Here is a 72,089-nt window from a genome sequence, read left to right on the forward strand (position 1 = left end):
TCATGACCTATTTCTCATTTGCAGTTACGATTTTTCAGTTTAAACTCTATGCAAACATTTGTTTGTTGCCCAATTCCCATCTGAAATGCATCCCATAACTGAGTATGCTATTACATATTATTTCTGTTTTCTTTTTAAAGACGTATTCTTCAGACACAGAGTAGATAAGCAGCATTTCTTATAGAATGATTTCTGAGCTGTGCTCATTTCTGTTTCAATGCGCAATATATTACAAATACACAAAGAAAGGCGAGGAAAGAGGGCAATCTAACCTAAGACTTGGTAGAACTAATTTGAAGGAAAAGAAATACTGTTGAAAAGTTGATGAAGAAACTTATAGCTATGTACATAGTGTGAATGAATGGAACATTAAAATACTCAGGACTTTAATTCTTTTTGAGTTGCCAGATAATAGAATACAACAGGGGCACATGTAAATACAATTAAAAACAGAAGTTATTAATTGCAGTGAGAGATATACAAAAGTGTGACAAAAAGTTCCAAGGAAATGTGAGAATATAATTGGGAATTCAAATAAGGCTCTGAGCTTACCCTAAAGTCTGGTAGCATTTTGACAGCTCAATGTGAAGTAGAAGAGCATTTCATGTGAAGGGAATAGTATCTCAGAGATACTCAGGAAAGTATATGCAATGTCAAGTTGTCAGGTGGCACAAAGGATAAAGATATATTATGAAAAAGATAGAATAAGAATTGCAGAGGTATATTGAGACCAGGGCATGGAAGTCTTTGAATTCTATGCTTACACACATGGATTTATTTAGTAAATGGGAAGAGTCCTTTCATGATGTTTGACTATGACCATACATGCACTTTAAGATGATACTTTGGTAATGACATGTGGAATAGACCAGAGTAGACAGATAAAGAATATGAACAGTCTGGATTAGAGATACGGACACCAGACCTCACTGGTCAGAATGGAGAAGAATCCTCAAACATGATACTATCTCTTCCTAAAAACTGTATCATAATGACATCCGAGGGCCTCAGTTTCTACAATAGTAAATGTTGGTTGAATGCAGAATCAAAAGAATGTGATCCCTGATAATACAGAAGGGAAGAGGCAGTGGGATAGAATCATAGATGAGGCTTTGATATGGTTTGGATTTGTGTCCCCACCCAAATCCATATTCCTTTGTAATCCCCAGTGTTGGAGGAGGGGCCTGGTGGGAGGTAAATGGATCATGAGGGCAGATTTTCACCTTTCTGTTCTCATGATAGTGGGTGAGTTCTCACAAGACCCGGTTGTTTAAAAGTCTGTAGCACCTCCCCTTCTTTCTTTCCTGCTCCAACCATGTGAAGATGTACTGCCTTCCCTTTGCCTTCCGCTATGATTGAAAGTTTCCTGAGGCCTCCCCAGGCATGCTACCTGTACAGCCTGTGAAACGGTAAGCGAATTAAGCTTCTTTTCTTTATAAATTTCCCAGTCTCAGGTATGTTTTTATAGCAGTGTGAGAATGAACTAACACAGGCTTCAAAACTTGTGTGATTGGAAGAATGAAAAGGTTGTTAGTAAAAATGATAGGAGAATTATTATCTGGGCATTAGGAAGACGAAATTTTCTTGCAATGTCATAGACAATCCTGTTCTAAATTCTAATTGTTAAAATTTTCAAATTTTATGCTTATTTATCAATTAAATACAAGTCCTGACTTTAGAAAACATATAACATGGTCTGTACAAATATAATGAATTTTTAAACACAATCCATTTAAACACGTGACTCATTAGAAAACAGAATTGGAAAATTTCATGTAAATCACAGATAAAGAAAATGACAATATTTTCGTTTATCTTTGTTTTGATTCTGATGCTCCCTCTTGTCACCCAGGCCGGAGCGCAGTGGCACCTTCTCGGCTCACTGCAACCTCCACCTCTGTGTTAAAGCGATGCTTCTGCCTCAACTTCCTGAGTAGCTGTGGGATTACAGGCGCCTGCCACCATGCCTGGCTAAGGTTTTTTTTTTTTTTTTTCTGTAGTTTTTGTAGAGACTGACTTTTATCATGTTGGCCAGGCTGGTCTCAAACTTCTGACCTCAGGTGATCTGCCCACCTTGGCTGGCCAAAGTTCTGGGATTACAGGCGTGAGCCACGGCGCCCTGGGAAAATGACAATTCTAATGAAATAATGAAAACACCCACATCACCGTTATACATTCAACATTTTAAGAAAATTACAAATTAGTGATAAGTTCATAAAAGTGTGTAGCACCTCCCCCTCTTTCTCTTCTGTCCAGCCATGTGAAGATGTACTGCCTTCACTTTGCCTTCCGCCATGATTGAAAGTTTCCTGAGGCCTCCCCAGCCATGCTACCTGTACAGCCTGTGAAATGGTAAGCCAGTTAAGCCCATATTCTACAAAAACAAAAGCTTATTTATTTTGAAAACTACTTGTTTTTTTCCCTAAAAATGAGATCTGTCGTGGAAAGTAAAATTTTTAAAAAATTGTCTCCGTATGACCTCAAGGGTTTTATTATTATTTTTTTTTAATTTGGGGGTTTTCTGTGTTTTTGTTTGAGTTAATTTTTTTCTGAGTTCACACAATCAGAATTTTTATCTTCTAGATAGCAAAATGTCTACTGTGTCATGTTAATCAGCTTACTGTTCTCATAATTGTCATTGACAACAACTCTTATGAAGTATGCAGATACTTACAATTTTCAGCAGAGCACAATCTCTAATGAATGTTTCACAGAGCACTGGCGTATTTGTTTTATTTAATTTTTACTATAATACTTTGAGTGAGGTATGGATATTCTCCTTTTACAGGGTGATTTTTTGACATTATGATGCTAAGTTAATTGTTAATAATTAGTAATTTTTTTGTATGACTCCAGGTGCTACTCACTTTCTACTACCTGTCAGCTACTTCTTCACTGTCATTGACGCTCAGAGTGCTTCCTCTAAGGTGGCCTCTTGGGTGGTATAGTAGCACCAAGTAATCTCTCCAACGTTACTACACAAACTACAGTTGCTATGTAAATAACCTTGTGCTTCTACAGAGAGGAAATCTGTCTATTTCTCTGTAACTGTTAGGGAAGATATGATTCAGTCTGAGTAGCCTCTCACAAAACACTCTAGACAATGGCATTAGTAATACTGTAAGTCTGGAACAGAAGGGATTAGTGAGTATCAGTCAGCACTACTTTTCAAATTAGTTTAAAATGTGTATATTATGCATCCTAACATTAGGAACCCTGTGGGGAAAGCTTGTGGAAACTTGGATGTTACATAGCGGGCTTTGCTATTCAGACCTGAGCGTCTAGGTCTAACCCAAAATCGTATGTTAACTGATTGTGTTTCTTTAAGGCGTCACTTGATCTTTTAGAGCCTCAGTTGTTTTAAAAGAGAAAAATGAAGTGTTGATGACTGGGGATCAATTCTTCGCAGATCTCTCACGTTTTTCCACATCTTGTGAGCTGATACTGACAGCCTTTGTTCCAGACTATCTATTCAATTATGTTTGTATAGTGAACAGCCTTGGAAAATAGAAATAGTGTCTCCCTCCAGAACAATGGTCAGGCATGCTTATTGCCCATTAATAGCTTTTGGGTTCCCTAAGCTCAGGGTTTCATTTTGATAGTGCAACCTACTGTGTGAACAGATATCATCTGGCCCTTTTCATGTTACTCTGTGGGAATCGGGGCTCAGTGAACTGTCACGTGATACTATTGATGCTCTGGCTATTGATATTACTGTGAGTATTGAAATCCTTTGTTTCCGACCCAGGAGCTTTCCTGTCTTTTGCCGGCATCCATGAAACTGCGGCAAGCTAACTAGTTACATTGCAAGAACTGTAAATTCCCAGACCCTTCACACTTCTTGACACTGATATGTATAGTCTTCATAAACTCTTGCAAAGATTTATTTGCCCCCATCATTCAAATCCCCAAAACTGTACTGTGTAACTCCATCTTCAGCTCAAATAAACACCACACTAAATCCTGACCTTTGCTGGGTAATTTAATTAGCTCTTTCTCAGTAACTCTGCATCATTGACCTTCCAACTGCCCTGCTCTGAAAACATGTGCCACAGTTCTAACTAGGAACAGGTTAAGACCTTTAGAAAACTTGAGTAGTGAAAAGATGATTGTGCCCTCCACATGTGTAATTCAAAACAAAAATAGTAATAAACAACAAAGGAAGTTTAAGGAAGTCCAGTGAAATTCTGATTATGTGCGTGATGATCATTCAGCCACTGTTGTTCTTATAGTAGCAAATATTACAATTTTTGTTTCTCAGTAATTTTCCACACCCAAACTTGTGATTAGTCTGCCTGTAGAATAACCAAACAGTACTGATTTGAAACCTAAACCCCAGATCTGAGCTATTATCTACTCTCTTCTTGCATATATGTATGTTGTGTCTTCTCCCCAACTTCCTGCCTCTATTCTGTCTCTGCCAAGTCAAGCTACCTCTCTTCTGCTGAATTAATCTCGTATCAATAGCTTACCTGTCACCACTTGTCAGAATTTCCTCCCACTGCCCATCTTGAGTCATGCTATCCCACTGCCTCAGTGATTCTGAACTCACTGTCTGACACGACCAACATTTCTTTCAGGTACTGCATAATTCAAAGCTCATCTAAGGAAGGAGGTTCATGTCAGAAATACCATGTTCAGCAGCAACTCAGGTTATGCTCACTTCTAATTATACTGTTAAATGAGTGTCGTTTGGTATTTAATTTTGTATTATCAGAGGTATATTGAAAAATAAAAGGCATTTATGCAAAACATTTCAAGAGTTTTTAATATTTTCTCGTCAGTCAGAAGACAATCCTATAATTGTCATCATCATGATATTTATTTTAAAAAAGGGTAAGAAAATAACAGTAAACTCGAATGCCTTTAAGGGTTAGGATAGATATGTAATTTCTTAATACAAAGGCATGTGAGATGGGAAAGAAGGATGAGGGATATCTCTCATTTGTAAATATCTAATAAGTATTGGAAAGTTGTGAGAAAAAGATTCAAATTACATGAAATAGTGAAGTCAACTGATTCATACATATTTTTAGCTGAATGAGAATTTATGTAAAGAATGAATTAACACTTTACGTATAATACGGCGCCCACTCAGGAATTGCCCCCCTCTTTCACCCCAGTTACACCATTGGTCTTTTTTCTTTTTCTTTCTTTTCTTCTCTTTCTTATTCCCCCCAACCCTCACTCATTTTTGTTTGCTTGTCTGTTTTTGTTTTGAGACAGTGTCTCGCTCTGTCACCCAGGCTGGAGTGCAATGGCACAATCAAGGCTCACTGCAGTCTTCCTCTCTTGAGCTCAAGCTATCTGCCCACCTTGGCCTCTCAAAGTGCTGGGATCACAGGTATGAACCACCACAACTGGCCCCTCATCATCTTCTTACAAACTGGCAATTTTTCCTTTTTGGTAATCATCAAAATACTTAAAATATTTTCCTAAGCCTAGAGGCATATCTAACAAAGGAAACCTTCCCCTACTCCCATTGCTTCATCTGAGTGAAGAAATAGGTTTACATCAAAAGTACTTACTGGATAGCATTATCAAAAACAGTGGCAGTTTAGCTTTAATATGATTTATATATGTGGCATGATTGGGAAAGACATTTACTGTGTTTCTCTACTATGTTACACTCAGGACTCGATCAAGCCTCCTGTCCCAAAGTGATTAGATCCTCTGTGATATCTACTTGGAGTATATCCTTTCCCATTTCCGTGGGTATTGACTCTAGTAATCACCTTGAATTTCAAGTAGCAGCCAGGCACTTTTATTTCAGGTTGATTGTCAGAAGCTAAGTTTTCAGGACACTGCCAAGTCTCCCTAATGTCAACAAAGCTAGCAGTCAGTCCTGGGCCAAATTTGTCCCCTTCCTGAAGCAATGTCTGAAGCTGAACAGGAGTCACTCCCCTGCATCTCCCCAGTCCTTGTGTGCCATGTGGATTAAAAAGATACAGTCGCCATGACTGGCTAGCTTAAAGATGCCAACAGGTCTCAATTGCCTTGACTTGGTTTATGACAAACCCAGCCTGAGGCTGCCATTTAAAAATGGAGAGATGACCGGACTCATCTTTCTCAAGCTATCTGGACTTCAATATTACTCTTGTGACCTGAATTATCTTATTTAGTTGTTTTCTTGGTTGGTGCAAGTCAGCTCCTGGAAGGCGGAACTGTTTTGTTCTCCATTGCACCTCCTGGGATTTTTACCATAGGCTTCTCTGTACTGTTTGCATTTCTGGTTGTTTGCTTGAGTTACTTCTTTGGGAACTGAGGAATTTACATTAAAACACCTGTTGCTTTACAGAAGAGATACTAGCGCCCATCTGGCAGGGGACTTTTCTAGTCTCAGGCACACTGAGCAGACCTACACCTTGCCTTCTGAGAGAGAAGAGGACAGTCCTCAGCCTCCTGAAGCCTGGCAAGGATGCCTTAGCGAGGACATCACCTGCAACTCCCACATGGATAGACAAGGCCATGGAGAGAGGAGAACACCAACCCAGGAGTGACAAGTGCCTGCCATTGTCAATGATGCCGCAAGCACGACGATGCCCCTTCTTAGCAGGGACCCAGCAGGCCTTACCAGCTTCATTATTTTCTAGGTATGATGGCATCCTGTCTCCCATTTTTGCTAAAATTCCATCTGGAGACATAGTTCGTTTTTAGCAAATAAATAAATAAATAAATAAATAAATAAATTCCTGTTTTGTCTGCTAAAAAATCACATAAAATAACTGTTGGACTGTTTGAAATGGCATGGCCTCTGCTCTGACTTATTAACTGTGATCTTGACTAAGTTAAGCAGTCACTCTGACCTTACATTACTCCCTCAAATTTGAATAAAAATAGCAACTTCCTCTACTTATAAATTACTTCTAAAAATTACATTCTTGAGATTCAAAGATAGGTAACACCTGCCTTCAAGAAACTAACTCTCAAGGCTGGGGGATAGAAATCCTGCCTCCTGACCGGATTGCACTCTTGTAAATGCTGTACTAATGCTATACACATTCTCCAAATCAAGTTAATTTCAAAGTCTTGCCAAATCTACTTTTTTGCAATCTCTAAGTCATGGTACGTCTTTCCATTCCTGCATCCCCAGGGGATTGCAGCCATCAGCTCACCTCCTCTCCTAATCCAAAATGTTCCCAACTGGTCTCCTGGTTTGCCTTTCTCCTGATCACTTCCTATAGCAGAGTAATCGTGACTTGAAATGCAAATTATATTGTATGACGTATCTCCAAAAACATTCAGCTGCCCAACTCCCTTGACACGGAGTCCAAATTTCCTTAACATGTTTAAGAGTCTCTTCATGAGCAAAACGCTTCTGTCTTCTCCAGTCATACCCAAATCCTTCCTAATCAAAGGCCCTTTGTATCAGTTTAAGAACAGAGATGGTTGTTCCAGATATAAGGAAGAGCATTGGCAAAGTTGCAGATATAATTCAGGTGAGTGTGATTCAGAGATCTGAGTAGTAATGCCTCAGAATTACGAGAAGGCATGGATGAAAGGATAAAGAGAAAGAAAAGCAGGCCACAAAACCAGAGTCCAGATTGTAGGAGACTTGGGTTGTGGTAACAAGCAGGACTTGTCTGCTGGCTATCAGGAGTCCTCATCCATCATTAGAACTGCATTTTAGAAAGTTAAGTGTAGTGACTGCAAAGCATACATATAGGAGGTAGAGCTTTGGGTAGACAAGAACATTATGGTTTAATAAAACTCTGCAAGAGAAATTAGAGCACAAACAAAGGCAGTCATAATGGAAATGGAAAGAAAGTTAAAGGCTAAAGACTCCAGAGACATTCTGGAAAATGTGGGAAATTGGGAGAGGAGAAGCATCAATCAAGACATCAGGATTACTGATTTGTGAGACTAGGGAATTAGGATGTTCTTGATGAAAGTGAGCAAAGGAATTTTGCAGAGATCAGAGTAGAATTTTTTTTTTTTTTCCTGAAAGCATTCTGAAAACTGTAAACACCCTACTGCATAAGATATCATCATCATTATTACCAAGCATTCCTATGTTAATAGCCCTTTGGGTCTAGAGCTTGAATTATGGGCTATACCTTGTACTTGAAAGAAACTATATCTTGGCTAGTCCAGATGAATATTACTTAACCTGCTTTAAGATCCTCTAGCGAGGAACAACCATAACAAATCCAAGAAAGCCCCCCTTCCTAACAACTGTGCATCCTTCCAGCTGCCTTATCAATGATATCATCCCTTCGATGTGTTACAGAGTTCATTTGGACAATTTGTAAGGGGACTCATGACATTCTGGTAAAAGAGAATTATGATTTCTGGATTCTTTAAAATTCAAATGTAGGGGGAAAAAAAGCAAGTCTTCTGTTTGATCATAAAAGCTATAAAGATGCAAAGAGAGAAAGGCCCATTCTAGCATTTCAATAATATCTGTTTTCACTGAAAACCTGAGCTGACTTTAATCATCTACACTTCAGATTGGGCTAATATCTCAGAAAGCTGCAAATACTGTGAACGCTGTCACACTAGCACAAAGCATTTGCAAAAATTTCCCCAAAATACACAGATTAAAAAGCACATTTTCTCTCTCTCTCTCTTCCTCTATCTTTCTGTCTCCCTTACACACACACACACACACACACACATGCATACACATACACAAAAATTGTCCTTAATTGTTAAATTATTTTTACTGTAGGAAAGATAAATCTTTCAATTAATATAGTATTGTTCATGCTAAAAATGTTTTATCCATTAAAAAGATACTCAGTTATAGTACAGTAGTTCAATCAATACTTGTAAATTGCACATTTTGAGAGGATAATTGGTAAATGCAAACTCAACTAGAAAAGAAGAGAGAGCAGTGTGTCTTTGTTCCTTCTGTGAGGTTGGAAAGTCAAAGTAAAGGAATGCAGAACACCACCAGTCAACATACCTTGAATTATGAAAACAGCACCTACTACTGTATCATTCAGAGAGATCACTCACAAACCTCTTTTTCAATTGTATCTAAATTTTTTGTGCTGGCATTAGGCAATGGACCACCTTTGTATTTAAAGTCTTTTCTTTAAAAAGATTTTAAATTTAGAAAAAGCCTTTGCACTTAAACAATGCATCTTTGTCTGTCACTTTCATGCTTAAATGGTCATCCAATTTGACATTAACTTTATTGAGAATAAGTCTAAATGGAGCTTCTATTATCCAGTGTTCTGTGAGTAGGTAGCACTTCAGTTGAAAGAAGATTATTTCATTTTTATCTTTTCTGGAACACTAGAGGAAAAGCTCAGACATTGTCACATTTCATTTGCAGATAAACCTGTATTCATCTTAGGTCAATTGGTTACCACTACTCACTTTCACCTAATGTTTCCATATGTTTTTTCTTATACAGCAGTGTCTACTTTTATATCAGAATGAATCATACGTGGCTATTTGACTTTTTATGGCTTATGGATTCCTCATGAATATCCAAATTGTATTTTCATTACCAAGTATACAACGCTTTCTAAGTAGCAAGATTTTTTTTTTTTTTGTATATGTACAGTTTGATGTCATTTATTATGTGTTAGCAGCGAATGTCTCCTTGGCTTATTCATGAAGAAATGAGCGATGAAGTTGCCCACAAACATTTGTACTTGATATTTGTGTTCAGTTTCTTTTAATCAAGGATTTTGACTACTGTACAAGTTAGAGGAAAGTATGGTGAAGACCAAAGTTTTCACATGTTTGTTCTGCATATTTTTATCTTGCTCATGCAAACAATATATCAATGTGGCTATCTACAAATAAAAGTTTGGAAGTTTTAGCTAAGAAAAATGCTGTTCTCTAAATAAAGTAATATAGTGTGAAAATTCTTGTTTATGTAAAACATTTTAGTGTGAAATACAGGAATAACTACAAAGGATAAAACTATCGTTTGTTTTTAAAACTGAAGATTCGAGCAGTGGGGTATCATGGGAAGTATTAATAGGAACATGACAAGGAAAGGCTAATAATGTCAATCATTAAAAGACAGCAAAAATAGTAAGCAAAGTATTTAGGTCACAATCCCATAAAGGATATGTAATTTATAAATTTTAGATGATATCCTCTGATCAAGTACTAACACTTTTGAAAGCAGAGGTATATATTATATATTATCAGAAGTACCTTTTTACAACAGACATTGTTCTTTAATTCCAAAACAAATTATTGAAAGAATTTGTTCACCTATAAGTACGCTGCTGATTTCACATACTCATGTTCATTTTTGTAACTCTGGATTTAAATTTGTGGACAACTGTATACAGAGAATCCTGAAGTATTATGCATTTTAGTATTTCTTCTCAATCCAATTAATTTTCTATAATAATAATATTTTGGGTTATAAGAAAATACATTGGTGAGGGGATTTTTATTGCTTGTGTGTGTGTTTTGAACAAAAATGTTCAACTATTGAGCTGCATAACTTTTTTGTTTTATTTGGATTTTTCAGATTTAAGGAATATAATTGACAAATAGAATTTGTATAGATTCAAGATGTACAATGTGATGGGTTTTTAAAATTTAGTTTTATTGCTTTTTGTTTTTGAGGCAGAGTTTCTCTTTGTCACCCAGGCTAGAGTACATGGCACAATCCTGACTTACTGGAGCCTCAACCTCCCAGGCTCAAGCAATACTCCCTTGTCAGCCTCCATACTAGCTGGGACCACAGGTGTGCACCACCAGGCTTGGCTAAATTCTATTGTTTTTTTAATTTTTATTTTTAGTAGAGATGGGATCTTATTATGTTGCTTAAGCTGGTCTGGAACTCCTGGGCTCAAGCAGTCTACTCACCTTTGGCTCCTGAAGTGCTGGGATTACAAGGGTGAGCCACCATGTCCAGCATGTGATGTTTTTATATGTGTATACATTTTTTAAATTTCATATTTTCTTAGATGGCTACTTTCACATTGTTCATAGATTATTTTTTAAAACCTTTATTCAGTAAGAAAAAGGTTTTCTGTTTCACTGATTCAATCATCTTTACTTCTGTTTCTCACCTACCTTTCTCCATGATGGGAACAGTGGTGAAAGGGAAGTGTTATAATATTTCACTGATGCTCAAGGTTTGAGATGGAAAGCAACATGAGAATGACTTGCCTCTTTATTTTTTTTCATGTTTCCTATTCAGAGCTTAACAAAATCACATCTTAGTAGTAAGTACTTACCTTGCACCAAACAGATCAATCTTTTCCATTAGATTGTCACATGAGACATGAACTCAACTCTAATTGATTTCAAAGTCATGTGGCACAACAGCCCTTATAGTATTTTTTCTATGATAGTCTCAATCAATAGACCTAGGAGCTTAATAAAATAATTACATCAACATATCTGCTTTCCTGACACCATTTTGTTCCTAGGTGTTAGAAACAGTCTGATATTAGAAGAAATCCAATAAGTTAGAAGCAGAAAGATTAAGAGTCTGGGTAACTAAGTGCTTGCACCCCCTGGGTTCTAGTAATGCTGATTCCCTCATTTTCTCAATCCTTTCACAGCTCACAGCACAGTCCATCAATCTTACAAGCAGTTCTAATAGTTCCTGGATTTGGAGTTTGATGCAGAGCTTGATGCAGGCTTTGTATGAGCAGATGCTTATATAAAAGCTAAAATAGGTGGGTATTAAAAGGATTAAGTGATTCAGTAGAGTATTTCAGCCAGCCATAATTCAAGACACAATAGTTCAAATCTTTCATTGCTGTTTTCTTTGATAAAATGTAGGTTTTAACCTTTTGGGAAGTCTTTTTCTACAGTGTCAGCAGCAACTCTAGACCTGTCAACTCAACAATACTTTACAACTAATGCCTTTCACAATGTCTGAGTTAGAGAAAGAAATTGCAATAATACTGCCTAGGATTCTGTGAGATTGGAAATGTAGTAGCATACATGGGCTAGTTACTTTGTGTATGAAAATAGGTGAGTCGGCAGTGACATGAGGGGGAAAAAAATACCTGCAGCAGAAATTTAAGTCACTGAAAAGAATAAAGTTATTTTATCAGGGGATGCTAAGACCAGTATGTGTCATGTCTGAATTAAAATTATAAACTATTAAGATGTCATTTTTGTGCTTGAGAGCTTCCAAAGATGAATTTTTGCTTACATCAAAAAGGTAAATAATAATTTAGTCATTAAAAGGTTGAGATTGACAGTTATGTTTATACTGGTTATTTATTCATTTTTAGGTGCAGATGTCTTCTGTTAACCTCACAGGATATGACCATCAGTTAACTTCAATTTTGTCTTGTTTACTACGCAAACCTTTGAATTTCATATTTATTTTGCTCATATCAAAACATAATTTTATTGACCAAACTAAGGACATTTTTCTACAAAAGTGTGTTAGCTCTAGCATTCCTTTATCATTGGAATCTAACCACACATTGTTCATTCATTCAACAGACATTTATTGAGTGCCTATTATTTGTCAGCTATTGTATTAGATACAACAGTGAGAACACAGACATCATCTCTTCTAAGAGAAGGTAGAATTCATTTAGAACTGAAAAATAAGCAAATAAAACAACTTGACATGAGCACAGATTTGAAGACAGGTGAATGAATGTTCTATCTTTAATGGTTAGAATGAGTCAGAAAGTAGAAAGAGAAAGAAATTTAACCTACCTCTTTAAGTGAAATAATATTTGGTCCAATATGCCTGAATTTAGTTATTGGTGGATTAATTCAAATATGTTACATGATTTGGAAGTTTCCAGAAGGGCTCCACTTTATAAGAATATACACTATACAATGCTTTCATTTCAAAATTTCATATACATTTATTGGAGTTAAAATCATACTTTTGAAAATGCAAATCCATCTAGAGGTGCAATAGATTAATAGTGATAATTATTTGTCCCATAATTGAATTATCTTGGAATTATTCAGTTACAGTGAGTTGAAATGAGACTATGATTTTTAATGGAAAGAAACAGACTATAACATTGCTGGGGTAATCTGATATAGCGAGTTAACTGAGAGCAGTAAAAGACAGAAAGATAGACAATATAGGGAGCTACAATTCCATAGAGAAACTCTTCCTGCTTTTATAGTAACACTCTCACTAGTCGCAGCTATGCTAACAACGTTGTGAATTGAATTTATTGTTAGATTTTATTCGAGAATAACACAGACATTGATTTTAGATCATTGCTTCTCTAAGAAACACGTTACTAGTAAAGAATCTATGTAGATAAGAGAGAGAGAACAGGAACATTTCTATGAGATAATTAGCAATATTATTCTTATTGCCCAACAAAGAATAGTGTATAGTAAATATGTGACTAAGACAGGGGGGTAAGTAAATAAAAGAGAAGAAGAAACCTATTTTTCTGAATGGTTTTCTTTAGTAATAGACTTTCTCTTCTTTCAGTTAGTTTCCCCTTTCCTTTTCCTTCTCTTTCTCCCTCCTTTTCTTCTGCACTATTTCTTTTATCTGTTTTGTTTTCATCATTGTCTCCTCTACCTCCTCCTCCTTATCCCCCATTTTCCTCATCTTTTTCATTGTCATTAACTATGAGATGATAATCTAGGGACTCTTCAGATGCATAGTTCCTTTCAAAAATCACTGAATAATTGATTAAACATATGTACTTAACATATAAATAAAGTTTCAAAAACAAATACAGTATGGCATTGTTATTGGTGTATGGAATTCTTTTTTTTTTTAGTGGATTTATTTTTAGAGGAGTTTTAAGTTCAAAATTCTTATAATTTTAGGCCAGGCACAGTGGCTTGCACCTGTAATCCCTGCACTTTGGGAGGCCAAGGTGGACGAATCCCTTGGGGTCAGGAGTTCAAGACCAGTCTGGTCAACACGGTGAAATCCCCTCTCTACTAAAAATACAAAAATTAGCTAGGCGTACTGGTGCGCACCTATAATCCCAGTTCCTTTGGAGGCTGAAGCATGACAATATCATGAAATTGGGAGCTGGGAGGTGGGGATGGAGGACAGAGGTTGCAATGGTGCATGCACTCCAGCCAGGCGACAGAGTGAGACTGTCTCAAAACAAACAAACAAACAAACACATTTAAACAGTTCTTTTTCAAAATAATGTTCTTTAATATTTATCCAGTGGATTAATACCAACATCCCTGAAGAAAGAATTATTAGCTGAAAATCTATTTCAGGAAGAGTTAACTTTATGCAGTAAACAATTGCCATTGTCATTGAATGTGTAAGAGAAGTGAAGATTTTTGTATTTGTGTCATTGCTTTCATAGTATATTTAGCTCTACATTTAGTTAAAACCTACAATACTTCTTATATATTTAGGCAATTTTGAATTTTCTCTGTTATGTGTAAAACTCATCTTTTAGTATTAGAAATAATTTAAGAAATTGCTCACAAAAATATTTTAGCCTCAATTTTTTTTTTTTTTTTTTTTTTTTTTTTTTTTTTTGAGACGGAGTCTTGCTCTGTCGCCCAGGCTGGAGTGCAGTGGCCGGATCTCAGCTCACTGCAAGCTCCGCCTCCCGGGTTTACACCATTCTCCTGCCTCAGCCTCCCGAGTAGCTGGGACTACAGGCGCCCACCACCTCGCCCGGCTAATTTTTTAAAAAAATTTTTTAGTAGAGACGGGGTTTCACTGGGTTAGCCAGGATGGTCTCGATCTCCTGACCTCGTGATCCGCCCGTCTCGGCCTCCCAAAGTGCTGGGATTACAGGTTTGAGCCACCGCGCCCGGCCCTCAATTGTTTTAAGACACATTTTGAAACTAGGTGTTTGTATCTTATTTAGATAGTCTGTTTTATACTTAATTCTAATTTTTCAGGATATCATCTCTGACAAAGCTGAATTATCTTGGGATTTATTTTAGATGATGATTTGTAGAATTTCTTCATCTTTTCTGCAAGTGACAGGATTTGTTTTGATAATAATTATGTTTATGGTATCATAAATTATACGTAAAAGCCCTAAGTTCAACATAAAATTTAATTATACTGTATTCTTTCTTTCTTTCTTTTTTCTGTGACAGGACTAGTACAAACTTCTTGTAGTAGACGTAGGGAGAAAGTACTATAGACACATTTAGTTCTCCACAGTGGATCAAGATTGTGAAATGAAAAGTAAACCATTTATACTTAAGTCAATGCATTTCTGTTATTTTCATAATCATTTTTATGATCTATGGTAGAAATGAATGTTGTATTGAATGAAGTTTAAGAAAATCTAGTATTGTAAAGAATATCTATAGCTTGGAGAAGAGTATGTCGTAGGTTCAGATTTTATACTTATAGTTTTGTATTCTGTCTCCAGTTTTGTAATAAGAAATGAAGAATTTACATAGCCAAGTGCATTAAATGATTAAATTCTTTTTGCATAGAATTTTTTTCTTTTGATAAATATTTTCCAGTTTTAGTTGCCTGTTGATAGCTTTAATTTACATTTCATGTTATTTAAATTTTTTGTTTGAAGGACGGTTGAGAGTCAGGTTAAAAGTATTGCAATTTTGCAGCCGGGTGCCATGGCTCACGCCTGTAATCCCAGCACTTTGGGAGGCCGAGACGGGAGGATCATGAGGTCAGGAGATTGAGACCATCCTGGCTAACACGGGGAAATCCCGTGTCTACGAAAAATATAAAAAATCAGCCAGGCATGGTGGTGGGCACCTGTAGTCCCAGGGTGGCTGAGGCAGGAGAATGGCGTGAACCTGGGCCTCAGAGCTTGCAGTGAACCGAGATGACACCACTGCACTCCAGCCTGGGCGACAGAGGGAGACTCCATCTAAAAAAAAAAATAAAATAAAGGTATTGCAATTTTGGTCAACTAGATTTATTGAGTGTCCACAGTGTACAGTGAGCATATGTGTCTGTAATATGAAGCAGAAGAAATAAAAGCACAGTTCTGTCTCCTGCAGAAGCACAATTTTTTATCAATACAGCTGAATCTTGCTTTGAAATGAGACAGACTTTTTAAAAGTCCCACGTAAAACAAGTTGTAAATATAACTACATATTTAAATACGTAATAAGAGTTTATTATTTAAAGGGCTCCCATGCTGAATTACAAATGTTTTAATTTGTAAGGAGGTGAAAATTTTTAATAAATATTTTCTCAGTGCATTTTTAGTTTATTAACTATGTTTAACCTAATGATTATTTATGTATGTTTGCTGATAGAGATACAAGAATACTTTGAGATAGTAGTAGAAGGTCAAGTTCATCAAGAATAGCTCCAAGGAGGAAGATTTCAGATTACTGAAAAGAGAACTGATTATGTATTAAATAACAGAAGGCAATAAGAAATACAATACAGAAAAATTTTCCTAATTTGTCTAATGGAACACTTTCCATTAGTTCCTATTGTTTTGTTTTCTTTTGTTTTACTGTCATTAGGGCGTTTGAATGACCTACTGTCGGGTACTTGGAGTCACAAAAATATGATTCCACAGAGCTTTATTATTTTGCATGAATGGTGTTTTAAAACGTTAATAATTTTGAATGGTACCTACAGTCTCCAGTTTATCTAGTTTCTAAATTCTATGATGTCTCATATTCAGAGTAAAGGCATTTGTGTTTGAGAGCCTTGATTTCAGTCTATACATTACTTGAAAGTATACTATGTGCAAAGATAATATAAAAGACAACCATTCATCTTATCATCATATAACGTTGACAGTCCATTAGAAGAATAGACAGCAGAGAAATAATTACAAATTTAAATTGATGTTAAATACCCCAAATAAATTACATTTGCAATTTGAAGTTTTAACAATAGGATTTAAACTAGGAAAGTGACACAGAAGCCAAAGCTTGAAGAATTCATGGATCAGGAGAAGGGTTTTTGGGGCAGTCACCGTTTCCATGAGAAAATGAGGTCTGCAGGAGCTGACACTATAGTTAACAGATAAAGAAAATTTAGATCATGTGGCTTCTAAAATGAAATTCTTTTCACTGTCAAATGTTTTCTATCATCTATTTATAATTCAATAACATAAGTACAATTTTTATTGTAGATTAACATTTACAGATTTATTAAATACTTAAAAATTAAATGAGCAGAGATAATTTGATTTCCTTTCACTGTTTTATTCAGTCTTTCCTAATTTGTCACAGCTAAAGGCCATGGGAAAGAATAATCAGAAAATCCACTAATTAGAATCCGTCTCTACTTTCTTCAACTAATTAAATCATTTGTTTGTTTTAAATAAGGCATACTTTTAATAAAATGATTATTTCTCATCTGATATAATAGTATGTTGTACCTTTTCTTTAATTAGTAAAATTTGAATTTGAACACAAATTCCAAAACCAGAAGCAATAGGGAGTTTGTGCTTCAATGAGCATATTAACTGTCTTACTAAAAAGAACTCTGATTAATGAATTTGTTAATTTTCCTTTGCTGTGACTTTGGATAACATGTTTATTTTTCTTTAAAACATGGGAACATCCAGAATGTATTGTTCTCAAGAGGTCAGAATGTTTCTTCTATCTATGTCCACTTAGAGGACCAAACATGATGAGGAAGAAAGTCTATGGGAATAATTATTAATATTAGATTCCCAAAAGCAATTTCCCTAGTCTTGCACTCCCATTTCTGCTCTGAGGGTTTCTTAGGACAATCAAGTGGAATCTTTAAATTAATGAACTAAAAATAATGACCTTCAATATCATGTGATTTTGACACAAGTTTTATCTAACCTGGGATATGACAAGACCTATCCCTTTAGCCATTTACCCTGCCTGTTCCTGGATTCAGGCATAGCAGACAAGGATTCTAAAGCTAAACATATCCAATTCCACTCAACTCCACTTCTAAATATGGTATGGATGAAGGGGAGACAGTCGAATGAAAATCCTTAACATTTTATACAGCTCTCACTATGTGCTAGGCCTTGTTCTTGGTGTAAACACATGCTATTTTAATCTTCATGTAAGCCCTATAAAGGGAAAATTATTATCCTTATGTTATTGATGAGAAAAGTGATGCACAAAGATATTAATAAAATTAGCCCAAGGCCTATAAATTATAAGGTACTAGAACTAAAGTGGATAGTTCCAGAGGCTGTGCCTACTGTAAGAGATATCTTTGGAATCAGCCTGCTTTCAGATCTGGACTCTAAAATTTACCACCCATGACACCTTGGATAATTTATTTATCCTCCCTTAAAATAAATTTCTTAATCTGTAAAATGAGATTAACAGCACCTCATAGGCATATTGCAAGGATTGATTGTGGTAACCTACGTAAAACACCTTAGCATTGTGGGTGATACACAGAGAGCACTCTCAGTGGTTGACACTTACAATCATTGTTATCATACATGCACATCTCTTTTTTTTTTTTTTTTTGACAGAGTCTTGCTCTGTCTCCCAGGCTGGAGTGCAGTGGTGCAATCTCGGCTCACTGCAAGCTCTGCCTCCCAGGTTCACGCCATTCTCCTGCCTCAGCCTCCAAGTAACTGGGATTACACCTGCCCACCACCACGCCCAGCTAATTTTTTGTATTTTTAGTAGAGACGGGGTTTTACCATATTGGCCAGGCTGGTGTCAAACTCTTGCCTTTGTGATCTACCTTCCTCAGCCCCGCAAAGTGCTGGGATTACAGGCATGAGCCACCATGCCCAGTCATACCTCTTTTTATCTTGCTTCATATTTCACTGCACTTCCCAGCTACTGCAGTTTCTACAAATCGAATGTTTATGGCAATCCTGCTTTGAGTGATCAGCTCATTGCAATAGTGCTATCAATGTCATTTTTATGACGTCACGTGCTCACTTCATGTTTCTGTGTCACATTTTGACAATATTTCAAATTTTTACTATTGTTATGTCTGTTGTGGTATTCTGTGATCAGAAATCTTTGATGTAACTATTGTAATTGTTTTGGGGCACTATGAGCAAGACCCATATAAGATGGCAGACTTAATTAATAAATGTTGTATATTACAAGTCTGTTCCACCAACTGGCTGTTCCCCCGTCTCTCTCCCTCTCCTTGGTCCTCCCATTCCCTGAGAAACAGCAATATTGAAAGTAGGTCAATAAGTAACCCTACAATGACCTCTAAGTGTTCAAGTGACAGGAGGAGTCACATGACATAGAGTTCTCACTACATTCTAAAGTGACAGTTCTCACTATGTTCTATGACATTGGCAATGCACCTAGTCACCCAAAGCTCTGATGGAGATGTATAAAGAAATGTAGTTTTCGTGTCTGCTAACATAACATCCATTTTGTAGCCTATGGGCTGGGGAGTATTCTGACTTTTGAATACCATTATTTAAGTTTAGTGATGAAGGTGTGTCAAAAGCTGAGACAGACTGAAAACTAGGCCTCGTATGTCAAATAATAGCCAAGTTGTGAATGCAAAGAAAAAGTTTTTGAAGAAAATTAAAAGTGATACTCCAGTGGGCACATGAATGACTTTTAAATAAACGAAACGCTTTAATGCTGATATGGAGAAAGTTTTAGTGGTCTGGATAGAAGATCACATCAATCACAACATTCCCTTAAGCCAAAGCCTAATCCAGAACAAGGCCCTAATGCTTTAAATACATGAAGGCTGAGAGAGGTGAGGAAGCTTCAGAAGAAAATGTGAAGCTAGCAGAAGCTGTTTCATGAGGATTAAAGAAAAAAGCTGTCTCTATTACATAAAAGTGCCAGATGAGGTAGCAAATGCTGATGTAGAAGCTGCAACAAGTTATCCATTGTTCATCAATTATCTGAACTGTCTGAACTTCTACACTAAATAAGTTTTAATGTAGACAAAATAGCCTTCTGTTGGAAGAAGATACTGTCTAGGACTTCCATAGCTAAAGAGGAGAAGTCAATATTTGGCTTTAAAGCTTCTAAAGACAGGCTGACTCTCATTAAGGGATAATGAAGCTGGTGACTTTTAAGTTGAAGCCAATAATCATTTACCAGTCTGCAAATCTGCAGTCCTTAAGAATTATGCTAAATCTTCTCTGCCTGTCCTCTATAAATGAAACAACAAAGACCAAATCACAGCACATCTGTTAACAGCACAGTTTGCATTGTTTACTGAATATTTTAAGCTCACTGTTAAAATCTACTGCTCAGAAAGAAAAGACTTCTTTCAAAATATTACATTGACAATGCACCTAGTCACCCAAGAGCTCTGATGGAGATGTATAAGGAGATTAATGTTGTTTTCATGTCTGCTAACAAAATATCCATTCTTTAGCCTATGATTCAAGGAGTCATTTCTACTTTCAAATCTTATTATTTAAGAAATATATTTCATAAGGCTATAGCTGTCATTGTGATTCCGCAGATGGATCCAGAGAAAGTAAATGAAACACCTCCCAGAAAGGATTCACCATTTTAGATGCCATTAAGAATATTCTTGATTCATGGAAGAAGATCAAAATATCAACATTAACAGGAGTTTGTAAAAAGTTCATTTCAACCCTCATGGATGACTTTGAGGGCTTTCAAGACTTTGGTGGAAGAAGTAACTGCAGTTGTGGTGTAAATATCAAGAGAACGAGAGTTAGAAGTGGACCCTGAAAATGTGACCGAATTATTGCAATCTCAGAATAAAACTTGAACAAATGATGAATTGCTTCCTATACATGAGCAAAGAAAAGTTGTTATTTGAGATGGAATTTAATCCTGGTGAAGATTCTGTGAATGTTGTTGCAATAACAAAAGATTTAAAATATGTAAAACCTAGTTGATATAGCAGCATCAGGGTTTGAGAGAATTGACCCCAATTTGGAAAGCAATTTTATGTGGGTAAAACACTACCAAATGACATTACACACTAGAGAAACCCCTTATCAAAGGAAGGGTCAATCTATGCAGAAAATTTCACTGTTGTCTTATTTTAAGAAACTGTGTTGGCTACCCCAGCCTTCAGCAACCACCACTCCAATCACTCAGCAACCATCAACAATGAGGCAAGACACTCCAAAACCAAAAAGTTTGTAACTCATCGAAGGTTCAAGTGATCACTAGCATTTTTTAGCAATAAAGTATTTTTAAAATTAATGTCTGTACAGTTTTTAGACGTGCTATTGCACACTTAAATTATAGTATAAACATAACTCGGATATGCACTGGGAAACAAAAAAATTACGTTACTTGCTTTGGTGCAATATTCACTTTTTTTTCAGTGGTCTGGAACTGAACACATATCTCCAGGGTATGTCTATATTGTTAAAAAGAATAGGTATGCCAGTGTCTGGGTCCTCCAAGAGACTTTCGTGAAAACAATGATGGAATCTATAATAACCTCTATCTTAAATATCCTTAAGTTGAAGTCACAAGACTTACAAAAATATTTTTGCCTTGAGTCTTTCTCTCCACTCTGAATAAAGTGTTATCCTTTGAAAGAATTATTGTTCTCAGCAAACTAACACAGGAACAGAAAACCAAACACGGCATGTTCTCAATCATAAGTGGGAGTTGAACAAAGAGAACACATGGACACAGAGTGGGGAACATCACACACTGCGGCCTGTCAGAGGGTGGGGGGCTAGGGGAGGGATAGAATTAGGAGAAATACCTAATGTAGATGATGGGTTGATGGGTGCAGCAAACCACCATGGCAAGTATATACCTATGTAACAAACCTGCACTTTGTAGACTGTATCCCAGAACTTTAAGTGTAATAATAATAATAATTATTATTATTATAATAACTATTATCTTTGTGAAAGACATAATGTCATTACTCTCCTTGTTTACTCTTTTTTCCTTCATGGTTTTGGAGATGACTGCAGTAGTAAGTTATAGAGATTGTGACAAGATACAGTGTGATAATAGCAACCCAAAAGAAGAAAAAGAGAAGTTAGAGACTCATCACAAATAGACCATTGTTCCAATGCTTGTGCAAGATAGACCATTGTTCCAATGGTTGTGCAAGATAATGGGGAGATAGCAGTACAAAGTGAAAAGCAACTATCTCTTGTAGCTTAGACCAAAATAAAAGTAGATAATGATGTCAATAACAGAGATAGGAAGACAAGGAAGAAAACCCTGATGGATAATAAAGACTTTACTTCGGAGTGTGTTGAGAGTATTTTGTCTGGTCTCAATATACAGGTCACGGTTGAAGACTAGGATTGTGAGTCACCGACTATGCATAGATATTACAGTCAATGAAGAGAAGTCTATCAATTATCACCCCAGAATATTTTGTCCTATATATTAGATGCCTTTATTTAATGAAATAATTATTCCTGTTCCAAATTCTACATGAATCTCACAGAATGAGAAAAAAAGGGGAGAATCCCCCAAACCACATACCATCAACAAGCCAAGTATCAGAGCAATGTTTATGCAATTATTCTTTGCTAACTTCCATATAGCATTTTGGCTTGACTTTGTATAACTTCTCTTTTCTTTAAGTGTAAATAACTTCCATGTTTCTTTAAGCCTGGTTTTATCTGTATATTAATTATAATTTATAGAGAATGTTGAGAGACAGATGCAGTGTGAATTTCTCTGATTTCAGCATCCCTCTGGGAAGATCTATACTCCAAATCTCAGAAAGAGAGAGCATACGACTGCTGACTGATATTTCATTTATCTGCAGTTTGACCTCTGCCACTGCTTCATCTCATTGCCCACACCCGCACTACCCTGACTTTTTTCTTGATGGCATATAATCAATATAAAGGGCATTATTCATGTTTCCAACACCTATGTGAAGGCAAAAGTTCCTAAGTTCACTACAAATCTGGGGGAGCTGTCCTGCTGACCAGACCTGAAGCCTGCATTTAGATGATCTTCCCTTAAAATATTTAATGTAAAGTTGATTTCTTAGTTATGCCTTGGTCTTAAAGTGTCAAAATAAGTTTTCTAAGAAATGTATTTTTTAAAAATGTGCTCAAGAAACGTCTCCTGTTCTGTTCTATAGGCAAACTGGTTCTTATTTAATTAATTTTGGAATAAGAGACAAATGAATACGCTGTACAAAATCATCCCATCACTTTGTAAGGTTATAGTAATAAAAATAAAGAGCTTCAGTCTACAAATTCTATAATTTGACTGACTTTAAATTATAAAGGCCAATTCTTATCCTACAAATGCAAACTCACTGAGGGAATATCAATGGAAAACAATTACTGGGTGGATTTTTGTGTTCTGGTTTCAGCAAATAAAATACATGTAGTGTTTCCAAATCAATGCTGGAGGAAATGTCAAGGCAGGGGGACACATTCACTCATTTTGCAGAGATGTCCAAAGCTATTCGCTTTCTGCTCTTTAATTAGAAAAGCAATGCAGAACTATTATCTTGCTCAATTGTAGGAAATTCAAGACATTTGGTATTGGGAAAGAGTCCTGAATTTGTGAAATCTTATAGATCCAAATGTATTTTTAGTGTAATAGCAACAGTCACTAAAATGTGTTTCTATTTTTATGACTATAGCTTGAATCGTTAAGCATGAATCCTAGGCATACAAAGATAATGGCTATTGAAAGAGGAAGATAATTATTGGAAAATCAGGATGCTGACATACCTTTAAAAATAGTGTTATATAAATTTTCTTACACAATATATGAAACTGCCTGATTTTAAAATTAGTTTTAGGGTAGGAATTACCATGACTTTCGAAATATTCTTTAAAAATCATTAATAACAGATCAAGGGGTTCTCTATTTAATTATAGTCTCCTTTCTTCACATGTAATTACTTAAGAATAAACTATTGTTCTCATGTTAAGCCACATTAAGGGAGTTAATATGACATATTTCTTAAGCCCAAGACACTTGAAGTTACTACCAATGCTCAGATTTTTAGTATAGGGGAAGGGAACTGAAATACGTTATGCTGCATGGTAATCCTCATTCCTTTATTTAAAACTTTATTTTCATATTGAGTTTTATGGATGAGCACTGGAGATAAATGGAAAGCTGAAAGAGGTAGGAAGAGAGAAAAATAAGAAGAAAATAATACTCTGAAACATTTGACTCCTTTGAAAGTTTATAAGAATTCTAGATGCTACAGAATAAGAGGGCCACTATTCATTCCCACTAATTTAAAAAGTGGCTGGCTGTATGTCAATGACAATTATTCATTTATTTTCATTTCGAATAATGGATTACTGAATAACCTATTTTCCTTTCAAGAAAAAATTTGATTCTTAACCTAAAAGTGTGAGATGGAACTAAGAGATATGTAAATATATTTTCATGGAAAATTATTATTATCTTGAATATAAATAATCATTCTGTTCAATTTATTCAAATTCAATGGCTACTGAATTCTAACTATGGGCCAAATGTTGTTTTAGGATAGAGGTAAATATGACAGAGCTCCTGTCTGTTAAAAGTTTATGGCAGGAATCTTGATTGAATCATAGCTTTTAACACAAGTTATGCAGCTAATAGAGCCCAAGGCTGAATTTCTAAATCTAAATTGCTTACTTGCTTTCTTTTCTGTTCTTCAATTTACATGAAAAGTCTGTGGACTTTGGAGTTAAATGATGCTGAGTGTTTTACCTACCCTCTCTTAATAGCCATTTTCCTATCCATAAAATAAAACTGCCACTTATGGCACTTCTTCCTTGTCCCTCCCTGGAATTTTTACCTTTTTGTCTTATTTTAAATACAGAATTAAAGTGGTTACTGTAAAAATGCAAATGGTACAAAATAAAAACATTCACATGTTAAGGTCTCCCTCACTGTTGTCATGCAATATATTTCTACACCTTGGAATTAACTTTGACTAACAGATTAGTGTATATTCGTCTTTATTTAAAAAATTAATCTCTAAATTGATAAGAACTGAAGAATATGTCTTCCTTGCAGAATTTTTCACTTACTGGAATTTTTCTTCAACATAGAAAAACAAAAACCTTTAACTATGACACATGGTATGGTTTGAATGATGGTGTCCCTTCCAAAATTCATTTGAAACTTGAGGTGTAGCCTTTTAAAAATGATTAAGTCATGAGGGCTCCAACCTCATTAATGGAATTAGCACTCTCAGTAAATGGCTTGAGGTTGAAGCTCTCTTGCTCTTCCACTCTTCTGTCATATGAGGACATGGTTATCCTCCTTTTGTACTTTCTGCATTTTCCACCCTGTGAAGATGCAGCAATAAGGTCCTCACCAGACACCAGATGCCAGCATCTTGATTCTGGACTTCTAGCCTCCAGAACTATAAGAAATAAGTTTCTATTCTTTATAAGTTATCCAGTTTTGAGCATTTTTTAAAGTAGTACAAATGGACTAAGACAGTACATATTCTAAAATGTGATAAAAGCATTGCTACATAAAATATGTACTTATTGTTTAAAAAAGGATTCTCCTTGTGTAATTTACATATTAGCCTCTCCAAAGCAGGTTCCCATTAACTCCTGGAGAAATATATGTACTTCAGTTTAATGTAGTGAAAATATCTGACTCAGAAAACAGCCTACAATCAGATATCAACTCATCCACTTACTAAATGTATAACCTTGAGAAATTTGCCTCTGTTCTCTATATCTCAGCTTCCTCATTATATAATGAGTTAATAATGACACCAATTTCATAAAGTTATTGTGAATATTAAATGAGTTAACACACGTAAAACAATGGCCTAGAGAAAGTTAACTCATTATTAAATGTCAGCAATTATTTTCTGTACCAAAATGGATTTGATAAACGTAACTATAGTTAAATAAAAAGTAAACTATAAAAAGGTTATTTTCTCCTTTATGATACTATGAAAGAACTACCTCCTTGGAAAATACTTATTAATATGTTTAAAATATGTGTACAAACCAACATGTAAAGTATCTCACCTTTTATAGAATTCACATAAATTTGGTAATAAGGCAGCAAATGGAAAGGATTTTTCCCTTAGGACTCTTACTAGAGCTTTATGATACATCTGTTTTAATTATTTAAATAAAGTTATACATAAAATATATCTAATTTATGGGTAATATGTTTATTTAGGTCCTTATAGTACCTTAGGATCTTTATGTCCTTCTGATGTAAGAAGTTTATTATAATATTTTATTTTCTCTCACTAGTACACTTTTAACAGAATGCTGTTTTTCCCCCTAGATCAAATCAGGCAGCTGTCATGCTTACTAACTCATGCAACAGATTATAAACTAAACCAACAATATAATGACTGGAAATCAATCTAAAATTGTAGACAATATGGACATAATAATTTTGTGTCCTTGAACACTGACAGTCATTTATTAAGATAAGGGATTATTTAGTACTTATAACTGAATAACAGTTGTAACTGTATATGAAGAAACGCTGTCCTGTGTTCTGAAACTACAATAATGTTTTATGTCTTACAAATCTCTGTACAAATAAATATAAAACTGTAAGTTTTGATGGCAGAATTTAAAAAAAAAAAGCTGTAGCTATTTAAACTTGGTTGCTCTGAATTTTAGTAACTTTTAATAATTAAAATATAAAGACAAACACCATTTATAATGTTATGCTTCAACAATATTGTTTTGAAGTATACAGGGACAGAGAGAAGTCAGGCAACTGTGGTTCAAATCCTAGACCTGGTGATTTCAAGCAATGTGAACATTTAGCAAATTACTCGATCACTGTGTGTCCCAGATTTTTTTAAATCTATGAAATAAGGATAATAATAGTGCCTATTAAAGAAAGATCCATATAAAGTATGTAAAGTGCTATAACATATGAAGCAGTCAATTTATATTTGCTACAATTATTATATTTGAATGTATATGGTTCTTTGAAGACAATATTGTTGCCATTGGTTTTACTTCTATGAATGTTCTTGACTTAAAATGTTGATGATTTTGCACCTTAGTTGATTGCACCTAAGGTGATGTGCCCAGCTAATAATATCTGTCAATGTCCATATAGTTAATGACAACTCTACCCTATGGTGATTAGTACTCATGATTGTAAATTTTGAAAATTATTTTGAAATCTTGCTGACAGTCTGGCTTTGCTGCTGAAGTTCAAGCTTTATCTTGCCCACAACCTTTGTTCCACAGGACCTGAGTTCAAAATGTTTCTTGGCAGTTGGTCTTTGTCTTAGAAAATTTCAACAAAATATTCTGGTGGAGGAAGGTTTTTTAGTGTGGAACAATAGACATAAACTATGGAAATGTACAGCAGTAAAGACATTTTTCAGAGAACCGAAGGTAATCTATCCCACAGTAAAATCACTGAAATACAGATCAGAAGTCCTGAATTTTTATGCCAGATCAATAACTTGCCTATTAAGTAATTTAGATTATCTGAGTCCCAATTTCTTCCATGTAAGATACCTCTGCTATGATTAGTGAGTTTTTCGTAAGTTATCATGAAAATGTAGATCAAGAGTTCAGGAATGATGTTAGGACAATGTTCCTGTTCTCTGCTGATCCACTTTTCCATTTAATAACAAGAACAATATATCACTTTTTAGCGTGTTACCATTTCACTTAAAACTTAAAAACTAAAATTTTTAATGATTTCTCATTGCTTTCATTTGAAATCCAATGTCTCCGGTGGTGAATAAGGTGCTGTGTGTCACGGTTTCTCCCACCCCCACGTGACTATGCTCGATTTCTCTCAGTTTACACAATTTAAAGGAAACAGGAATGCTAGCAAGGATACAAAGAGGTACAATCATATGCCATTAGTGGGAATGTAAATTAGGACAGCTATTATGGAGAAGAGTATTAAAGTTCCTCAAAAAACTAAAAATATAATTTATATGATCCAGCAATTCCGCCGCGAGGTATATATCCAAAGAAAAGGAAATCAGTATACTGAAGAAACATCTGCACTCCCATGTTTATTGCAGCACTATTCACAATATCTGAGATTTGGAATCAATCGAAGTGTCCATCAACAGACAAATGGATAAAGAAAATGTGGTACATATGCACAACGGAGAACTATCCATAAATGGGAATGAGATCCTGTCATACGCATTTTTTAAACTTCTAGTACATCATATGATCCATCACACTTCCCAAATTATATTTATTTACTTTGTGTTTTCGTCCTTAACAGAGTAACAGCACATTTAGGGCAGGCATAATATGAGTTTGATTCCCTTTTTATCCTTAGCTAAAGGATACCTAGTACACAATAAATATATATTATATAATATTTTTAAACAAATTAATATGCTACCATAGATTTTAGTACCAACTACAAGTTGATTTTAAAGCTTTAGTTCAAACCCAGGCCTTTCTCCCAAACTTAATATTTGTTTATCTGAATTTCTGCTAAACTCCTCACTAAAGTTTCCACAAGAACCTCAAACGTAACATTTCTAAATAATGTACAGTTATTTCTTTTTTCTCTTCTCTTTCTCCTGTATGAATTTCAGCTAATGGTACTGCTATCAAACCAATCAACCAAGAAGAATACCTACTAGGCATTTTTACCTGCTTCTCTCACACTCATATTAAAAAAAAATGAACAATCTTGTGTATTTGATCATATCACTCTGCTAAATAAGTTTATTTAATGGAAAAATAAACAACCTAGGAATATATTTAGCCAAGGAATTGAAAGATCTATGTAAAGAAAACTAAGGAAGACTGACAAAAGAAATTGCTGAGGACACAAACTAATGAAAAAATATCCCATGCTCATGACTAAGAAAAATTAATATCCTAAAGTGAACATACCATCCAATGCAATCTACAGATTCAATGAAATTACTACCAAAATACCAATGTCATTTTTCAAAAAATTAGGAAAAACAATCCTAAAATTTACATATAATCAAAAAAGAGCTAGAATAGTCAAAAGCAATTCTAAGCTAAAAGAATAAAGCTACAGGCATCACTGACTTCAAATTATACTACAGAGCTATAGTAAACAAAACAGCATGGTACTGGTATAAAAATAGAGACATAGATCAATGGAACATAAGAGAGAACTCAGAAATAAGCCACATATCTACAGCCACCTGATCATCAACACAGTCAACAAATATACACTGGGGAAAGGATACCCTACTCAATAAATGAAGCTGGGAAAATAGGATGGCCATATACAGAAGAATGAAACTGGACCCTTATCTCTCAACATATACAAAAATCAACTCCAGATGAATTAAAGACCTACATGTAGACCTGGAATTATAAAAATACCAGAGGAAAGCCTAGGGAAAATGCCTCTTAACATTGGTCTAGGCAAAAACTTCCTGACTCTGACATCAAAAGAACAAACAATAAAAACAAAAGTAGACAAATGAGACTTAATTAAACTAAAAATATTCTGAAAAGTAAAAGAAACAATTAATAGAGTGAACAGAAAATCTGAAGAATTGGAGAAAATATTTCAAACTGTGCATGAAGCAGGGAAATAATATCCATTTATAAGAGACTCAAAGACTCAACCAACAATAATTCCATTAAAAAGTGGGCAAGGCACATGAGTAGACACTTTTCAAAAGAAGATGTACAAGTAGCCAAGAATCTATGAAAAAAATGTTCAGCATTCCTAATCATCAGAGAAATGCAAATTAGAAACATGAGATATCATGTTACATCAGTCAGAATGGCTGCTATGAAAAAGTAAAAAGAAAAACATGTTGAGGATGCAGAAAAAAGGGAATGCTTATACACTGTTGGTGGGAATGTAAGTTAGTACCACCTCTATGAAAAACAGTATAGAGACTTCTCAAAGAAATACAAATAGAACTACTGTTCTATCCAGGAATTTCAGTGCTGAGTATCTACCTAAAGGAAAAGTTATCCTTCTATCAAAAAGATTCTAGGAGAGAAATATCAGTGTCAAGATAGCTGACTAGAAGCTGCTAGTGTGGGCTGCTCTCACAGAAAGGAGATGGGGTGGCCAGTAAACACTAACTGTTTACCTAGATTATCCAGGAGGACACACTGGGATTCATCAAGGAAGCAAGGAAACCCACAGAGACCAGAGAAGAGTGACACAGCACAGCCACTCGGCCGGGATTGGCACTGAGGCAAGTGAGTCCTCACTGCAGAAAATGAGAGAGAGAGAACCCCCAGGGATCCATATTTCTGTCACAGACCTTTGCAATCCTGGGCACAGGGAATGCCCCCGACTACCTTCCCCTAGAGCCTCTGCAGTGACACAGAGAGCGTCATGGAGTCTGTGCAGAGCTTCGGCTCAGACACATATGGATCCTCAAGGGCCTTGGATTCCTGAGCACCCCAGCACTGGCTGCTGTTTCTTTGCCATCAAAAGAGTCCAGGCTCTCCCACATACTTCCAAGGCTACATCCGTTGTGCTGAGGAGCCTACAATCTGCCAGCCTCACCTCGGTTACACCTAACCAGGCAAAGCCCAATACCTTGGGACCCCAGCGCATCCACCCCACCCCTGCCTGAGCACTTGGACCCGTAGCAGCTCTGCACTTCTCTGAGATGGAGCTCCCAGAGGTAACAGGCAGGCTGCTCTTTTTGCTGCTTCTGCTGCCCTCAGGTTAGGGAGGGAGCAAAGAGCATAAAAACTATTGCAGGCTTCCACCACACCACAGCTGCCTTAAGGAAAATAAGTCACACTATTTTCCATGGGGGCTCCTGCTCCTGTTACTCCTCACTGGGCAGGGATTCCCAATCTGGACCCCCAGCAAGTCATGCTGCCCCCAGCCTGAGCCCTTCAATTGGTGACAGTCTTGTGTTTCTCCGGGGAGGAAATGCCAGAGACAACCCACAGGGCCTCTACCATTGCTGTGTAGCAGTACTTCCCTTGCTGCCCTCACACTGCAGGAAGAAAATAGACCCTAATTGGTTTGCTGGCACCTACAACACACCACAGCTGCCATATGGAGAGGAGTCCAGTCTCTCTTTCCCGTGAACCCCTGAATCCGTGCTCTTCACCAAGCAGAGCCCCCAGCTTGGGCTGACAGTGCAGCATCTCTCCCATAGCAGCTCTTTGTCTCTCTGGGGTGAGGCTCCCAGGGGTATCTGACAGCTCCCCTGACACGGTTGCTGCAGCCATACCTGTCCTTGCTGCCCACAGGCTGGGGAAGGAACAAAGAGCCTGAGTGCCTTATTCACACTTCTAGCATGCTGTAGACGCCCTATAAAGAAGAGGCCAGAATGTGTTTCTTGCAATCCCCCTGCTCCTTCCTGCTTGTCACCAGGCAGGGGCCCTTGGCTTGAGCCTGCAAAACCACTATCCAACCCTGGGCCAATGGCTCTAATTAGCAGCAGCTCTGTGTTTACCTGGGGTGAAGCCCCAAGAGACAAGTGAAAAGCCCTCTAACCATTGCCATTGCCAAGGTCTCCACCTCTGCTACCCCAAGCTAGGGAGGGAGCAAAAAGCTGGATCATGACCCAGGGTTGCAGTGAGCAACCTAGAAGACCTAAGCAGAGATCTGCAGGTAGCCAGAACTCCAGGAGGAGAGAAGCTTAAACTCTCAGAGCAATGGGGGGTAGCCCAGTGGCCAATGCCAGGAAATATAGAGGAATCCCATGGCTGAGCAAAAGTCTACCTGCCAGCCATTACACATAAGCACCATCTCCTGTATTGCAGCCTAAACATCAATACCAATACTACTTTTATAATATACTGTACTGTGAAACCAAGGACAAGCGTTCAGTTACAAAAAAAAAATCCTGCACAAAGTCTTGGCTCTGTGAAAACCCAAGAATAAAGCCAACTGACTACTCAAAATACCCCACAGTTAGAGGGATATTAGCCCACACAATGAGAAAGCACCAGTGCAAGAACTCTGGCAACTCTAAAAGCCAGTGTCTTCTTAACTCCAAATGACCACACTAGCACCCCAGCACTGGTTCTTAACCACAATGAAATGGCTGAAATGGCCAAGAATTAAAAATCTGGATGACAATGAAGATCACTGATATTCAGGAGAAAAGTTGATACCCATTCCCAATAATCTACGTATCCAATAAAATAATTCAAAAGATGAATTTAAGCCATTTTAAGAAAGAACCAGACTGAGCTAATAAAGCTGGAAAGCTCACTATAAGAGCTTGATAGCATAATCAGAATTATTAATAATAGAAGAGTCCAAGCTAAGGAAAGAATCTCAGAGTTGGAAAACCAGTTATTCAAATAAACTCAGACAAAAATAAAGAAAAAATAACTTTACAAAAATGAACAAAACCTCTAAGAAATATGGAATTCTGTAATGAGACCAAATCTACAACTAATCATCATCCCTTAAAGAGAAGGATAGAGAGAAAGGAACTTGGAAAACACACTCAACAATATTGTCGATGAAAATTTTCCTAAATTTGGTAGATAGGTTGACATGAAATTCAGGGAATTCAGAGAACTCCTGCAAGATGCTATACAAGATAACCATCCCCAAGATAAATAGCAGATTCTCCAAGGCCAAAGTGAAAGAAATATATTAAACACAACTAGAAAGAAAGGGCTGGTTACCTACAGAAGGAACCATCAGGTTAACAGCTGACCTTTCAGCAGAAACCTACAAGCTAGAAGAGATTGGGAACCTATATCCAGCATCCTTAAAGAAAATAAATTCCAACGAAGAATTTCATATCAAGCCAGACTAAGCTTCATAAGAGGAGAAATAAAATCCTTTCCAGACCAGCAAGCATTAAGGGAATTTGTTACCACCAGACCTGCCTTGGAAGAGACCCTTAAAGGAGTGCTAAACATGGAAACAAAAGATTGTTACCAGCCACCACAAAAACACATTCAAGTACACAGAACATCAACACTATAAAGCAAACTCATAATCAAGTATACATAAAATCCAGCCAACAACATCATTACTAGATCAAGTCTGGATATATCAATATTAATCTTGAATGTAAATGTGTGTCCAGAATTGGTTCCTTCCAGTGGGTTCTTGGTCTCATTGACTTCAAGAATGAAGCCACAGACTCTTGCAGTGTTACAGTTTTTAAAGATGGTGTATTCGAGGTTTGTTCCTTCAGATGTTCAGATGTGTCCAGAGTTTCTTCCTTCTAGTGGGTTTGTGGTCTTGCTGACTTCAGGAGTGAAGCCACAGACGTCCACAGTGAGTGTTACAGCTCTTAAAGGCAATGTGTCCGGAGTTATTCATTCCTCCCGGTGGATTCTTGGTCTCACTGGCTTCAGCAGTGAAGCTACAGACCTTCACCGCGGGTGTTACAGCTTATAAACGTAGTGTGGACCCAAAGAGTAAGCAGCAGCAAAATTTATTATGAAGACCAAAACAACAAAAAATCCACAACGTGGAACCAGACCCAGTGAAGTTCTGGCTACTGGCTCGGGTAGCCTGCTTTTATTCCCTTATTTGGCTCCACCCACATCCTGCTGATTGGTCCATTTTACAGAGAGCTGATTGGTCCATTTCACAGAGTGCTGATTGGTCCGTTTTTACAGAGTGCTGATTGGTGCATTTACAAATGTTTAGCTCGACACAGAGAGCTGATTGGTGCATTTACAATCCTTTAGCTAGACAGAAAAGTTCTCCAAGTCCCCCTTCCACCCAGGAAGTCCAGCTGACTTCACCTCTCAAATGGGCTAAATGCCCGACTTAAAAGGCACAAAGTGGCAAATTGGATGAAGAAGTATGACCCAACTTTATGCAGTTTTCAAGTGATCCATCTTGGTTGGGCATGGTGTAATCCCAGCTGCTTGGGAGGCTATGGCATGAGAATAGCTTGAATCCAGGACGTGGAGTCTGCAATGAGTCAAGATTATGGCATTGCACTCTAGCCTGGGTGACAGACCACAACTTTTTCTCAAAAGAAAAAAAAGAAAAAAAAAAGATCCATCTCACATGCAAGGCTACCCATAGGCTCAAAAGAGCAAGGGTTGCTATACTTATTTCAGACAAAATAGACTTTAAATCAACAACAATCAAAAAGGACAAAGAAGAGCATCATTACATAATGATAAAAAATTTGATTCAACAAGAGAGGCTTAAGTATTCTAAATATATATGCACCAAACACTGGATCACTCAGATTCATAAAGCAAGTTTTTAGAGACTTATGAAGAGACAGATAACCATACAATCACAGTGGGAGATTTCAACACTCCATTGACAGTATTGGACAGATCATGGAAGCAGAATACTAACAAAGGTATTTGGGACCTAAACTTGATGCTTGACCAAATAGACCTAACAGGTATCTGCAGAACATTTCACCCAACAACAACTGGACATATATTCTCATCTGCATGTGGCACATACTCTAAAATTGACCACAGACTTGACCATAAATAATTATCAAAAAATTCAAAAGAATTGAAATTGCACCAACCACACTCTCAGATCACATATCAATAAAAGTAGAAATTAATACCAAGAGGATCTCTCAAACCTATGCAATTAGCTGGAAATTAAACATTCTGCTCCTGAATGACTTTTGAGTACACACTGAAATTAAGGCAGAAATAAATAAATTTTTTGAATGTAATAAAAACAAAAATACAGCATGTCAGAATCCCTAGGACAGATCTAAAGCAGTGTTAAGAGGAAAGTTTATAGTGCTAAATGCCCATATCAAAAAGTTAGAAAGATCTTAAATTATATAAACTTACATCAAATCTGGAGGAACTTGACAAACAAGAGCAAACCACCACCGAAGCAAGCAGAAGAAAAAAAATCAGAACTGAACTGAACAAAATGCAAAACATCAATGAAGCCATAAGTTGATTATTTGAAAGCTTAAATAAGATTGATAGAACACTAGCTAGACTAATAAAGAAAAAAGGAAAAAGGTCCAAAGAAACACAATCGGAAATGACAAAGGGGACATTACCACTGACCCCATAGAAATACGACAGACTCTCGGAGACTATTATGAATACCACTGCGCACACAAACTACAAAACCTAGAAGAAACTGATATATTCTTGGAAATATACAACCTCCCAAGATTGAATCAGGAACAAATTGAAACCCTGAACTGACAAATAAAAAGTTCTAAAACAAATCAGTAGTAATAATACAAAAGAAACCCCACCAACCAGAAAAGCCCAGAACCAGAATTCACAGCTGAATTCTATCAGATGTATAAAGAAAAGTGGGTACCAATCTTACTGAAATTATTACAAAAAATTGAGGATGAGGGACTCCTCCATAACTCATTCTATGAGGTCAGAATCATTTTGATGTCAAAACCTGGCAGAGACACAATGAAAGAAAACAAACAAACTTCAGACCAATGTCCCTCATGAACACAGAAACAAAAATTTTCAAAAAAATAATACTAGCAAATCAAATCCAGCAGCCCATCAAAAAGACAATTCACAACGATCAAGTAGGCTTTATCCCCAGAATACAAGGTTGGTTCAACATATACAATTCAATAATATGATTTATCACATAAATGGAACTAAAAACAAAAAAATCACACGTTTATCTCAATTGATGCAGAAAAGGCTTTTGGTAAGATTCAACGTTTCTTCATGCTAAACACTCTCAATAAACCAGGTGTTGAGGGTACATTCCTCAAAATAAGAAGAGCTATGTATGACAGACTCACAGCCAACATTCTACTGAACAGGCAAATGCTGGAAGCATTCACCTTGAAAACCAGAATAAGACAAGAATGCCTACCCTTACCACTCCTATTCAATGTAATACTGGATGTCCTAGCCAGAGTAATCAGGCAAGAGAAAAAAAAAAAAAAGCCTTCTAAATAGGAGGAGAGAAAGTCAAACTATCTCTCTTTCCAGACAATATGACACAGTACACAGAAAATTCCACAGTTTCTGCCCAAAGGCTCCTAGATCTCAAAAACAACTCCAGCAAAGTTCCAGGATATAAAACAATCTACAAAAATTAGTAGTATTTCTCTACACCCATAACATCCAAGCTGAGAGCCAATCAAAAAATGCAATTCTATTTAGAATATCCACAAAAAGAATAAAATATCAAGGAAGACAGCTAGTCAGGGAGGTGAAAGATCTCTACAATGAGAATGAGAAAACACGGTTGAAAGAAATCAGAGACTACACAAACAGATAGGAAAACATTTCATGCTCATGGATAAGAAGATTCAATATTAAAATGGCTATATTGCCCAAAACAATTTGCAAATTCACTGCTACTCCTATCAAACTACCAAGGACATTTTTCACAAAATTAGAAATAAAAATTCTAAAATTCATTTGGAAGCAAAAGCAATCCCAAATAGCCAAAACAATATGGTACTGCTAGAAAAACAGACACATAGATCCATGGAATGGGTTAGAGAACTGAGAAATAAAGCTGCACATCTCCAGCCATTTGATCTTTGACAAAGCTGACAATAACAAGCTAGGGGAAAAGACTCCTCATTCAATAAAAGGTACTGGGATAGCTGACTAGCTAATTGAAATTGGATTTTTATCTTTCACCATATACAAAAATCAACGCACTACAGATCACTATAAAGCCTATAACTATAAATACCCTAATAAAAACCTAGATTCCAAAAGCGATTGCAACAAAGACAAAAATGGAAAGATGGGACCTAATTAAAGAGTTTCTGCACAACAAAGAAACTATCAACGGAGTAAACAGACAGTCTACACTTTGGGAGAAAATATTTGCAAACAGGGCATCCGACAAAGGTCTAACATTCAGAATCTATAAGGAACTTAAGCAAACAAGCAAAAAAATAAACAACTGCATTAAAAAATGAGTAAAGGATATGAACAGACACTTCTCAATAGTATTAATACATACAGCCAGCAAAAGAATAAAAAAGTTCAATACCACTAATCATTAGGGAAATGTAAATCAAAATCAAAACAAAATATCATCTGACAGCAGTAGAATGGCGAGTACTAAAAAACCAAAGACATAACTGATGCTAGTGAGGTTGCAGAGAAAAGGGAACACATATAGACTGCTGGTGAGAATGTAAATTAGTTCAGCTACTGTGGAAAGCAGTCTGGAGATTTCTCAGAGAACTTTAAATTGAACTACCATTTGATCCAGCAATCTTATTACTGGGTATATACCCAAATGAATATAAATTGTTCTACCATAAAGTAACATGCACACATATGTTCATCACAGCATTATACACAGTGGCAAATGCATGGAATCAACTTAGATGGCCACCAATGGTGGACTGCATAAAGACAATGTGGTTCATATACACCATGAGATACTATGAAGCCATAAGAGGAATGAAATCATGTCCTTTGCAGCAACCTGGATGGAGTTGGAGGCCATTATCTTAAGCGAATTAACACAGCAACAGAAAACCCAATACTTCCTGTTCTCACTAATAAGTGGGAGCTAAACACTGAGTATATATGGACACCAAGAAGGGAAAAATAGACACTGAGGCCTACTTGAGGTGGGAGAAGGGTGAGGATTGAGGGTGAAGTAGTATTACTCAATACTACCTATTGAGTAATATACTCATTAATTGGGTGACAAAATTATCTGTATATCAAACCCTCATGATACATAATTTACCCATGTAACAAACCTGCATGTGTATTCCTTAAACCTAAAATAAAAGTTAGAAAGAAAAGGAAGAAGATACCTAGCACTTGTATGTTTATTGCAGCATAATTTGCAATAGTAAAGGTATGAGATCAACCTAAGTGCCCTCAACAGATGACTGGATAAAGGAAATGTGTGTGTGCATGTATGGATACACATACATAAACATATATATACACACATGTATGCATACACGCATACATGCTTATATATGTATGTATATACACACATATATACATATGTGCACATATGTATGTGTGCACACATATATGCATATATACATGTGTGTATGTGTGTGTGCATGTATATATATGTATATACAATGGAATACTATTATTCAGCAATGAGAAAGAATTAAATCATGTCTTTTGCAGCAACGTGGATGGAACTGGAGGCCATTATTTTAAGTGAAACAATTCAGAAACAGAAAGTCAAATATTATATGCTCTCACTTGTAAGTGGGAGCTAAAGAATGTGTACACATGAACATAGAACATGGAAAATAGACAATAAAGACTCAGAAAGGTGGGATGGTGGGTTTTGGGGAGAAGGATGAAAATTACATAATGGGTACAACGTACATCATTTGGTTGATGTTTACGCTAAAAACTCATACTTCAACCTTAAGGAATATATCCATGTAACAAAACTGCACTTACACACCTTAGATATATACACATTTTAACCAAGATTATTTAATAAATTCTCAGGAAAATGAATTTGAATAAGAGAAATTGAGAAATTTTCTCTGAGAAAATCAGGAACCAGGGAACCCAGGGAATTGAATCACATTCTGCAGTCCATCTTTGTGGAATGTAGCCAACCAGATGAAGAAAGGTGCATATAGAAGCTTCCATGGGAAAGAAAAAACACAGTAGTGCCCACTGAAATATAAGATATTAGCCAAAGATCAGAAAAAAGATTCTAGAGGAAACAGAAGCTATTGATACTTTCTGAACATTTACTTTGTGCCAACTGTTTTAAATAGATTACTTTATTTTTCATCATAATAAACCACTCATCTATATTCCCTGTGAGTGAAGAGACTTTGGCCACCATTGTAGACTGAGATTCTAGTACCCTGATGAAACTTGTTAGATTCTAACAATATTTATTGGAAAAAATAAACAAATTAATATTATTATGAAAAACAGAATATCAGAGAAAACAAGAAATACACCTATATTTTTGTAGCAATTACATGTTGCAGAACCAAACTTTCTCATTAGCAAGTCCTGCTTATCACCACCATAGTTTGTTACCTCTTTTAGAGTGAAGCATTTTCTCTGTCCAGAAGGTCTCAGGATTTCTGAAATTCCTATAAAGGATGTATTATAAGTAGCAGTCAATCAATTCCATGATTAATTTGAGACTAAAGAAGTGAAAATTGATTAATGCTCTTAAATTGTGGAACTAGGAAGGTGGAAATGCCATTGATGGAAGAGGCTAGATTTCTGATCTCATTTCTTGAAGGTAAAGAAAAGTGTTCATTGAGGTTACAATTGAACTTGAAAATGGAAAATTTCCATAGCGAATGAAAGTAGGTAAGGTCTTAAAAAAAAAAAAAAAAAAAAGACTGGAATTAAAGATAAATATTTAAGGATCACCAACATGGAGTTGTTTGAAGCAATAAAAAGGGATGGATTCTCTTTGGCAGGGAATGTAGAAGGGGAAGGGAATTGAGAACAACACTTTAAAAAAAAAAGCTACTGGGAGAGGATGGAAGAGAAAATGGAGCCAGCAGAGAACACAAAGATGGCGTAGTTACAGATGCAGCCCTGCTTCTCAATTAGATAGCAGTGGTGCTGCCAGAAGATCTGTGGTTCAGGCCACCAGAGTTTGTCAAGGAATAGGTGTGTCAAGTTAGACTCATTCATCCAAATGAAGTCAAGGAGTAAGCTGAAAATAAGGAGATGTTGTGGGTTTTAAATTGAATGTAGGCCTCCAGCGGTCTCTGGGGGTATGCTGTGCTGACTGCCAAGAAATAATCCCTGAATTATCAGTTCCCCAGGAAGCTGTTTTGGTGTTTCAAGTTAAATCCTAAGCAAAGTCTGTACCTTTGCTCCCTGTGGTATTCTCAGTCCCAGCAAAGAGGCCAACTGTGTGACTGGCAGGTGATCAGTATGATAAATTAATACACACATATGAATTGAAGCAGTCCCATCCTATTTGCCAGTCACACCCTGCCTGGTCAGCAGCTGCCTGAAAACTAAAATAAAAAGTGAATAAAGAAGCTGGGAAAATAAATGGTTTCAGTACGTGAGAATCAGAGATGCTCAAACATTAGAATACATTGGAATCTCCTATACATTACAATTTTAATTTCTAGGGCCTCACTTCCAGAATTACGGATCAATGGGTCTGCATTGAGTCAGGTCTCTGGATTCCTGAAAAAGCTCATGGGTATTTCTGATGCCAGATTGTCCTTTGAACACATTTTCAAAAATATTGCCCCAGATAGTAGGAACTGAGAAAATCTTGTGAAACTGGATTGAAATGTATCTGAATAGACATACTCTGTTTTCATGTATAAATACCCCTTTCATTATTAATGTTATACTCTTATATGGTTCAATTTAAATGATTAGTGTGCAATACATTAACTTTTCCGCAGTCTAATATTAAGTGATATTAAATATACTATTGTTTTCTGTCCTAGAAACAAATGAACAAAATTAATCAAATTGTGAGAAGATTGTGGGCATGACCTAAACACTCTCATATTTGCACATTGATAGATTACTAAGGGGAGTGTGTTCAGGAGGCAAGGGCTCTCCACCGAGAATATCCTGCTTCAAATTCGAATCTAAGAATAGATAAGATTCCAGCCAGCTGCAACTGACATGACATGGAGTGGGGGATGAAGTACTTTCTGAAATAATTAGGTCCCAACACATTCAGAATGTTATAAATAATAAATGAAACCTTGAATTGGCTAAAGAAACAGAATTGATGCAAACTTGAGAGCACAGGTGTTTTGTGTTTGGTATGCCTTGCCTTGCCCATGAGGAAAGCAGACATGTTCAATACAACATAATGAATCTTCTGGGAAGGCCCCAAATAGATTACTTCACAGGAGCCCAGAGCAGGAAGCCAGACTAACTGTAGCATGATGCACAGCTGAGAAAGAAGATACACTCTTGAACATTAATGATTGTAGAGGCAGAGTACTTCACAGTTATGCACAAAAGCTCTGATAGATCCATTAAGAATTTTTACTTAGAATCCTTCTAAGCAACAAATACGATTGCTATGTAACCTTTTTTTTTTAAAAAAATGTGTGCATTGTGGTGTCTTGTACTTCCATTTTTAAGAGCAGTGTTGTTTCACCAGGACGACAATCTTATTTATTTTACCAAGACTTTAATAAGGTTTATTATGTGCCAGGCATTATTCTAAGTACCTTACAAACATTAATCGTCTATTCCTTATATGCAGTTTATGGACAAAGAAACTGAAGCATAAAAAGGTTACATAACTTCCCCAAGGTCACATAGCAAAATGTGATAATACTAGATCTGGGAATTACACTCCACAGTCAGCCTTCACTCAGACAATAATTTGTTATCATGCTTTTTGCTATATTTTGATGCCAAAGTACCCAGGAAACAGGGACTGGGAGTACTTATTGAAGACAAGTAAGTTTTGTAAAATATATATACTGCAATACATTTAGATGTCTCTAAGTTGAATTGGATTACACTATAAAATGGCATTGGTACTGGTGTTAGGTCAATAGTTTAGGTCTGTCAAATTAATGAATACTGTATATGAAATAGGAGAGTTCCCTGAAGCCCCTTGCAGGACATGCAACAGAGGTGTGGCTTGTCTATTTGGCCACTGTGCACACTCAAACCCCTATGAGAGCAGAAGCATGCAGATGGGCAGGTATAGGAGGAGCCAGGGTGAGTGTCCTTGGGCTCCAGTTTCAGGGCAGTGTCCACGGATGGAATCCTGTGACTCCCAAAGTCCAAGGGGGACATGTGTTACAGTGTGCTCTTTTAGCCTTGCCATCCATGGATCACTTAAGTGTTAACCACCTTAGTGCCCTCTTGGTACCCAGATCCTTGTCCAGTATCCAGAAAGAACTGAGTCACACAGAGACTTGAGGATTTTTGAATGCGGGGTGGAGGTGGCTCTCAGCAGAATGGATGGGGAGCTGGAAAGGGGATGGAGTGGGAATATGATCTTCCCCTGGAGTTTGGCCGTCCAGTGGACTATGTCCTCTTTGACCACCCCTAGCTGAATTCCTCTTGGTGTTCAGAGACTCCTCTTCTGTCCTTCACTGCTGTGCCATTCTGCCATTCTTCTACCCTTCTGTTTGTCTCCTCATCTGCTTCTGGAGCCTGGGATCTGGGGTTTATATGACCACAGGATACTGGGGTGTGGTGAGCCAAAAGGCAACTTTTAGACATGAAAACAGGAATGCCTATTCTTATTTAGGGCCACAGGTTTCCAGGGTTGAGGCTGAAGCCTTTGCTGGGGATCCACCCTCCTCTGCCCAGTATTTCCCTGTCTCCTCTCCATATAATATATAGGTTGAAATCTCACTTGTAAGAATGTTCCCTGGCAAATTAAAGACAAAGTAAGAGGACAGAAACAAAGTAAAAAGACCACAGAGTTTCCCATCTCTGATATCTCTAGTTACATGTATATAATCTTGGGTGGTCTTAGTGAGTCTGAGTTTGGTGAACAATTAAATAAGAAGGAAATGTTAATGGTAGCTTTCATATGTTATTAGCAGCAGGACACTATTCTCAAAAATATGTTCATGAGCCAACATATTAAACAAATCAAGTAATAACATTAAGGTTGACAGGGTGCAGGGTGGGTGGGAATCTTGACTCAGAACCAAGTAACTTTACCTGCTTTTGAGTGACATTTCTTAGATAATTCTAAAGCACTTTACAGTAATAAACTTTACACTTCCCACAAACTGTGTAAGCTACACTGAATATATCTGAAAATCTTGGACTTCTGTGAATTGCTCTGAACTGATCTGCTTTTCTCATTCTACAGTCCTGACTATGATTAGTCTTCTGAATTAGACAAGGATAGACGTTTTCTTCCCAGAGCTCATAAACCATTACCGACAAATTAAAAACCATATAAGTACTGAGCTTCATAGCCACACTATATCTCCTTGATATGAATGATTGAAGATATTGTAAAATAACTAAATATTATGAACCCAGAAGTGTTATCAATGTGTACCTAAAAATATTGAATGGTGCCCAAAGATACAAAAAAACAAAGACTATCTTGGACATGACCTTTGTCTATTTTTTAATAGAGTAATCACCAAAGATTAGTGCATTATGCAAAGTGCTAATAAGTCTCATAAATTTAGAAAAATCCAGGTGCAATGGAATCAATTTCCCAATACCTTCTCAATAGATTTTCCAATGAAAATGTAGGTTACTTGAACAGAAACTATGTGAAAACAAGTACCAATAGCCAAATCAAGTTTGTTTATCTCATTGACATATATTTCTTCTCATAAAATAAGAGCTCTAACTTTATTTACCAGAAACACATTTGTATATTTATTTTTACTCAAAAAATCAAGGCTAGAAGCATAGCTATGTTTGGTTCTATAGCTAAATTTTGATTCCATATCCAAGTGTAGGTATGCTGTTATAATATCAGCACCACTGCAAAGGGGAATGTTAACCTACCAATAGGGACCTTTTTCCTGTTAAATAAAACTTCAAAAGCTTTTGCAATAAAACACGCTACAAAAATACTTGTATTATGTTTCTCGGTATTAAAAAATAATAAATGAGAAGAAAAGCTTCCTATGGTCCATGTGCAGTGAATCCATGTTTTAATTTATCCAATTTTAAATTGTCATGTATAGATTTCTTTAAAGAATAATTATGTTGTCAATATATTATAGGCATTTTGATTTTCTGAGGGTAAGATTCAAAATATTGGTTTTACCAGAAATAACCTTAAACAAGTCAAGCCTGCAACTGAAGGATCATAAAGAATTGACTACATGGGAAGTTGTAGTCATAAGTACTTCACCTGACCAGATGTATGCCTGACTCTTTCACCAGCAAAATTGATGCCACGTCTTAGACATATCCTCTCATGGGCAAACACCTATAGAGTTCTATGGCAAATTGCTTCATAATTCTTTGTATATAAAAAGAACTGGAAGTTACCCCATAAAAAAGAAAGTTTGTGACTTAAAGTGACACCTGGACTAGGTTTTTCCCACATTCCGAATCTCCAGGATTGTCAGAGAGTCTGTGAATGCTCAAATAAACACGCAATGGCTAAGTACAACACAAGACAACCTGCATATTATCCCTCAGATCTTTGGCTGTACTTCCCTTTTGCCATTTGGAATCTCTATTCATCTCATCTATAATTTACTTTTAAAAACAAAATGAGGTTTATTCTTCTCTGAAATATTCTGAAATTAAATAATTCTATACATGAAATAGACCACATCAGGCACACTATTTATTAACAATTGATATTAAAAGTTTTTTATTATAATATTTTGAACAAATAGTTCTTTTTTACTGTTTTATTCATATTAATATATATTACAAAAAAAGAACCAATTATCCAGTTAATTTGTCAGACCTCGGCTTCCTCTACTTACATTACTTCATTGGAGAATCCGAATTGTATGTTTTCAAGTCTCTCAATAATTTTCATAACTAATGAGAGCATTTGGTTGAACAGTCTGTGTGTGGGTTTGTTTATCAGGATGAACCATTAAATTATATAGGTTGGTACACATAGGTAACCATGTGCTGTTGTGCCCAGACCGTTTGTTCCCCGAAGAAGACCACCAGAGTCCAGAGTCAAAGCCAAGCGGCAAGGATCTTTAATGCAAGTTCGAACTTGGTCCCTCCGTTCTATAACATACAAGAGGGCCCCAAACAATGCGTGCGCTTGCTTTTTATAGCTCGAGGTAAACAGGACTTGTCAGGTTACAGAGGAACAAGGCATTTCTCTAGGCTACAGCATTACAATTGGTTTACACGTTAATGTTAAGTTATGCTTTTAGCAGCCTTCTTATCGGTTCCTGCGCTTTTACAAACGGTTGTAACCTTATTGGAGCTTCCCCAGGTGTTGTTTTTCTTAATGTGTTTGTCCTTACAATGTCTGGAGTCTATAGATAACCTTAATCGGTTAGGTCCGGGGTCGATCTTTAACTAGGCTCAGGGCGCCGCCGGGGCTGTCAGGTCGCCGCCCGGGCTATTTGCCTGTGGACTTCATTTCTGCCTCTTAGTCTCTTCATTTGATCTCTTTCAGTGCTGTTTGCATTTTTGAAATAATGCAATTATAACAAAAAAAATGTGATAAATGTGTTTTCTAAAACACGAAAAATATTTGGGGTAAATCCCAATTCTTGGAATAGCCAGGAGTCCTACAGGTGGTAAAATGCTACCTAAACATTAGGGGAAATTAGACAATTTCCTTCAAGCTGAGTGTACACAGCAAGAAGAAAAATGTATACAATAAACAGGACAAAAGATTTGGGCTAAAGGTTAATAAAATTTTAACAGTGAAACAATATGTATGCTGCCTTGTGGAATAAACCATTTCCTTTCACTGATAATTTTAACTCAGATGAGCAGTGAAGAGAATGCCAGATTAATTCATTTATCTATTAAACATTTTATGTACCAGGGAATGAGCTAAGTGTAGGTATTAAACAAGGACCAGCATCTGTGTTTTCTCTAGTGCATTGTCCAGTTAGGAGGCAAGTTCTGTCGCCAGTAAATGAACCAACTGAATTTTATGCAAGAGGGATTGAGGAGGCAGAGGCATTTGTGCATGTACTGGACTCGGACAAAGGAGCAAAGGAAATGTGAACTGTGGACATTGTTTCTTGGAAACTTATAATTCACTTGAAAAGAAAAGGCAGTCACACATAAAACAAATTAATACAAACAAGGATCATAGGTTATTTAAGTAACCAAATGATAAAGAAAAAGCCCGTTTAGACAGTTTAAGAAAGAGAAGCAGCAATGATGGGACTGAGGTTCTCTAATGTTAAGCTAAGGTTCTCTTGCTTACTGCATCTTCTTTGACCTTCAGGTGCCTTAGAATGGATTGTGTTTTGTTTTAATAGTTTTATATTTTATCCACTGCCAGAGGATTACCCTACAAGTAGTGGCACTTAAAATGATATAAACAATAATATCTGCTATTATTATTTTAATGATGTAGAATTTGGCATAGAATGACTTTAGCCTGGGGTTGACTTGCCCTGAGTTTAGCAGATAAATGCTGGGCTATTGTTTCTACACCTGTATTTTGATAGCTTGGCTTTACTGCTATTTTAAGCCATTTCAAACCGTATTTTTAATGCATATTTTAAATGATATTCCAACAGACTTTTATTTTTTAAAAGAGTTATAATATTATAACCACTAAAATCTTTTTGGAAAATGTAAATCAAGATGAAAAAATATACATGCTGTAAATTATACCATCATTGTAAATGACATAATTTCTTGCTATATATAAGCTGAAAATTTCACTATCTCATTTATATGAAGATTTCCATAGTGGAGTGAAATGCATGAATTCCCTATTTCAGATGCATTCAGCTGTAGTAACTGAAAAAAAAATCTTATTCATTTAAGGTCATTCTTGCCTGTTGCAGAGCTCTGAAAGCTATAGCTCTGAGGGCTTGAATGCTATCTCTTCAATTAAGATGATGTCATTGGGGAATGTGCCTTTTATAGGCTATGTTTTACATTTAAAGAAGGGTATTTCTCTGAGGATTTGAGTTCAATTCCTTGCCAAAATTTAAATTCAATTTAACCATTTTTCAATTCTTTTCTAGTTCTTATTTTCAATTGCAATATATTTTGATCTATGATATTCTCTAAACTATGCAAATTATAAACAGACTTCATTGCCCCGTTATTTAGGCATTACGTGTTAAAAAAAACTTGCTCTGAATCTGCCTATATCTGGTGTTAAAACAATTTAAGCATAACTTCATATTATTAGTGTTGGTTCTATTTTTTCTAAGCCTTGGAAACAAGTAAAATCTTTGAAATACTTACTGATTATTTTTCTTTCTTCCTTTCTTCCTTCCTTTCTTTCTTTCCCTTTCTTTCTTTCTTTCTTTCTTTCTTTCTTTCTTTCTTTCTTTCTTTCTTTCTTCTTTCTTTCTTTCTTTCTTCCTTCCCTCCCTCCCTCCCTCCCTCCCTCCCTCCCTTCCTTCCCTTTCTCTCTCTTTCTTTCTTTCTTTCTTTCTTTCTTTCTTTCTTTCTTTGTCTCTCTCTCTTTCTCTCTTTCTTTCTTTTTTGAGACAGAGTATCGCTCTGTTGCCCAGGCTGGAGTGCAGTCACGCCATCTCAGCTCACTGCAACCTCCACCTCCTGGGTTCAAGTGATTCCCCTGCCTCAGCCTCCTGAGTAGCTGGGATTACAGGCACCCGTCACCATGCCCAGATAATTTTTTTGTATTTTCAGTAGAGATGGGGTTTCTCCATGTTGCTCAGGCTGGTCTTGAACTCCTGACCTCATGATCCACCTGTCTCAGCCTCCCAAATTGCTGGGATTACAGTTGTGAGCCACCGCGTCTGGCAGATTATTTTTATTTCTAATAGGTGTTACAAATTTTGTTAAAAATTTTGAAGTGCAACTGCTCTTAAAATATTCTTACCATGGATTAGATTGAGAGTTTGAAACTTGCATTTCACAATGATTTTTATCAATACAAATATGAGATGTTTTCTCAAGATATAAATTTTGAAACTTCATTCACTTTTATTGACTACTTGTAAAATTGGAACTATATTCATATAGTCAGCAGATGGTCCTAATATGTAAGAAATATACATGAGAACACAATAATTATTTCAAAATGAGATATTTAAAGAGAAAAAAATGAGTAACAATGTTTTAATTTGATAAAAAGCAGATCTCAGGAGTTGGAGGCTCTAGTGAGACATGATCACACCCTTGCACTCCAGCCTGTGTGACAGTGAGACCCTGTCTCTCTTAAATAAAAAAATGCAGAAATACTGTAAATGAATATACAATATTATGTTTGAAATGGGGTTCCCTTCGTGGTAATCTTCTAGCGGAAGGATCTGCATTTAGATATTGTTAAATCTACCCAGTTACTGTGGCTCTTCTATATCTTTTCTATGCATGCACAACAAATTTATTTATTCATTAGTGTAAAGTTAAACATTGTATCACCTCTTCTGTAAGGAAAGTACTTAATTTCCTTATCGAAGAATTGCCTCATCATCTGGTTATATTTAACACACTTAAATATAAGAAACATTATTGAATTCAAATGGCTTATTTTATAATATATGTATTCATCTTTGTAATAATAGGTCTAGCATAAAACTATGAATATAATAATTACTTAAAAGATATATTATGAATTGAATTGAATTCATTCTCTTTATTGAAAAAATTTTTAGAATTCCAACACATACTTAAAGAGATATCTAATCTAGCTTATTGCATTTTTCATAAAATATTAGTTATTTATTAAAATTTAACCTTAATACAAATATTAGCTAATATAATTGCTTCAGAAAGTCTTCCTCATGCTACACAGGATGAACATTATTTTGTGCTACTGTAGACTTGAATCTCAGAATCCTGGTTTGCAGGCAAGGCAATGGTGCTGAGAAAATTTTGTGTGGATTATGTGTATAATGAAACAGTTAATTATATTTGAGGGAGATTTTTCCTTGAATTATGAAAATTTTCATAAACAGAGAAGAACTCCAAGAGGGAGGTATTTGAGCAGGGGTAAGACATGTTAATTGATTTCATGAACTTCCAGTTGTTCATGAGCAAAGTAGTTCATATTTGTTCAGGAAAAGATGGCCAGATCAGTAAAGCAAATAATATAGGATTTGGATTGAAGATCAGACTGGAAATGCTTATTAAGGTCAGGATTTATGACAACACATTTGAGCACATGTTTGGCTTTTGTGATAACATTCCTAAATAAATTCAATCAACTACATTTTTTCATGTTTTGTTACCTAGAAAACTATTCAGCACTGCTAAATGCTTTCATTAATTTTTGGTAGAGGTGACTAAACATTACTGTTCCATGTTTCTCTTGTTTCAATGTGCTTTTATAAGTTTGAATATATCTCTTCTGCTTTCCATATTTCTTTGATTCCTCTTGGTGAATAAAATGTGAATAGTAATAATAGTAACACAATATTTATGATTTTGTTGAATGGTACCCTTAAGGTAACCACAAAACATTTTACTTAGAAACAAATTTAAGTCTATTTTGTACTTTGCTTTTTGTTTAAAGAATTATTTCAACATATGGAAGGGAGATTTATAGGCAAAATCATTTTGTAATCAATTGTCACAGAGTAAGGTTCTCTACTTTATTTTTCAGCCCTCTGCGCACCTCTCTAGAGATGAATAGAAGATGGTAAACAGGCAGGAAGACAAGCTGGGTATGGAGAAGAAACATTGTGGGCTAAAAAATAAGTTTAAATATAATTAACTCTGCATCAGAGCCAGAACAAAATAATAAATCACCATTTTCAACAAAATATTGATAAAATTGTTTACATGCAAATATTGCAATAGAAAATTATTTGCATGTAAAGGAGGTGCAAGTTTACCATCTCACTGACATTAATATGTTATATTTTAGTTGGAATAAACAGTTTGTCTTTCTTAATACCGAACTGTGGTTAAAAATGTGCTACATATTTTATGCTCAAGTAATACTGTCACTTTTCATTTGCTAACTTATCCATTTTACCTATGGCTTTGCTCTGTATCCATTTATTTCTATTGAACCAAACAGACCTTAAAGCTGTAGGATTCCTAAATCAGATACTTATGTACATAATAAAGACAGCTGAACTAGGATACTCAGTAATTAAATTAGATGATCTTTCATTAGTCAGACTTTACATATCTTTAAACCACACTAATTCATGTTAAACATATATAAAGTAGGTATTTTTCTAAGTCACTTAGGATACAATTAAATTTGCTTGGACACTATTGGCTCATATACCCCTTCTTCAAAGACAACTGTTTCTTTTACTTTTTTCACTTTAACAAGTGGCCCAGCAAGCTTGCAATTGGGTACATACATTTTAAAGCTTTCTTATCAGAAAAATGAGAATTACTGTAAATATCCAACGAGGAGTATGTTTAATTAAATTAGGGCACAATTCAAACTAATCTAATTTTCATATTCTCAAGCTATAATTATATAGATTGGGTAACAACATAGAAATAAATTCAAACGATAAAATTTTGATGTACACTTTGATTAAAATTATATACATCTTTTGCTATAGAAAATGAATAGATAAATGGATTGAAGAATGAATAGATATGCACGATTCTATAGAACTACAAAAAATAGAAATATATAAAAGTTATGTTTAAAATGGTAAGATTAAAGGTTTTTTCTAGTTTTTAGCATCTCTGTGATATTTAAATAATGTTAAAAATAGCTAATATTATAGACATTTTTACAGTTATTTATTGTTCTTTACTGGGCATTTTTTTTAAAAAAATGGATATTAGAATTAAGGTATGCTGAAAAAAATGGTCTCCATAGGCAAGTCCCCAAAATATTACTGAATGAGTAATGAAATGAGGCACACTCATTTTTCATCAAGATTTTTTAAAAATATGGTAACAGTGTTAACATTTGAAACTTATTTTTTGTTGTTGTTGAATATAAAGTATATCTTGAGGTTGATACAAAGTGTTTTTATAATATAAACTCACTAGACCATTTATATTTGTGATTTTAGGACTGGCCAATGAGAGACACATAAAAGGAAATTGCTGAGGCATGAGTGAGATTTCAAAAGAAAGAGATGTTAATTAAGGAGCAAGGGAACAGCATTTTATCTTAAATGAGGTTTTGGAACAGTATTATGGTAGGAGGAGCATACTTTTGCATTTGCTTGGGAATTATCAAATTAACACTATTTCAAGGTGTAATTAATAGCAACTTCTTTCTGTCTTAAAATTTTCAAGTTTAAGTGGTAAATTATATGATCACCTTATCCTGTTTAGAGAAGTGTAGCTAGCTTATTCCATTTACAAAGCACACTTGGATTTCATCTGTGGAATGGAGCAGAAAGTGATTGTGAAAGTCACTAAAAATTATGAGAAACACTAATAAACTTGGTAGATTGCTGCAGATGTTCTCAGAGAGGCCTATTTCAGATCCAGGTCTTGTTTACCTGACTTTCTACAGCCTTCTAATGGGGGTTACATTTTGAGGACCCTGCTTTCTCAGCACTGAGCTCTCCATCTGTCTTTGAAGTTGCTGCGTTTTGCTTTGATCTTGAAATCATTTTTCACCGTGTTTTGATGATTAGTAATGGTGAAAGTCACAAAGTCAGTACATGGTTTTACTTATTCTCTCTTGTAGGCTTAATGGGAACCTCAAAGCTAAACTAAAGTTCCTCCTTGATAATGCCATATCCGAAGTAGTTTTTCAAACTCATTTTCTCATCTTCCTGAAAAAGAGATACACAAGCTTGTGACAATAACTAAACACCCACACATGTCTTGGAAGTTTTTTTCTTTTTCAAAGTGAAGCTTATGTTATTACAAAAACATGAGCATGCCCTGAGGGTGGCCAGGTACTTTGATTTTGGTCAGGTACTTTGATTTTCTTATAAATATCAAGGGATTCTATTTACCACGGTTTTAGTTGTTGATTCTAAAGCCAAATTACCTAAATATGCAGAATGATTTCAAATAGCAATCTGGGCATTTGAATGTAGGATTCAAAGATCATAGAAGATTTAATAAATTAATATCTATTTTGGTAGAACTTTCTAGATATTCTCCCAATTTAGTTCATGCTAAATTGTGCCCTGTTTACTTTTAGGCAATTTTATTTTATTTTATTTATTTATTTTTTTTGAGACGGAGTCTGGCTCTGTCGCCCAAGCTGGAGTGTGGTGGCCGGATCTCAGCTCACTGCAAGCTCCGCCTCCCGGGTTTACGCCATTCTCCTGCCTCCGCCTCCCAAGTAGCTGGGACTACAGGCGCCCGCCTCGTCGCCCGGCTAGTTTTTTTTTTTTGTATTCTTTAGTAGAGACGGGGTTTCACCATATTAGCCAGGATGGTCTCGATCTCCTGACCTTGTGATCCGCCCATCTCGGCCTCCCAAAGTGCTGGGATTACAGGCTTGAGCCACCGCGCCCGGCCACTTTTAGGCAATTTTAAGAGCTTTCCTACATAAAGATGATTGGCCATCACCATTATCAAATTGAATGTAAGTTCATATATAGCTCATGAAACTACACTATAATCTAAGAGGTAGACTAACTGGACATAGTGCCTGTTTTGTTAGGATTTTCATTTCCTTGGGATGCTATTAGCAAGCAGTATTGATTAAATGATGACGTACCACTGAGGAAATGAGAATAAGTACAATGTGAACAATGCAGACTTTATTGTGCTTCTATGTTTCTGGAAATGCAAAGGAAGTCTCCTGGACTTAGAAATTGTTTCAACGGCTGAATAGTCACTTAATTGAGAAATCTGTGTGGGAAAGACAAAATTTAAAAGAAAAGGCATTGCAAAACAGCAGGCAGGCATATGGATTAAACATCAAGTTATTAGCATATAAAGTAGGGAAAATTTATGGAAATTTGTGATATAGGGTATCTTTCAACAAGCAGTGCTGTTGTGATATCCAATATAGTTTATAGTTTCCAAACATATATATGGGATAATGGAGCACAAAAGAACTACATCAATAATCTGTCCCTACTTCTGTTTAAATCATTTCACCTATGTCATTGATCTCATCCTCTGCTACCTTTTGTCATCCTTATCTTCAGGTTCCCTCTTGTTTCTAGGTCTTTTTGGTCTTCTACAAACATTTTCAAGTCTATCCCATACTTCAACCAAATAAAACAGAACAATTTTCTTTTCACACTGCATTCCATCTTCCCTTTTCTACTCTTTGAATTCCGTGACTTTCTGTTGTCACTACTTACTTGTAGTCTATCTAAAACTTCCAGGCTGGACAAATGTCCGATTTACCTGCATTATTTTATTATTTTACGAATGTATATGTAGTTACAATTAATTTCATATTATTAAGTATAGATTAGAGGTCAAGTATACTTCTAATGTCTTTATATTCACTTTATTTAATTCTCATTACAACACCATGAGGAAGTTATTATTATTCCCACTTTAAAGATGAGAAAACTGAAGCATGTTAAGTAACTAGCCCAGCAAATAAATTGCTGAAGGAAGATTCTAACCCCTGAACTTTGACTCTAGAATTCCTGCTCTTAACTGCGACGCTACACTATCTTTCAGAAAATTCTCTTGCAAGTGTCCTGGAAACTGCCAGGCTGTCAGGAAAGAAGAAACACTGATGGAGAATTCCATTGGCAAAGGCTAGATATTAGGCAAGGCCACAACTTGTTGGCTGCCTTAGCAATTTAAGGGTTTATTCTTAAAACAATATGAGAAGTATAGGTGAGTCTTCAGGGCCCAGTGCTCTGCATTTAGAAAATAATGAAACACTGGATGAAACACATTTTGAATACTACTCTATATAGAGTGCCTGGCACTGTATCCACATAAATTGGTACCTTTCTGCAGGTACATTTCATGCATTAAGTAATCTTTCACTAGATTCAAGGAAGGACAGCCACTTTTCAACAGTGGAAATTACTAGCTCTTCATTTTTTTCTTTTTTCTTCATTCATTACTTGAATACATGATTACTAAGTACTTTGTAAGAACCAGTAGGTAACATATTAGAGTCACACAGATTACTATGTCTCCAGGAGGACATCCTAACAGTCTGACATCTAACTTAAATGGAGAAAATGGTCAAGTTACATATTCTTTCCCTACCCCTCACTATACCCTGAAACACTCCCAGCCAACGATAAGGCAAAACAACCCAGAAATTTCCTATCTCTGTTTCTGCTGAGGTATTTAAATTAAATGCATTCTGCTCTGAAGTTTTTTTGTTTGTTTGTTTTACTTGCTGATTCTTTCCCATACCCCACATTTCAGTCAAAGTTCTGTGATGCTTTTGTCTGCTAAATTGGGATGTTGATTCCACTTCACCTAAGGATGACTTCTATTATTTCCCAGTTTATTGCTGAAGTCTCTTGATTGTTGCAGGAAGTCAGGGACCCTGAATGGAGGGACCAGCTGAAGTTGCGGCAGAAGAACGTAAATTGTGAAGATTTCATGGTCATTTATTAGTTTCCCAAATTAATACTTTTATAATTTCTTATGCCTGTCTTTACTGCAACCTCTAAACATAAATTCTGAAGATTTCATGGCCATTTATCACTTCCCCAATCAATACTCTTATAATTTCCTATGCCTGTCTTTACTTTAATCTCTTAATCCCGTCATCTTTGTAAGCTGAGGACATATGTCGCTTCAGGACCCTGTGATGATTGCGTTAACTGCACAAATTGTTTGTAAAACGTGTATTTGAACAACATGAAATCTGGGCATCCTAAAAAAGAACAGGATAATAGCGATTTTTCAGGGAACAAGGGAGATAACCATAAGTCTGACTGCCTGCAGGGCTGGGCAGAACAGACATATTCCTCTTCTTGCAGAAAGCAACTAGGAGAAATATCACTGAATTCTTTTCCCAGCAAGGAATAACCCTGGGAAAGGAATGCACTCCCAGGGGGAGGTCTCTAAAATGGCAGCTCTGGGAGTGTCTGTCTTATGCAGTTGAAGATAAGGGATGAAATATGCCCTGGTCTCCTGCAGTGCCCTTAGGCTCACTAGGATTAGGAAATTCCCACCTGGCGAATTCTAGTCAGACCAGTTGTTTGATCTTGAACCCTGTTTCCTGTTAAGATGTTCATCAACGACAATACGTGCCCAGCGGGACACGGAACCTCATCAGTAATTCTAATTTTGCCCTGGCCTTGTGATATTGCTCTGCCATTTGCCTTGTGATCTTTTATTGCCTTTTGAAGCATGTGATCTCTGTGACCCACTCCCTATTTGTACACGCCTCCCCTTTTGAAATCCCTAACAAAAACTTGCTGGTTTTGTGGCTCAAGGGGCATCACGGAACCTGCGGACATGTGATATCACCCCTGGAGGCCCAGCTGTAAAATTTCTTTCTTTGTACTCTTTCTCTTTATTTCTCAGACCAGTCGACACTTAGGGAAAATAGAAACAAACCTATGTTGAAATATTGGGGGCTGGTTCCCCCAATACTTGACGATGAGTAGTATCTCCTTGCTGATTGCTCTTGTTATCTATCATCAAATTCTCATGTTCTTTCCAGGCTGTTAGAAAATATTATAGCTGCTACAGTATCTTAGGAGAACTGACAAAAAGGAATAGGAAAAAATCGGACTCCGTTTTAATCTCCCCAAATCCTTGGCTTGGAAACTGAGACATATATGTATTTAAGACAGTGCCCTTTCATTCATTAAGATTGCAAACTTTTGTCTACCACTAGGAAAATGCAAAAAGCCTAAGACAACAAATGCACTCTAAAATCAAAAGATGTATTTTATAGTCATATCACATAATTTCTTAATTCTGATAAAAATAATATGTGGCCCAATAGATTCTTGTCAAACAGAAATTCTACTTAATACTTCAGAGTTTATAGTCATAATAGAAATATTTCCAAATTTTCTAGTTTATTATCTTTTTGTCAATCATAAAAATACATTATTAGTAGCAATGTTGATCACTTGCACATGTTATGTATCTAGTCTTATGAAGAAAAAACAAAATGAACCTACCTCAGTAAAGATGACTACATTGTGTTTGACTTAATGAGTAGAAGTTGCTCTAGAGAGGTCCAGACTGCAGCCAAATTTCATTTAGTGTGATGTAGTAGAAAGAATCTGAATTTTGGTGTCAAGCTAGCCTCAAATCTTTTCTTTTAGGGTGCAAACTCTTATTGTTAATAGATAAGTTATCCAGCATTTCTGAGATTCTCTTCTCTTAGCTGTAAAATAAGAATAGTATTGTCAAACTTTTAGGGTTCAGGTTATCAGGAAAATTGATATTTTATCCACATGCCTGTTACATTGCCTCATACATCACAGGTGTTTAATATGTGGCAAGCATTGTGCTTCATACTGTCTTAACCACCAATCACTAAACATATTATATTATTTGTTTGAAAAACACTGCTTCACATGAGGCACAGTTTTTTACTCAGAATTGTTTTCTAGATTCTCATTATACACAAAATAAAATATGAATACAAAATACTCCTCAGAACAAACTCTTTATTGCAAATAATTCACATTCTTAACCCATAAACAAACCTTGCTCTCCCCCAACTCTAATTCTGTTTATACTTTTGAAACTGCTGAAAGTCCAATTCACTCCTCTTTTGTGCCTATTTAAGATTCATCATTTTTTTCAAGGCTGAGCTTGTTCTTTCTGCCTATGTGTCCTAACAATACCACATGATCTTGTTGTTGAAATGCTTTATATATTCTTTCCACTCATTTTGGCACTCAGCTCTACAGAGAGAAAACTGTGTACATTGTTTCTTGAACTATCGGGTTGCAATATATTGTCTCAGGTGGCTGTGACTTGTCTATAAAATTTTATTCTGAGTTTTTACTTTAATGATAATAAAAAATCTTATTATGAATCATCTCAGTGGCCACTTTATAATAAAATATTGTCTACAAGTTGATGGCTCATACTTGCATTTGTATTTATAATTCTGGGGAGGGGAAGAGAACACCTATTAAAATGGGAATCATTACATAACTTTCAATATATTGAGAGGCATCTCTTACTGCCCATAGTTTCCATATCAAAATAACAACACTCAGCTATACTCACTCTTGTATTTGTGATTAATTATTTACCTGTAATGGAAACTAAATATGTTTATATAAATGGCAACTCATACATTTAAGGATTTTAGGATATAAGATTTTAGTTTTGGAATTTTGGTAGTCACTACTTGTGCTCACCAATATCAGTTGTCATTTCCTTCATGGACACTTTCTCATTCACACTTTCCAGACCTCTTACAATTAGATGAGGCCACAATTAGTTTTGATCAATATTTCAGACTAAGGCAGCAAAATTCTTTCTACATCTGATTCCAGTTATTTCTCTGCTTTGGTACTAACATGAAGACATTGAAATGAGACAGCAAAATCTCTCCTAGAGAGTCAATTGGGGTGAAACATGCCATCAAACTGAAAAGGGATAGCTCCCTTGATCCCTTCATGGGACTCATGAAGTGGGTGGCTCCTTTACTAAGCCTGCAGCTCTCAACCCCTCATGGGAGGGGGAACACGCAGGTGAGCGAGTACAGGAGCTGGGGCGAGGGCCTTTGGGTGCCAGCAGGAACAAAATTGTACTGGCCCCCACAGCAGCATCTAGGGGGGGTGTCTGCCACCCTTGACATCCCAAAGGGAGTGTTACAGTGCACTCTCTTATCTTTGCCATCTGCAGATGGCTAAGTATTTAACAGTTCAGTGTGACAGCCCTCTGTATCCTGAGCTCTTGTTCCGTATCCAAGAAGAATTGCATCACACAACCAAATTGAAGATGGTAAATGCAGGAGATGTTATTGCCAATAAAAGTGGCTCTCAGCAGGATGGAGAGTTGGAAACGGGATAGAGCTAGAAGGTAGTCTTCTGCTGGAGTTCGGCACTCCATGGCCTAACTCTTTCCTGAAGTACCACCATCAAGACGTCCCTCTGAAGTCAAGCTGCTTCTCTCTGATATCTGGCTACTGCTTCTCTTCTCTCTTCTCTGCCATTCTGTTCTGCTGGTGGAGTCTGGAGTTTTTAATGGGTACAGGATTGGGGGCCGGTGCGGGTCAGGGTGGTTTTGGAAAGGGAACTCAGGTGAGAAAGCCAGATTGCATGTTCTCACTTTGGGCCGTGGGTCTAGGCTTGAGGGTGTGACTCTTTCTGGGGACTGCCTTCTTCTACTCATATCTCTCTGCCTCCTGTTCATATTAGAATGTTATATGTTAAGCCAGTGAGATTTCTGATCTGTTGTCACTGCAACAAAATTGAACTTATACAGACTAATACAGAACCTGGAATGTAACTATCAATGGGGAATTCACATTTAGTCGTTTCATTTCATAATATAATAATGTGTCCCAATAATGATAATTTGAATTTTTGTTTTTTACTTTATTTGCATTTGATTATAACATTTTTAAAATCATATGTTGTTGTATTTTTATGGTCCTAAAATATGTAGGTACAATAATTTCATAATTATCATGTTTACATGTTTAAGTAACATTATCATAATACCAATTTAATTCCATGTTAAGAATCTTCTGAAATACTTTCATCTTTTAATGAGGTTCCACATATTTCTGAAATTTGACAAACACTGGTTTTAAGTTTGAATTCAGCAACTTTGGAATTCAATAGGCCTGAAGTATATTCTAAGCAGTATAAGTACCAACTGTATAAGCTAGGATCTAATTTATAACATTTTGAAACATCACTTTTTTCTTTTCCGTAAATTTTATATAATATCTTCTTTAGACCAGAGTTATGAGAATTAAGTAAGATATTTTTGAAGTTTTATTATAATGCAGTGTCCATGGTAAGTGTTCAATGAATGTCAAAATAAAAGTATATTCTATTAGTTTACTTGTCTTATTTTTAAAATAATTCAATACACTTTAATAGTTATATATAATATATATATACTTTAAGTTCTAGGGTACATATGCACAATGTGCAGGTTTGTTACATATGCATACCTGTGCCTTGTTGGTGTGCTGCACCCACCAACTCGTCAGCACCCATCAACTCATCATTTACCTCAGGTATAACTCCCAGTGCAATCCCTTCCCCCTCCCCCCTCCCCATAATAGGCCCCGGTGTATGATGTTCCCCCTCGAGAGTCCAGGTGATCTCATTGTTCAATTCCCACCATGAGTGAGAGCATGTGGTGTTTGGTTTTCTGTTCCTGCGATAGTTTGCTGAGAATGATGGTTTCCAGCTGCATCCATGTCCCTACAAAGGACATGAACTCATCCTTTTTTATGGCTGCATAGTATTCCATGGTGTACATGTGCCACATTTTCTTAATCCAGTCTGTCACTGATGGACATTTGGGTTGATTCCAAGTCTTTGCTATTGTGAATAGTGCCACAATAAACATGTTTTTATTTAGAAGTAAGTTTTTGTTATTTTATTATTTTTTATACTCTTTTTTTTTTTTTTTGAATCAGAGTCTCATTCCATCGCCCAGGTTGGAGTGCAGTGGCACAATCTCAGCTTACTGCAACCTCTGCCACCCAGGTTCAAGCAATTCTCCTGCCTCAGCCTCCCGAGTAGCTGGGATTACAGATGCCTGCCACCATGCCTAACTAATTTTTTGTATTTTTAATAGAGACGGGGTTTCACCATGTTGGCAAGGCTGGTCTCGAACACCTGACCCCATGATTTGCCCGCCTCTGCCTCCCAAAGTGCTGGGATTACAGGCGTGAACCATCACGTCCGGCCTGGCCTGATTTTTTATGCTCTTATTATACACCCCATACCATTCTGAAGAGATTTACTTAGGTCCAATACTCCTCCAGCTTGTTCTCTATACCATTTCTCAAGGTTTTGTCTTTTCTACCAAGAATAAAAAAATCAAGTATAAAATCCTCATGTGACAGTAAATGTCTAATTTCTTCAAGGTAACATAAAACATTCATTCAACAACCATTATAGGTGTTAGCAATAGTGTCACGTACAAGAAAAAAACAGTCCTTACCTTCATGATATTTATTATGTACTGGCAGAGACACATAAACCAAAGAATATCATTCCAAATGTGAAATTATAACTGTGATAAATGCTACTGAGGAATTTGTCTAAGGAGAGGTATGTGGAGCTAAAATTGCTTATATTTGTAAGAAATATCATTGTCTGATAAGTCATGGAATCTTTTCCTAAAGAAGTAACAATTGACCTAAGACCTAAAGAGGAGTGACCATTACCTGGGTAAAGTATTGATAGACAAATGTCAAGTGTGTCTGGAGGAGAGGACCACATGATGAAACAATTCACAATTGGAAAAATATGGAACCAACCTAATCGCCCATCAACCAAAGAATGGATAAAGAAAATGTGGTACATATACACCATGGAATACTACTCATCCATAAAGAGGAACTAAATAATGTCTTTTGCAGCAACTTGGATAGAGCTGGAGGCCATTATTCTAAGTGTTTTCAGGAACGAAAAACCAAAGATTGTATGATCTCACTTATAAGTGGTAGCTAAGCTATGAGGACAAAAAGACATATAGAGTGACATAATGGACTTTGCGGACTGGGGGGGATGGTGCGAGTGGGGTGAGGAGTAAAGGACCACATATTGGGTACAGTGTACACTGCTTGTGCGATGGGTGCACTGGAATCCGAGAAATCACCTCTAAAGAATTTATCCATATAACAAAACACTACTTGTACCCCAAAATCTATTGACATTTTTCTTAAAAGCCTGTGATGAGAAGGAGCATACCTAGAATGCAACACTGAATGAAGAATAGAATTACTGCAGCGGAGACCGTAGGTAAAACAGTGACGTGAAATAAGATTGGAGAAATAGGCAGGGTCCTATATGCACCATTGCATGGTTTTGCATTTAGCCCCAAAACAATGGGAAATGATTGGAATATTTTAAATGGGGTACAGAAATATGACATGGTTTGATTGAGGTTGTCACAGATAATAGAGAAACCAAAAGATGCAGGTGAACAAAAGTAGTGATTACAGATATAGTCTAGAAAAGAGATGATGATAGCCTGGTCTATGATGGTGGTGGTGGTGACGATGGAGAGAATAAAGCATACTAAAATCTATTTGAGATAAAAAATTAACAGAGCTGGGGGAGACTCAAGAATAATAACTAGAGTTCTGGATTTCTTCTGTGATTAAATAGCTGTTGGTGCATTCATCAACTTAGAGAAGGTTAGGATAGAAGAAGATGAGGTAAAAGATCATAAACTACATTTTAGGCACATTGCCTTTGAAATACCTTAACACAGCCAAAGAAGGACATTAGATAAGAAAGTGGATATACATTTTGGTGCTAGGGAAGTAAATTTGTGATGTTAATTAAGAGCATGGATTTGGATTAAATGCCTGGGTATGAGATTTTCCAGGAGGATTTAAACAGACCAAGGTCTAAGATGTTAGGCACTCCAGTATTTGGTGTCCAGGTGGAGGGGTCTGAAACTGCAATAATCAGTAGTAAAGTATGACTATTGAAATGGAAGAGGGTGTTCATTCAGAAAGGAATAGTCAATAGAAATAAAAATATACTGAGTAGCAACATTGACCTTTGGACTTCCAGGCACAGATACATTCATCAGTGATATTTTTTATGTGACTAATAGGAATGGAAACCAGATTGAGGTGGGTTTCTGTACTTTCTATAAAGTACAGAAAAAAAGGATGGATATAAATAAAATTCTTCTTTCATGTACAAAAGAAAATGTAAGAAAAGAAGCAAAATATGGAACACCTACAGGAAGTCTTTAAACATAGGTGTTAGGGCATGTGTGTGTCTGTGTATATGTGTGTGTGTGTGTGTGAGAGAGAGAGGGAGAGAGAGTTTACTAAAATAGAAATTGTATATTCACTTTCTAAATCAGTTGCATCTCATGTTACATAATAAATATATTCTTCAAAAGTGATATATGAGTCTAAACTTTGTTGAAGTCTTTTAAATACCATAGGAAAATAATTTAGAAATAATCTCTTGTGAATCAATGATTACTTTTGAGCAACTCTTCACATTATTTATATGATTATTTGAGCGCTTTATATTCCTACTTGTCTAGCTGTCTTTAAATCAGTTACACTCATTTACATTCATGCACACTAGATATTCAGCCTTTCTTAATGCCCGTAACTTTTAGTACCATCTCATGAATTCTACTATTATCTAAATTTATTTGCTTTTAAATTTGAGCCGGTTCTATTATTGACTAATATGAGGTTTTCATATCCCAGCTAAGGGCTATTCAAGTAATATTTTCAAATAAAGGAGACTTGGATCCCCTACATCTGGACTAATACTTAACACCTTTAGACTACCTTTATCAGAGAAGTTCAATTATATTTGTAGTTTTCCAGATATACTTGAACTTCTCTGATAAAGGTAGTCTAAAGGTGTTAAGTATTATTAATATCCTTATACTCAAACTCACTAGGCGCATTTCTTAATGGTTTTTAGTACAGAAACAAAAAGAATCCGATTTCTCACCCTAAAAGCAGGCATATAATCATGTACTATGACAAGAAAATATTTAAACCCTTAATAATGAAAAACAAGTTAAAAGCTAAATAAATAAAATTCTTACATAAAATATTGAGGACAGGCTTACAGGAAAGCTACAAAATCATCTGATTATGGTGAAACATTGCTCATCACTAAAACATGATGCATGTGTATAAATTAGCTCTTTCTCATGAAAATCTGAAATCTCCCGTAACTTCTCATCATCCTCAAGGGTAACAGAAGAGTCTGTTTATTTCTCCCATACTTACTGGCCTTTTGTGTATTTGAAGACAGTGTATGTGTTGCTCCATCCCAAGTATTCTGGTTTTCTAATTTAAATATTCACGCCTTCTTAAAACAGTTTCAACTTTTCTGGACTTCATGATAATTAGTTTTCTAACATGTTCCAGTTTGCTAATATTCAAATAAAATGTAATGCTCAAATGTAATGTAATGAGTGCCATGGAGAAACATCTTTGTCTTCATGTAACTTACATATCACACGTATATGAGGTATATAATCAGCTCCTTTTGTGATATTTCAACCCCTTTTTTGATAATCTCTCAAACTATTTCAGTAACCTTGCAAGCATTCTTGGACTTCTTTTTTATTTATTTATTTATTTATTTATTTATTTATTTATTATTACTATGCTTTAAGTTCTAGGGTACATGTGCATAACGTGCAGGTTTTTTACATGTGTATATTTGTGTCATGTTGGTGTGCTTCACCCATCAACTCGTCAGCACCTATCAACTCATCATTTACATCAGGTATAAATCCCAACGCAATCCCTTTCCCCTCCCCCCTCCCCCCTCCCCATAATAGGCCCCGGTGTGTGATGTTCCCCTTCCCGAGTCCAAGTGATCTCATTGTTCAGTTTCCACCTATGAGTGAGAACATGTGGTGTTTGGTTTTCTGTTCCTGCGATAGTTTGCTAAGAATGATGGTTTCCAGCTGCATCCATGTCCCTACAAAGGACACAAACTCATCCTTTTTTATGGCTGCATAGTATTCCACGGTGTATATGTGCCACATTTTCTTAATCCAGTCTGTCACTGATGGACATTTGGGTTGATTCCAAGTCTTTGCTATTGTGAATAGTGCCGCAATAAGCATACGTGTGCATGTGTCTTTATAGCAGCACGATTTATAATCCTTTGGGTATATACCCAGTAATGGGATGGCTGGGTCATGTGGTGTTTCTAGTTCTAGATCCTTGAGGAATCGCCATACTGTTTTCCATAATGGTTGAACTAGTTTACAATCCCACCAACAGTGTAAAAGTGTTCCTATTTCTCCACATCCTCTCCAGCACCTGTTGTTTCCTGACGTTTTAATGATTGCCATTCTAACTGGTGTGAGATGGTATCTGATTGTGGTTTTGATTTGCATTTCTCTGATGGCAAGTGATGATGAGCATTTTTTCATGTGTCTGTTGTCTGTATGCATGTCTTCTTTTGAGAAATGTCTGTTCATATCCTTTGCCCACTTTTTGATGGGGTTGTTTGTTTTTTTCACGTAAATTTGTTTGAGTTTTTTGTAGATTCTGGATATTAGCCATTTGTCAGATGAGTAGGTTGCAAAAATTTTCTCCCATTCTGTAGGTTGCCTGTTCACTCTGATGGTAGTTTCTTTTGCTGTGCAGAAGCTCTTTAGTTGAATTAGATCCCATTTGTCAATTTTGGCTTGTGTTGCTGTAGCTTTTGGTGTTTTAGACATGAAGTCCTTGCCCATGCCTATGTCCTGAATGGTATTACCTAGGTTCTCTTCTAGGGTTTTTATGGTTTTAGGTCTAACATTTAAGTCTCTAATCCATCTTGAATTAATTTTTGTATAAGGAGTAAGGAAAGGATCCAGTTTCAGCTTTCTACTTACAGCTAGCCAATTTTCCCAGCACTGTTTATTAAATAGGGAACCCTTTCCCCATTTCTTGTTTCTCTCAGGTTTGTCAAAGATCAGATGGCTGTAGATGTGTGGTATTATTTCTGAGGACTGTGTTCTGTTCCATTGCTCTGTATCTCTGTTTTGGTACCAGTACCATGCTGTTTTGGTTACTGTAGCCTTGTAGTATAGTTTGAAGTCAGGTAGCATGACGCCTCCAGCTTTGTTCTTTTGACTTAGGATTGTCTTGGCAATGCAGGCTCTTTTTTGGTTCCATATGAACTTTAAAGCAGTTTGTTCCAATTCTGTGAAGAAACTCATTGGTAGCTTGATGGAGATGGCATTGAATCTATAAATTACCTTGGGCAGTATGGCCATTTTCACGATATTGATTCTTCCTATCCATGAGCATGGTATGTTCTTCCATTTGTTTGTGTCTTGGACTTCTTTTTAATGTATTTTTTCCTCATTCCCTTGTTTCTCATGAAGACCTAGAATAATAGAGAAATAGAGGATGGAATAAGGAAAAGATTATGACAGAAAAGCTATTAGCTGGGTCTCACTTCCACTCAGTCTCCTTTTTTGTGGTTATACCTCACAGCTGCTTGTGAGTATAGGCTGTTTTTGGAGTCAATAGAGAAGTGTTCCCAATAACCCTGTCTGAAAGACTTGGACATTACAAAAATAAGCTATGTTTTGAAAATTAAACTATGCAATTGACATATACCGTATGGAACAAACACTTAAAGTGACAGAAAGAGTAGAATATGGGACAGCAAGTCTGTTTTCTGACTGACCATACTAACAGTTTAAACACTTGTTCCTGGTTATTTTCCAGGCAATTGTTTCATTTGCATTAGTAACTGTGAGAGTGGGTACATCACTGCCAAACTCAGCGTGAAATTTGCTCACCAGCTCCATTTATTTCCTTCAGGCTCCTTTTCTCCAGGCAGTGTCTGAACTCCCTACATGTTCTTTGTGCAGGCTTACATGTTCAGAGTCCAGCAGTTTTTCTACAGATGTGGAGCCAGCAAAAGCAGAATGAAGAGCCTTTAGTGTTCTTTTCACTCTCCTCTTAAACTCTCTTTCTAACTTCCATTTTGTCCTTTCCCTTGATTCGTCACTACACTATTTTCTCTTTTCTTATCTAGACATTTGGAAGGGAAAGAAGGAAGGAAGGAAGGAAGGAAGGAAGAAGGAAGGAAGGAAGGAAGGAAGGAGGGAGGGAGGGAGGGAGGGAGGGAGGGAGGGAGAGATGGAAGGAAGGAAGGAGAAGGAAAAGGAAGAACAAGGAAGGAAAAGGAAGAACAAGGAAGGAAAAGGAAGGGAGGGAGGGAGGGAGGAAGAAAGAAGGGAAAAGCATTATTTCACCATGCTTAAGAAAAGAGAACTTTCTTTTAGTTGTCTTAAATATTAAGGTTTCACTATGAGACAGGAGTGGGGAAATGATTCTTGGAATACAAATGAAAAAAAAGTGAGACAATGCACAAAAAAAATTAGATTAACACTTACATGAAACTGAGGTAGAAAAGATTAAGCATTGGCTCCAGATAACTCAATTAGCAAAAATGTATATCAGTTTTTTGGTAAACCCCACTGATACTTTCTTAAAGGGTTGTGCATTTTTTGACTAACTATATATCCCAATTTGCCTGGAAAACTCCCCATAAATCTAGGTCCCCTTTTACTCTCCAATTATTATAGTCCATTTTCACTTTCAAAAGTATTCCATTTGGACCATCATAGTAATCTTAATCATTCTTCCAATAATTGTGGAGGATTTCTTTCTTCTGAGCTTATTTATTTTTGGTAGTTTGTACGTTTTTTTCATATAATTGCATTTGCTCAGTATGCTGCCCTGTGCCCTTTAGGAACACATCTATTGTGTGCATTCTGTATGACTGTGTTCACATATGAACAGTATGGAACATTCAATGTGTTAAAAATCTAGTGCTCCCCACATTTGATGAATTGGTGTGGTTCAACCTTAATTATATATCTGCTATATTCCCTAACAGCACTGGATATATCTCTTGTCATTTTATACTAGTTAAAAAATAAACTGTAACATTATTTGAAGTACTGTTCAACGTTAGCATTCCTTCAGTTAAAAGATTTCTAAAAAATAGGTGATGAACTTTGAATTTTAAAAATAAACATAAATCATTTTCTCTGTTGAGTAATTAGTGCATAATTATGTAATTACTTTATCACATGACTTTCATCAAATAATTATATGTGGCCTTTAAGTATGCTTTCTGTGCTCTGAGAGTTTTACATAAGTGATTAATTCATTAGGGATTTTTTTCTTAAAGGAAAGGATTATTTACCAGCCTTTTTAAAAAAAATCAACTATATAATTAAATATGCATTTAATGACTGGCATTCTTTAGTTACAAAAATGGTTTCCATTCTCTATCTTTTTTTATATCACATTCTTTGTAATGTGACTTTGCAGCACTTCCCATAGAGAAGTAGATGCTAAGTTCTCTTCTTCTATACCTCGGCAAGATTTGTGACTTGTTTTATCTACCAGATTAAGTAGTAGTAATTTGCCAAATCAAAGGCTTCAGGGATCTTTCACACTTTTGCTTACTTTCTTGGAACTCTGAAACTCTGCTCAGCTACCGTGAGCACAAGTATGGGCTAACCTGCTGAATAATGAGATGCATGACTAAGCCATCCCAGGTACCTCTATTGAAGGTTGAATGCCAGACACAAAGGAGGTCAGCCTAGAAAAGCCATCCTCTAGCTGATCTGATGGCTAACCAAAAATCTATGAGTAAATCCACCCAGCTCAGGTACCAACTGAGCTTGGCTCAGATCAGCAAAACTACCTAGCTGACCCACAGAATAATAATGATTGCTGAATAAAAATAAATGTTTATTGATTTAAGACATTAAGACTGGAATAGTTTGTTACAAGGTGATGGCTCACTGACACATTGCATTTTGGATATACTTACTTAACTAAATAGAAAGCACTTCAAAATAACATAACCCATATAAATTCCCTTCACTAGCCAAACAACTCAATCTAAATGTCCTGGTGGTACTTAAACTGAAGGTATCCAAAAAATAGTATGTTACCTCAAAACTATTTTTGTCTTTCAAATTCTGTTTGATCACTCTACTCAAGATAAGAAAATGTATTTCTTTCCACATTTACTAGTTTTCTCCATGCAATTATTTACCACAGCCAATGGATTTTCCATTTAGATGTTGATTAAGTATGCTCCCACTACTCATTTACATAGTTACTACCATATTACAAATGATATTGTCTCTGTCCTGAATTAATCGCCTGGCCTCAAGTCTCTCTCCTTTCAAACAATCCCACCAGAGTTATTTTGTATAATATATATCTAATTTTGCATGTCTTTTTTCTTTAAAAAGATGTTTATGGAAAATTTAAATACACATACCCTTTGTATTAGCAAGTGTATTCTTGTTTTTCCATGTATAGTAAATATACAAAGCCCCCAACATAGATAAAATAATATTCATTGTACTAAAATTAGCTTTTATTTTCAAAAGAGTTTATATACATAGTAACTTTATGAGTCATTTTAAAAATTGTTATTTCTACTTTGACGTATTAAAAAACAAGAATAGCCAAGTTAACAAATTGCATGGTATGAGTGAAATCCAATTCTTCATTGCATAGATACTAAAGTTCATATGCCTTTGAGCTTCCAATATTGATCCTTTTTATTTACATTCCCTCCTCATCCTAAATACTCCACGTCCCTTAAATTGTCTTTGCTCAAGATGCTCCTTCTTCCACAAATGTCTTTTCTTATTCTAATTCTAGGAAAAGTAAGTTCATCTTACAGAAATAGATTAAGAAACCATCTTAGTAAAACCTTACTTGGTAATTAAGTCAGAAATAATTTCAAATCTCTGTGCTCCCACATAGTTTTATGTTAACAATAATATGGAATTTAACACTTTGTATTTGCTTTGTAGATACACTTTCTGCTTGACTATGAGCTCTTTGAAGGCAAATGATTATATAATTTTTATATTTATATCTTTAAATTCTAATAAAGTGCTTGACAGCAGATATGTGACAATCTATCGATACATCGGTAGCTACATCTTTGAGGTACAATGTGTAGAACATTTTCCATTTTGATTGTTAGTAAATGTCTGTACAGATAAACTGCAATAGGTAATTCATGTGCAAACCCTTGCATTTAGAATTGTTTTTGTATTCTAGACTAACAGCAATTTTGATGTGGCTATTATTATTCCTACTTTATAAATGAAGAAACCTAGAGAGGTAAATGGATTTGACAAAAATCACAAAGGTTCTTTAACTATACAGCTGCATATCTTTTTTACTTGACTAGAATTTCTTAGATTTAAGAAAACAATTTAATCACATGTAGCATACATTAACATTCCCAAAGTACTCAAGTAACTGCAGAGGTTATATGCACTGAAAGGTTGAAAGTGTGCATGAACATTTTAAGGTGCATTTTCCCCAAAATAGGCTTGTTAAACTGCTGCGTTTTCCCATATAGGTTCATTGGAATTCTGGAGTCTTGCTAGCCTGAACAAAAATCACTGTTTATTTTTAAAAGCTGTAATATAAATAACTGTGAAAATTGCAAATTATTTCATATTTTTCAAAACATAGAAATGAGTGGAAAACACTTGAGTAAAAATATAATTCTCATAACATAACAATTAAACTTCAGTTTGAATTTGTCTAGCCCAGAAATTTTATGAATGACCTTCTTTATTGCATGACTGTCATTCTCACTTCCTTGAGAGAATTTCCTTTGCTCTCTGGCACCACAGGCATGTTTCCTGCCTTGAAGTTGGACTTCTTTTTTCAATCTGCTTGGACATTCAAATGCATAGGGTGGGGATTTGTCTCCTTTATAGATTCCGCCATACCTGCACATTCTTTCCAGGCAATGAAGAGAAAATCACGAGAATACTAATAACATATACGAATAAAAGCAATAATGATACAAACAGGAAATTGACAGTGAGCAAAACATCAAAATCATCTTATGGTATGAAAAAAATAGATTCTGGTTTGTTTATTTATTTAGGGAGGTGGGGCTGTCACCACTGATCTTATTCTAACCCAGAATTCTTGCCAGACACTTGAGTATACTCTATGGGGTACTGCAGCAACTCAAAACAAATGAAAACCAATTATGCAATGCTATCCTCGATAAAATATAACTCATTAGCTGAAATTACATTCAAACCACACATATGGGACGATTAGGCAATATTTTTCAGGAAGGTCCAGTGATTGAGCAAAAATGTTTGGAGCAGTTACATTACATGTCTTTAAGCCAGGAGCAGGTTTGTTGCTTGTCTGAGAGTAGTGTATGTACAGTAAAGAAAATATATTCAGGTATTGTGATATATTAAAAGAGGAAGCTCATTTTTATCTCTGTTAAAGAGAAGTCTTAGTTTAGTACTGGTCTTTCCATCACCATATGTCCATTGCTGATTCCCATAAGGATATCTTATTGAAATTGTAATGATTCATCAGCAGCAGTGTTATCGGCTTCTACACAGTCAAGAGTAGATGATTTTAACTTCTACTCTTCCAAAACATATCTGATGAAAATCCACTGGACTATCCTTTGGCTATTCTTTCTTAACATAACCTTTTTAATGAACTGTTTTTCCTGACATCTTGTCTCATTTATTGTGTCCCAGTTTCATCAAGAAGAGAGAAAATATTAGGTAAATAGTAGAAGTTTCTCATGACCTTCATTTTTTCTTTCCAGATTCAAGTGAAAACTGAGAAGTTCATGAAAAGCAACTTGAGGCTTGCTTTTCTTAAATTCTATGTAAACTAGACCATATATGGCATTCTTTGCTCCCAATAATGTGACAGAATTTTGAGAGACTGTCTTAGTTATTGCTATCTGTATGCAAGAAACAGAAATGGATTATAAATTATTCAAATAAGAAAAATAGACCCTGCATAGTTAATAGGATCAAAACAAAGCTGAAAACTTAGGTGTTGGGTTCAAATTGTTGGAAGAAAGAATTTGGTTTAACTAGCGTGAGCTATTTTTCCACTCTGAGTGATATCAGTAGTGCTAGGTACTAGGGTTTGTAGTTTGTAGTATTTGAAGTGGTGAATGATTTTAGGCAGATGCTGCTAATGTAATAAGTGACTTATTCTGCCAATCTTATTCTCTCCTATAATAATTCCCTGTCTCATTTATTTCCTTTACACCTTACATTTAGCTCTCAAAATAAGAAAAAAAAGTGAACATTCATTGATAGAGTGAATGAAGATTTAGTGCTTAAGAAATATATTCTTACCCTAAAGATTAGAGCACAAAATATATGGATTCAAGAAGTCTCTGTTTTGGAGAAGTACAAGCTTCTCACAATATTTTTTACCAGGCTCTATTTTGTATATATGTAATATAACATTATGGGCATTTTAATTTTGAAATTAAGAAGGGTTCCATAAAACATACATTTTTATTAGTAAAAATAAAGATATTGTTACATGAGCCATGATTTTTAAAATATATATTATTTGGTAATTTAAGAGCACAAATAGCCCTGTGATGGCCATATGTATTTTACACATTCTTAAAGAGAGATTTGAGTCAAGAGAAGTAAGTAACTCCACGGTAATAGTATTATAATGGTGATGATATACACTTTCCTTCTTTGCATGCTGCGGAGAGAAAAAACATCATCCATAGAATCAGAAAATTAAAGTTCCAAAGTTCTTACCTCATCTTATATAAACTACACTGCAAACTACAAACCTTAGTACCTAATATTAGTGATATCACTCAGAATGGACAAATAGCTTACACTAGGCAAGTTTATATAATCAATTATTCTAAGCTATCATTTTATTAATCTGATAATAAGAAGGAGAACTTCTGACCTACCCAATAGTACTATTGTCAGAATAAGTAATTTATTTGCAACATTTTTCAACGCTTAAATGACTATAGTTTATTATTAAGTTCAGTCAATATTCTTTTTTATCACTTCTATAATTACCCTTATCCTAAATTTTGAGAACTGAAAATAAAAGGCTTCTTGATAATATTTTCTAAATTAGTCAACATCACAATCACAATCCTAATGTGTATCCTGGAAGCTTCAGGAAAGCGGTGATAACTTCTGATATGTTTATAGTTCTAGCTCCATGTCCTTCAGAACCTAATATTCTATAGGTGTTAAATGAATATCTCTTGACAGAATGAATGAAGATTTAGTGCTCAAGAAATCTATTCCTATTCTCAAGATTAGGGCACAAAATATATGGATTCGATAAGTCTCTGTTTTGATGAAGTACAACAAACTTTTCATAATATTTTTTTACTAGGTTCTGTTTTGTATAGAATGTAATAGAGCGTTATGGGGGTTCCAATTTTGAAAGAAGGGTTCCAGGAAACATACATAATTTTTCTGTTCTTTGGAGTAGTGGCACCAACTCAATAAATAAATGGCCACAACGGGATGTTAAGTAACAGGAAAGTAGAGCAAATATTTTTATTCACCTCTTCCTATCTGGAGAAAAATGTCAAGACAACACCACACAGAGGCTCAAGCTGAGATGTTAGGTGTGTTGCTTAGCAATGTAAATTGGGTATATATTTAGTCAGACTGCACTATAGAAAAGTTAAAAAAAAAATAGGTTTCCTAAGGAGGAATAGAAACACTAATGCCCATTAAGTTGTTGTTTTATTATTATTTTTAATTGACACATAATAATTGTACATATTTGTGGGGTACAGTATATTATTTTAATACATGTGTACAATGTAAAATGATCAAATTAGGGTAATTAGCACATCAGTTACCTCAAACATACATTGTATCTTTGCTTTGGAAACATTCAAAATCCTCTCTTGCTGCTATTTTAAAATACACAATAAATTCACCCTATGGTTCTATAGGACACTAGCCATTATCCCTCCTATATAGCTATAATTGTGTATCTATTTACCAACCTCTTCCTCTCCCCTTTCAGCTCGACCTTCTCTAGCTTCTTTGAGATCAAAATTTTTAGATCCCACATATGAATGAGATCATGTAATGTGTATCTTTCTGAGCCTGGATTATTTCACTCAACATAATGTCCTCCAGGGTCATTCATGTTGTTGCAAATGATAGGATTTCATTTTCTTTCAGTGAGTGAATAGTATTCTACTGTAGATATATACCAGCAAGTGTGTGTGTGTGTGTGTGTGTGTGTGTGTTTAATTCAAGTACTTTTCACAAGTGATCTGGCAATCCGGAAGACTGATCTTCTCATTGCTGTGTACTAGAAGGAATGTTGCAAATAGCCCATGGACTAGATGACTGCATATTTCCTCAGACTGTTGACGCTCCCTCACATGTTACATAATCCAGACTTTGGAAATACGTTGTCAATCACAGTATTTTGATTGTCTCTGTGAAACCATGTGGGTCATAACACAGGTTGTGAGTCATGGTAAACAGTTTTTCTTTCTTTCAGCCTACCATCTGGAATAAGAAAGGAGACAAACCTTGATTGAATGAGTAATGAAAAATTTTGTTTGGCAAGTTAGTTGGAGTTGTTGTTTGGGATTATGTTTCACAGCCTGTCTGTCAGTGAAAGGTGAGCTGGTCCTTGTCACAGGTGACAGACAGGCTGAGAGATAAGAAGAAACCAACCTTAGAGAATCCCGGTAGTCTGTGGATAGTAGAAAC

The sequence above is a fragment of the Trachypithecus francoisi genome, unplaced genomic scaffold, assembly GCF_009764315.1.
Source record: "Trachypithecus francoisi isolate TF-2019V2 unplaced genomic scaffold, Tfra_2.0 Lachesis_group18, whole genome shotgun sequence".
Taxonomy (NCBI): domain Eukaryota; kingdom Metazoa; phylum Chordata; class Mammalia; order Primates; family Cercopithecidae; genus Trachypithecus; species Trachypithecus francoisi.